The sequence below is a fragment of the Pistacia vera genome, unplaced genomic scaffold (genome assembly GCF_008641045.1).
Source record: "Pistacia vera cultivar Batoury unplaced genomic scaffold, PisVer_v2 Contig78, whole genome shotgun sequence".
NCBI lineage: Eukaryota > Viridiplantae > Streptophyta > Magnoliopsida > Sapindales > Anacardiaceae > Pistacia > Pistacia vera.
In genome coordinates this window covers 1,025,043-1,096,767 of record NW_022196645.1, presented here as the reverse complement: position 1 = coordinate 1,096,767, position 71,725 = coordinate 1,025,043, and the positions used below count along the sequence as shown (strand labels likewise).

General features: G+C 34.9%; 6 protein-coding genes and 5 pseudogenes across 6 annotated transcripts in view; 10 read left to right on the top strand and 1 right to left on the bottom strand.

Annotated features, from left to right (window-relative positions):
* The window catches only part of LOC116116589 (2-alkenal reductase (NADP(+)-dependent)-like), a 2,202-nt gene extending 1,563 nt beyond the window's left edge, over window positions 1-639 (top strand). Inside the window, exons 4-5 of the mRNA XM_031402652.1 lie at window positions 1-12; window positions 161-639. The exon at window positions 1-12 is cut by the window's left edge and continues 71 nt beyond it. Coding sequence (XP_031258512.1) covers window positions 1-12; window positions 161-539 — 391 coding nt within the window. The 3' untranslated portion in view covers window positions 540-639. The remainder of the gene's footprint in view (window positions 13-160) is intronic.
* Window positions 640-6,518: 5,879 nt separating this feature from the next.
* LOC116116577 (2-alkenal reductase (NADP(+)-dependent)-like) lies at window positions 6,519-8,860 on the top strand. Its single transcript, XM_031402642.1, has 5 exons — window positions 6,519-6,857; window positions 7,289-7,463; window positions 7,741-7,907; window positions 8,035-8,117; window positions 8,265-8,860. The coding sequence occupies exons 1-5, from the start codon at window positions 6,612-6,614 to the stop codon at window positions 8,641-8,643; spliced, it is 1,050 nt and encodes a 349-aa protein (XP_031258502.1). The 5' UTR covers window positions 6,519-6,611; the 3' UTR covers window positions 8,644-8,860.
* A 5,689-nt stretch (window positions 8,861-14,549) lies between these two features.
* Window positions 14,550-23,227, top strand: LOC116116580 (annotated as a pseudogene).
* A 261-nt stretch (window positions 23,228-23,488) lies between these two features.
* LOC116116579 lies at window positions 23,489-35,558 on the top strand (annotated as a pseudogene).
* Window positions 35,559-36,106: 548 nt separating this feature from the next.
* LOC116116578 lies at window positions 36,107-38,550 on the top strand (annotated as a pseudogene).
* Window positions 38,551-38,725: 175 nt separating this feature from the next.
* On the top strand, window positions 38,726-43,231 carry LOC116116610 (annotated as a pseudogene).
* Window positions 43,232-45,991: 2,760 nt separating this feature from the next.
* LOC116116564 (2-alkenal reductase (NADP(+)-dependent)-like) lies at window positions 45,992-48,336 on the top strand. The gene is made up of 5 exons (XM_031402626.1): window positions 45,992-46,316; window positions 46,410-46,584; window positions 47,120-47,286; window positions 47,387-47,469; window positions 47,762-48,336. The coding sequence occupies exons 1-5, from the start codon at window positions 46,092-46,094 to the stop codon at window positions 48,138-48,140; spliced, it is 1,029 nt and encodes a 342-aa protein (XP_031258486.1). The 5' UTR covers window positions 45,992-46,091; the 3' UTR covers window positions 48,141-48,336.
* A 64-nt stretch (window positions 48,337-48,400) lies between these two features.
* LOC116116566 (2-alkenal reductase (NADP(+)-dependent)-like) lies at window positions 48,401-50,294 on the top strand. The gene is made up of 4 exons (XM_031402627.1): window positions 48,401-48,872; window positions 49,070-49,244; window positions 49,334-49,583; window positions 49,785-50,294. Exons 1-4 carry the CDS (start codon window positions 48,654-48,656, stop codon window positions 50,161-50,163), a joined length of 1,023 nt encoding a protein of 340 aa, XP_031258487.1. The 5' UTR covers window positions 48,401-48,653; the 3' UTR covers window positions 50,164-50,294.
* Window positions 50,295-51,803: 1,509 nt separating this feature from the next.
* On the top strand, window positions 51,804-52,781 carry LOC116116621 (annotated as a pseudogene).
* Window positions 52,782-54,176: 1,395 nt separating this feature from the next.
* On the top strand, window positions 54,177-56,883 carry LOC116116680 (2-alkenal reductase (NADP(+)-dependent)-like). The gene is made up of 5 exons (XM_031402724.1): window positions 54,177-54,525; window positions 55,129-55,306; window positions 55,462-55,628; window positions 55,833-55,915; window positions 56,313-56,883. Exons 1-5 carry the CDS (start codon window positions 54,289-54,291, stop codon window positions 56,689-56,691), a joined length of 1,044 nt encoding a protein of 347 aa, XP_031258584.1. The 5' UTR covers window positions 54,177-54,288; the 3' UTR covers window positions 56,692-56,883.
* Window positions 56,884-57,089: 206 nt separating this feature from the next.
* Window positions 57,090-61,044, bottom strand: LOC116116588 (acetolactate synthase small subunit 2, chloroplastic-like). The gene is made up of 10 exons (XM_031402651.1): window positions 60,964-61,044; window positions 60,768-60,836; window positions 60,602-60,685; window positions 60,247-60,399; window positions 59,584-59,670; window positions 58,840-58,944; window positions 58,630-58,752; window positions 57,980-58,132; window positions 57,599-57,664; window positions 57,090-57,382 (listed from the first exon to the last, which is right to left on the bottom strand). Exons 1-10 carry the CDS (start codon window positions 61,003-61,005, stop codon window positions 57,299-57,301), a joined length of 966 nt encoding a protein of 321 aa, XP_031258511.1. The 5' UTR covers window positions 61,006-61,044; the 3' UTR covers window positions 57,090-57,298.
* Window positions 61,045-71,725: the final 10,681 nt, after the last annotated feature.

Genomic DNA, 71,725 nt, shown 5'->3' with positions numbered 1-71,725 from the left:
AGCATTGAAAAGGTTAGTATCACTGCATAATCAGAAGCTTCAGGGCTCCAGAAGGGGCTGAGGCAGAGGCAGAGTCGGGCGGAATTTGATGAGTCTTTCAGTACTTAAAATTTCAACTGAGGCTAATTTTTTTTTTTTTTCCTTCTTCCCTCTTTGCTAGGTGCTTCCCTGAAGGCATTGACATCTACTTTGAGAATGTAGGGGGGAAAATGCTTGATGCAGTGCTTCTAAACATGAGACTTCGAGGGCGAATTGCAGCATGTGGAATGATCTCACAATACAATCTTCATCAGCCTGAGGGTGTACACAACCTGATGAACATTGTTGGTAAGCGAATTCGCATGGAAGGACTAATGGCCTTTGATTATTTCCCCCAATACGCAAAGTTCTTGGATGTGGTGCTGCCTTTTGTCCGAGAAAAGAAGGTTGTTTATGTTAAAGACATCGCTGAAGGCATCGAAAGTGCTCCTGCAGCTCTTGTAGGACTGTTCAGTGGAAGGAATGTTGGAAAACAAGTAGTTGCAGTCGCGAAGGAGTGATTTAATTAAGCCTTCTTTTGTAAATCTTGTTGCCACTCTTTTACTGATTACTGTTATGGATGATAATAATAATCTATCAAGAGTTGTTTGTGGTTCCTTATATCAGTTAAGGACAGTGCGGTTTGTGTACAGAATTCACACTGATGTGCCCCTAAGTTATTATACAGGAATTCTTGGTTTGTGCTGTTCATTTTAGCAATCGACAACGGTTCTTCATACGATTTCTGTAACTGTTTTTTGTGTTCATTTTGGCAACAGGAATTCCTGGAATGACATCTTAGGTTGGTTTCTATTTAAAAGAGTAAAGCTTTATCCTATTTCAGATTCTAATTGGCCTCCCCATATAATAAAACTTGGTAATATCAATAAACGTAATTCATAAATCAATTAAAGCAATGAAAAGATATTCAACCTACCAGCTTTGATTATGAGATTTTGCCAGCAAATTCACCTCATTTGGAAACAAAAACAAAAATCTGAAACACATGTTGTGTAAATGCTTTTCAAAAGCAAACAAAAACAAAAATTAAAAGCAGTAGAAATTACCCATAACACATGTTGCATATTGTAATGTTAAACCTGATATTATCAACTTCCTAGACCAAGAAAATAAACCACACAACCACAAACAACACACACCAAATTTTACAATGATTTACCTATCCAATGTTGGATAGACTACGTCCATGTTTAGCTCTAATAAACTTAGGGTTTCCTAGATCAAGAGATTCAAGATGTACAACTTCTCCAAATTACACAATAATCACACACTTTGCTAACTCTCTCAAATCCTAATTGTAACCCCTTTCCTATCAGAAATCTAACCCTGTTTCTCAACCATTGAAGGATAACAAAACCTCCAATACACAATTACATAGATCGCACAAGATTACAAGAATTTTAGCTGATTTGAATAACCCTAGCAAAAACTCTATTGTGAAGAATCGAAGAAGAACAAAATCTGCCCAATTTTGCTGCTTAAATAGGTTGACTTGTTTGGTTGATAAAGGCCATCAGATCAAGTTGAAAGCAATGGCTAGGATTGACTCTTAAGTTGGCTTGAAACGACAGTGTTTGGATTAGTATCCAGTGGCACCGTTTAAGCTTCACTTCAACAATCTCCACCTTGAAGCTTAAACTCTCCTACCAGCTTTAAAGCTCCACAATTGCAGCAAGCACCCAAGAACCCTTCACAGCTCAGTTGCTACTTGTACTTCACAAACAACAAGTTCAAGCACTGCTTGAACTTAGAAGCCGTGACCACCTTTGAGCCAACATTGTCTTCAGTGGCCACCTTCTTTAAGTTGATCACGCCTTGAGCAATCAATTCTTTGACAAAATGAAATCGCACATCCATGTGTTTGGTCCTCTCATCACTACAACATTATGTATTTCTAGCCATGACGTTCATTGTAGCTAAACATATGAATTTGTATAACTAAAGGCTTTAGCTACAAATGCAATGTTTTGTAGCTTATCGTAGCTAGAAGTGGCATAGCTAAAAGTTAGCCATGTAACTTTTCGCTTGCGTAGCTAACAATTTATATTTTTTTGCTATGGATGAAATTAATGTGTAACTAAAAATTTAAATGTTTTTGCTATAACAATAATAAGCTTGTAGCAAAAGCTTTGCCTCTATAGCCATGGAGAATAGTCAGTATAGCTATGTTTGTATTTTAGCTACACAAATATAAATTTATAACTAAAACTTAAAAATTCCAGCTACAAAAATAATATTAATGGCAAATATATTAACATTTTAGCTATGTGAACACTAAATTTGTAACTAAATGAAAAGATCATTTGCCATATATATAGTGAATTCGTAACTAAATATTAAATTATTTGTTACGGACATATAGAAGTCATATCTGTATATGAAAAGATATTGTTATAGACATAGAGTGTTAATAGCTAAATATTGAAATTACTTGATATGAATACTTTTGATTTGTAGCTAAATATTATAATTATTTGCTATGGACAGATAATTTATATCAAGAATTTATAATTTATTGCTTCGATTAAAATTAATTTTAACAAATATTGGTATAATTAACAAATTTAAAAATAATTACAAATTTATAGCAATATTTTTATATTAAATAGATAATATGACATAAAAAAAAAATTCTAATATAAAAAAATAAAACATTAATAAAGTCATTTTCAACCAAATAATTGTCTACTCATAAAATCTTTCATCCTCGTAATTAAAAATGTTATCAACTAAATTTTTTACAAAATGTGAGTGCTTTAATGTCTTAGCAACCTTTTCTCACCATTTAAGAATTTCCACCAACCTGCAATATCAAATTTAAAAAAAAAAAAAAAATTAATCATATAGACTAATGTAATCACTGTATATCATTTTATGATTAATGTAAAAGAAAAATAATTTTCATAGTATATATGCAGTTTCAAAATAACTTACAATTTCATCCAAAGGATTTGGTTATTTGTTGAAGATTGTTGACCTCGAGTTGTAAGCATCATCATGAACTTCTCTTTCGATCATCTATTCATCTTCTCCATTTTCCTTTTTACTTCTGATTTTTCATTTGCTTCCTCTTTGCCTCCTTCACCCTTTCATAAGTTATGCTTTAGTTGATCTACTTCCAAAATATTCAATAATACTTTTTCCTAGACCATAAGCATGCAAATAGTCATTCTTCTATAGACCAAGGACCTTTTCAAATATTTCATCATCATTCAATAAGATTTATCCTTCTACTTGTTTTTTTTTAATCGATCAAATTTTGAATGCAAAATAAATTTATAAATTAGCTTGGATTGTGTGTGCATAATAAAAAATCAAGAAATAGTTAAAGAGAATACAAAGCTATTACAATAATGTCTTCTCTACTGGATTCAGCTTGCTTTCCTTTAATCTGAGATTCAATCCAAACTTCAACATGAGAAGGAGTATATATAAATTAATTTTTTTTTAAAAAAAAAAGAAAGATAGGGGAACTTAGAAACAGCAAGGTTTCTTATTCATATTTGACAGGTTTCTTGTTTAGGTTTATATCAATGACTTCCAGGGCATGAATTAAAACAGTTTTATAATAAATGTCAAATCATACTAATTAAACTCGTCATTGATGAATTTTAAAAGAGAGAAGCAAAAAACATGGCCCACGGAAACTTGTTTCACTTTAAAATTAAATTAAACATGGTTCCACTTGATACATGCACTTTCAACTGAACTATATTAGTGACTGAATATGCATGATAAGAGAACTTTGAGTGGAACCAAAATCCAAACTACAAGCTCGCTTAAATCATGTGATAATATTATTTTAACCCATGTGAAATTTATATTATTATATTAGTTATTGAATATTATTATATGAATGCAACAAGAACAGAAACATATATATAAATGCATCCAGAAACAAGGCAATTGATCCAGCAACTTTGCGACAAAATTTTAGATGCAATTGATTCCAATGGCCATGGAAGAGAGAAAAGTGCAAACAATTTTCATGTTCTGGGTATGGGCTGTGTTTATATAAATTAAAAGTAATGAAAGAGACTTAAAAAGAGTTGACATATTTGTTTCAATATAATTTTTCCAATGCTTCATCACAGATATCATATGCATCAACCTTTTCTTCAACGATTGCACTTGCACTCCCTCTACCTAGACCTTGTTTGACTTTTCACAGTTGTGGGACAAATTTTATCAACATACGAATTTTTGCATCATAAACAACTTAAAAGCTCATTTTAAGAGAACTACTTGTTTTAAAAATTGTGTGAAATTGGAGGTTGGAGATTTAATGGTTAAAACTCCCAACCGCAATTAATCTAATTAAAACTACAGACACAATCACACAAACACAAATCTCATAACAAGTAAAACTACAGACACAATCACACAAACACAAACACTCGGCTACAGGCTTCTACTGAAATATAACAATTACAGGAGAAAGAGGGTGTACTCACACAGTCACAGTTGAGAAACGAGATAAATCTGACTGGAGTCTAGAGATAGTTAATTTCCCAAGGAGTTTGGAGTCGTGTGGCAGAAGAGCGGGAATTCAGTGGCATTGTGGCAACAGACAGGAAACTAGGAAGGCGTTTGGCTGTTTGGATTTTGTATTTTGGAATTGGGTGTGTGCAATGAGTGATGCTATCTACACTAGCCAAATCATAGTAACCCCAGTACTAACTGATCTGTCTCATCTGCCACATCAATTAATTGCCACATTAGTTTTCTTAAAAACTATATATTTGTTTTTCTTCAAATTTCACTTCCCCTAAATCAAATTCATTCCCTGCAATGCAAACGCTATACAATTTTTCCCTTAATTCTCTACCTCTCATCTCACAATCAATTTCTCAAAATTTCTCAAACGTTTCTCAGCCGATCTCATCCCAATTTCATTACATGTCACGAAGCCTCACTAGACACCAACAAACCAAAACCGAATTGTCTTTTCCATGCCTCGCCAAGCGCCACCGTGCTACGCCTCGCCAGATGCCGTGACGCCTCACCAGATGTTGACAAATTAGAGACTAACCATTGTTTCCATGCCTCATCGCCAAACCAACTGGAATCGTCTTTTCCACGCCTCGCCAGATGCCACCCCGCCATGCCACGCCTCACCAGAAGCCACCACATTTCGCCAGCTAAGAATCAAAGGCACAGGTAAGACTATTATCTTTTCAATTCGATTTTTAGTTTCAATTAGCTGTTAGGGTTTTTTTTTTTTTTTTTTTTTTTTTTTTTTAATTCTATTTAGTTTTTAATCAAATTGATTCATCGAAGAAATGCATGTTTATTTGCATGATTCACATTGGTTTTCTAAATGATGATGCTTGTTGTTTACTTGTTGATTAGGATTCTAGAAGCTGCCCATTTCAAGGCCTTTAGCTCTGCCGTTGAGGAAGCATATATGGATTTGGTATTGTTGGTTGAATGCTTGTGGTTGGTGCTATATGTGATTCATCATGGAATTTTTTTAGCTTATTTATGGATTTTCGTAGTCCTAAATATTTAACAAGATTGTAGGAGAGCTTTAGAATGGTTTATAAAACCAAATAGAAGCTGGCTCTAGTTCATGGTTGCGTTTAATTCTATTTGATTGGTTTGGTTCTTGTATGTATTTTGTGCCAAATATTTGCCTTTTCTATTCTATTTTTAACTTTGGGAGTATGGAATCATTTGCTTGTCTTTTGGTAAATATTTTAGGTAGGTAGGTAGTTGTGTTGCTGCTGTAGAATATGCATTTTTGTAGTTTTTACAGGTTTCAGGAGATTGCTGCATTCCGGGTAGTTTGTCCAGGTTTGTTAGTTTTATGCTTTTAGTAGTGTGTGCAATTTTTGGAAGGTTATTGTAGTTTGTATAGGCTGTCTAATGTGTCATATACATGTTAAATATGACACATTGTCAATAATACATTTTTAAAAATACGACAATATCAATCCTGATTTTAGCATTTTTTATGGACTATTTGGTCAAATTAGATAATATAACATAGTATACAATTGATATTCAAATTATAGTCTACAGACTCAAACATAATATATAGTCAAGATTCAATTATAGTCTCAAATCAAACATATAACAAAACCAAAATTCAAAGTCAAATTAGAACTTCAAACAAATAAAATAAATAAATAATACAACCAAGATTCAAAATATAGTCTATAACAGAAACTCACTTTAGAATATCAACAATGACGACAAGGGAGGGAAGTGTGTATTTTGAAACCTATGGGGGTCCAATTGAAATTTATTTTACTCAAAACACCGAACACATTTTGCTACAACACTCCCAAAAATATCTCTGCCATTGATCGACCACCACACAAAATAAATTATCTAGAATAGAACATTCCTCTTACAGGATCGTCATTGCTGACTCACTGAGCGCCGAGTCCGAGTCAAACCCTGTAAAGGCACACGAGAAACACGAAACAAAAACAGAAAATAAAATGTACAATAACTATGCAACTATAAATACAGCTGAATTATACTTATAGACAGACTCAAGGAAAAGCAAAGAAAAGGAAAGAAAAGAGAAGAAAAGAAAATATCTCATTAGAGAGAAAGCAATAATGGCGAGTGGAGGTGAACTGATAAACAACAAGCAAGTGATATTCAAGAACTTTGTTGAAGGGTTTCCAAAAGAATCAGATATGGAGGTGAAAACAAGTTCTATATCATTGAAAGTAGAAGAAGGTTCAAATGCTGTCGTAGTTAAGAATCTTTACTTGTCTTGTGATCCTTACATGAGGATCCGCATGACGCAAAGTGATCAAGAAACTGACGATCCCGAGTTCATTCCCTTCACTCCTGGCTCTGTAAGCATTTTGGATTAAACACTTCCTTGTTTTGTTTTTGTTTTTTTTGTAATTTTTTTTTTTAGAACGTATGATCGGATGAAGTTCTGTTTGGTTACTGGGAAAATCTTGTTATGAGGAAAGAAAGGAAATTTTTTGATAAGCACTTGAAACACACAGTCGTTCTTGTTTAGTCTAGTTCTTTGTTGAATGATGAATGGATGAATCGGGATGATTAGATCAACTTGTGTTTGGTTACTGAGAAAATTATGTGATAAGGGATGTTTTTGTTTTCAATTTGATTTGTATGTTTCCTCATTTAAGTTGATGTATATAATTAATTATGTATAACAACACATACTAGTTCTTTTGTTTTTGTTAAATGAATGGGATCAGATAATAAATTCTGTTTGGTTACTGGGAGAATGAAGAGAGGATGTCTTTAATTGCAGCCATTGGAAGGATTTGGAGTGGCTAAAGTTGTGGATTCAGGGCATCCAAATTATAAGAAAGGAGACTTAGTTTGGGGAATGGTAAAATGGGAAGAGTACAATCTCATGGAGAACCCCCAGCTCTTCAAAATCCATCATGCTGATGTTCCCTTGTCCCATTACACAGGAATTCTTGGTGGGTTAATATTTTCTTTCTCTATTTTGATTTATTAACGTTCAGGATTGTTGCCAAATTTGGGCATATTAAGTGTTGACATAACTTTATAAATCAAAAACAGAAAAAAAAAAAAAAATTATATCAGTTTGACTGTACATTACCTTTATAGACACAAATGTGGTGCAGAAGTAGATAAATTTAGACTTGGATTTCTGAATTGCAATGTTTTGTTGTTATATTGATGATCTTTGAATTTTTTTTTTTTTTTTTTGTTTGGTCTTTGTCTTGTCCATAGGTATGCCTGGCATTACAGCTTGGGCCGGTTTCTATGAAGTTTGTTCTCCGAAGAAGGGAGAAAAAGTATACATTTCAGCGGCATCAGGTGCAGTCGGTCAGCTTGTTGGGCAATTTGCAAAGTTGATGGGTTGCTATGTTGTTGGAAGTGCTGGAAGTAAAGAAAAAGTGAGCCAAATCTACCTCAAATATTAGTTCAACAATTTCCTAATTTTACTCTTACATTTTAATGTCAAGTCGACAAATTAAGATTAGTTGAATTCATATCAATTTTTTTTTTTTACTACTTTGTTAGGTTGATTTATTGAAAAACAAGTTTGGTTTTGATGATGCTTTCAATTATAAAGAGGAACATGACTTGGATGCAGCATTGAAAAGGTTAGTATCACTGCATAATCAGAAGCTTCAGGGCGCCAGAAGGGGCTGAGGCAGAGGGAGAGTCGGGCGGAATTTGATGAGTCTTTCAGTACTTAAAATTTCAACTGAGGCTAATTTTTTTTTTTTTCCTTCTTCCCTCTTTGCTAGGTGCTTCCCTGAAGGCATTGACATCTACTTTGAGAATGTAGGGGGGAAAATGCTTGATGCAGTGCTTCTAAACATGAGACTTCGAGGGCGAATTGCAGCATGTGGAATGATCTCACAGTACAATCTTCATCAGCCTGAGGGTGTACACAACCTGATGAACATTGTTGGTAAGCGAATTCGCATGGAAGGACTAATGGCCTTTGATTATTTCCCCCAATACGAAAAGTTTTTGGATGCGGTGCTGCCCTTTGTCCGAGAAAAGAAGGTTGTTTATGTTGAAGACATCGCTGAAGGCATCGAAAGTGCTCCTGCAGCTCTTGTAGGGCTGTTCAGTGGAAGGAATGTTGGAAAACAAGTAGTTGCAGTCGCGAAGGAGTGATTTAATTAAGCCTTCTTTTGTAAATCTTGTTGCCACTCTTGTACTGAATACTGTTATGGATGATAATAATAATCTATCAGGAGTTGTTTGTGGTTCCTTATATCGGTTAAGGACAGTGCAGTTTGTGTACAGAATTCACACTGATGTGCCCCTAAGTTTATGATACAGGAATACTTGGTGAGTGCTGTTCATTTTAGCAATCGACAACGGTTCTTCATACGATTTCTGTAACTGTTTTGTGTGTTCATTTTGGCAACGGGAATTCCTGGAATGACAGCTTAGGCTGGTTTCTATTTAAAAGAGTAAAGCTTTATCCTATTTGAGATTCTAATCGGCTTCCCCATATAATCAAACTTGATAATATCAATAAAAGTAATTCATAAATCAATTAAAGCAATGAAAAGATATTCAACTTACCAGCTTTGATTGTGAGATGTTGCCAGCAAATTCACCTCGTTTGGAAACAAAAACAAAAATCTGAAACACATGTTGCGTAAATGCTTTTCAAAAGCAAACAAAAACAAAAATTAAAAGCAGTAACACATGTTGCATATTGTAATGTTAAACCTGATATTATCAACTTCCTAAACCAACAAAATAAACCACACAATCACAAATCAAGAATCAAGAATGAAAAAGAGGCACAAACAACACACACCAAATTTTACAGTGATTCACCTATCCGATGTTGAATAGATTATATCCACGTTGAACTCCAATAAACTTCTGCACTAAAGATTAAGAGATTTAAGATGTACAACTTCTCTAAATTATACAATAATCACACACTCTGTGAACTCTCTTAAATCCTAATTGTAAACCCTTTCCTATGAGAAATCTAACCCTGTTTCTCAATCATTGAAGGACAACAAAACTCCCAATACATGATTACACAGATTGCACAAGATTACAAGAATTTTAGCTGATTTGAATAACCTAGCAGAAGCTCTATTGTGAAGAATGAAGAAGAACAATATCTGCCCAATTTTGCCGCTTAAATAGGTTGACTTTTTTGGTTGATAAAGGCCATCAGATCAAGTTGAAAGCAATGGCCAGGATTGACTCTTGAGTTGACTTGAAACAAAAAGTGTTTAGATTAGTGTCCAACCACACCATTTAAGCTTCACTTCAACACATTAATTTTATTATGTATGCCATTTTCTCAGCATTAACTTTTTGTTTGTTGTTATTGAATACCCTTTCCATTTTGTAATTTCGTCGGCTCTTAAGAAATCGCTAACTTCCAAGCTTTATTGATTTCAACAAAAAATTAAATTCCTCTTTTATTTGGGGGTTTTGATATATTTGAAGGATTTTTTTATTTTATTTTTTATTATTATTATACTTGTTTCATGCGTATCTAATAGTTTCTAAAAATCATTAGGCATTTAAGATATAACAATCTCTAGAGAGGCTATGAAATTAACCGTTTTTAAAATAAGAAAAAAAAAAAAACAGATTTTTAATATGTATATGAAAGCATTTTTAATAAAATTAATTTACAAAAACATTTAAAAGAGGGGGTGTAATACAAACTTAATTAAATGATTAAAAATTTAATTAATTATAATATTACATTAAAGATTTATAGTTATGATTATTTAAATCGCTATAAAATTACATTATAGTATAATTACATAATTAATTATAGCATTACATAATTAAATGATTACTTAATTAATTATAATATTATCTTATAAATATTAATAATTACTAATTTACTACATAAACATTAACACAATATTTAATAAATGATTAGAAATTAATTAATACATATTACATTATAAATATAGTACGGTTATGTAATTAATTGTAAAATTGCATAAATTAAATGATTACTAATTGATTATAACATTCTATTAAAATGAATTAATTATAATATTAATTAAAGATTTATAGTATGATTACTTAATTCATTGTAACATTTCAATATTTCATTATTGTATGATTACATAATTAATTATAACATTACATAATTAGATGATTATTTAATGATATAAACTATATTATAAACATTAATTATCATTATATTATAAACAAATGATTACTTAATTAAATGATTATAAATTTAATTAATTAAATATATACATTATAGTTAAATAATTATTAATTAAATATATAAAAATTACTTAAATTATATATACACTAATTAATTATAGTATTATATAGTTAAATGATTACTTAATTAGTTATAAATATACATACATATAAACATTAGTAATTTACTACATTATTACATTTTAAATTAAATGATTAAAAATGTAATTATTATAATATTACATTGAAGATATTAGTCTGATTACTTAATTCACATAACATTATATTATAGTATGATACATAATTAATATAAATTAATAATTAAATAATTACTTAATTGATTATGAGTTATGACATTTATTATAAACATTAGTAATGGCTAATTACTGCATAAACATTAGCACAATATTTAATTAAATGATTTAATTAATTATAACATTACATTAAAATTTATAATACGATTACTTAATTAGTTATTAATTGTAACATTATATTATAATAAATGATCACTTAATTAATTATAACATTCTATTATAAACAAATTAATATAATATTATATTAAAGATTATAGTATGATTACTAATTATTATAGTATGATTACATAATTAGTTATAACATTACATAATCAGATGTTAATTAATTGATTAGACATCATATTATAAACATTAATTGTAACATTACATTATAAACAAATGATTACTTAATTAAATAATCAGAAATTTAATTAATTAAGTATTATATTATAGTTAAATAATTACTCAATAAATTATAACATTTTATACTACATTATATTATGGTCACTTAATAATTATAGCATTACATAGTTAAATGATTACATAATAGTTATGAATTTATAGCATTACATTATAAACATTAGTAATTTACTAATTATTACATACTAATTTAATGATTAAAAATTTAATTAATTATAACATTACCTTATATATTATAGTATGATTACTTAATTAATTATAACATTTATTATAAACATTTGCATATTAATTAAATGATTAGAAATTTAATAATTATAATATTAATTAAGATTTATATAGTTGAACTTAATTATTATAACATTACATTATAGTATGATCACATAATTAATTATAACATTACATAATTAAAGATTACTTAATTAATTATGACATTATATTATAAACATTAATAATTTACTAATTTACACAATACTTAATTAAATGATAGAATTATTAATTATAAATTTATATTATAAATTATAGTATGATTACTTAATTAATTAAATATTCTATTATAAACAATATTACAAACTACTTAAACTGATAAAAACAATTTAATTAATTATAATATTAAATTATAATTAAATAGTATATTACTTAATTAATTATAACATTACAATTTACATTGTAGTATGATCACTTAATTAATTATAACATTACACAATTAAATGATTACTTATTTACTTAATTAATTATGACATTACATTATAAACATTAAACATAAGTAATTAATTAAATTATTAGAAATTTAATTGATTATAACATTACATAAAGTATGATCACTTAATTAATTATAATATTACATTATAATTTAATAATTACTTAATTAATTATAATATTACTATATTACATTATAAACATTATTAATTTATAATATTAAATTTACAGGTTATGAGTTACATTGGACACAAATGAATGAATAATCAAAATTTGTTAGGGGTGTATTTGTAAACTTTAAGGCATTTTTGTTATTTTTTAAACTAATAGGGGGTAATTGATTTTTTATAGGATACTTGAATTGAAGAACCTGCACTATGCAGTTCTCGTTTTAGTTCCCCCAAAAAATACAAAGTACCCGGAACCGCTCACCCCTAGTATAGATCATTTCGACAAAAAATTGTAAATGGTATTTTATTTATAATTTTAAAAAAAAAAATTTATTAATTATGTATATATGTGTGTATAAAAGATGGATCTAAAACCAATAGTGAAATCTTGAACTTTAATTTGAATTTGAAACTCTTAATAATTCAAACTTAATAAAGCAAATGGAATAACTTCTAACATGATTCAAGCGAACAGATTAATGAACAGATTAATTTTAGCGGTGCCCACACTAAAATCTAGAATTGTAAGACGTTATAGAAACTTCATTTGATAACTGATATACTTCTTAGAAATATTAGTACTCCATACAATAATTTTTATTTTTAAGAAATCATATGCAAGCTTTCAAAGTGTATGTATGATTAAACTCATCGGGGAGATCTAAAAAGAAAAAAAAAATAGTTCTTTGGTGTTGACATATATGACAATACCTAGTGGTTGATCGCATTGAACAATATCTCTAAATCGATCGAATAATCTTTGATGCATGCATGAATTTGGAAGCGATTACATTTCATGTGTGTTGATATGATTCATAACTTGCTAATAGCTAATATAAACGCAACATGCTTCATTAATATTTCCTTGCAGCTCGGAGGAGAAGAATTAATGGTTATCACCCGATTTTTCTCTCAAAAGATCAAACTATTCAGCGTAATAATAATAAATTAATAATAATTAAAAAAGTGTTTTAACTAATGAATCTTATGTTTTAAGTTCTTAAAATTTATCTCAAGTATCTCTATTATAAATGTGAATATATAGATGTAATATTATCATATTCTGAGATCTAGCAAATATATATCAAAACTAATCGAACAAGTTTTTTGAGCTTATACCAATCAAGATAGGGTGTATATGTCATAGTGTTGATATTTGATGTTGCATTAATAACCATGCATATGTATCCTTACAAGATGACGATATTTGATGTTTATACACATTCCTATCAGATATTAATTAACTAATATCTGAGAGAAGAAGATCCCATATTTTGTGACCTAGAAAGCAGGAAGAAAACTCTGCAATCTTTGGTCAGAATTAATTAATCAAAGATGACATGGGCAGAAAATATCTTTTGCCAGTTAATAATCTCAACTATCTCTTAACGTCCGATTCATAAACTTTATTAATTTAGTGGGATGATGAAGAAGATGGTAAATATATTCTGAATTAGCCTAAACTGAGTCTGTATGTGTATCCATCTACATTCAGTAGAAGTTGATTTTCTCAATTGTCATCCTCAAATAACAAATTTAAATGTATTTTTGAAACTAAAAGTCAAAGCTTCTGAACTACCCTTTTGTATTTATGTTGTAACAAATTTAATATTTTATTGTTTAATTTAACGGATCAAGAGTAATGTATTAGCCAAATGATTCAGTTAAATAATCAACTTGACGTAGTTTCGCTTTCACCTTCGCTTCTGAGGTTCAGAATATCAACGACGACGACAACAAGGGAGTGAAGTGTGTATTTCGAAACCTATGGGGAACCCCACAAAAAATCAAGAATAGTTTTCTACAACACTTCCAAAAATATTTCTTGGCAATGATCCACCACCTGCAAAATACAATAAATAAATAATTTAGAATAGAACATTCCTCTCACAGGATCGTCATTGCCGACTCCTAGGAAAAGAAAAGAAAATATTCAGATGAAAGAAAGCAACAATGGCGAGTGGAATAAATTATTGTTTAATTTAACCAGTCAGGAGTGGTGTATTAGTGGCATGATTGGAACCTATGGGGGACCAAGTAAAATTTATTTCACCTCGAAACACCCAAAATATTTTGCCACGACACTTACCAAAAATATCTCTGGCAACATAAATAAAATAAATATTTTGCTGACTCACTGAGCACCGAGTCCGAGTCAAATCCTGTAAATGCACACCAGAAACACAAAACAAGAAAAGAAAATAAAATGTACAACAGCCATGCAACTAACTATATATACAGCTAAGTTATACTTATAGATAGACTCAAGGAAAAGCAAAGAAAAGAAAATATCTCAGTAGAGAGAAAGCAATAATGGCGAGTGGAGGTGAAGTGATAAGCAACAAGCAAGTGGTATTCAAGAACTTTGTTCAAGGGTTTCCAAAAGAATCAGATATGGAGGTGAAAACAAGTTCTATATCATTGAAAGTAGAAGAAGGTTCGAATGCAGTTGTTGTTAAGATTCTTTACTTGTGATCCTTACATGAGGAACCGCATGAAGCCTACTGATCGTTTTAGTGACGATCCTGAGTTCATTCCCTTCACTCCTGGCTCTGTAAGCATTTTGCTTTAAATACTTCTTTGTTTTGTTTGTTTTTGTTGAATGAATGATCGGATAAAGTTGTCTCGTTAGGGAAAATGATGAGATGATGTATTTTAATGGCAGCCATTGGATGGATTTGGAGTGGAAGTGTGGATTCAGGGCATCTGTTAGACCGGTCGTTACGGTCACAAAATTAAACCTAAGTACCGTAGTTAGCGGTAAACAGGATCGAATCACAGGGAGCAAGACTAATGACCTAATGTATTTTTGAATTAACGAAAGAGAATTGGCGGAATGATTGATTAAAACTAAGGAAAATAATACTTGCAGGAAATAAAAAGCATTAAATAAATTGTTAACTAAAACACAATATTAAAAGCGTTGTCGTACGGTTCGGTTTGACTCAAGACCAACTCTCACAATTCCTCCATCGCTCTTCAATTTCCGAAACCTACAAGGCTAGGCAAATCAATAGAAATATCTCCGACAATCTAGGCATAATCTATCCTGTCTTCCCGTCGTCTTAGTTACAGATCGATTGGTTAAAGACTATCATTGACTAACCGAAAAATGCTAAACCCTTAAACACCACTAGTTGGTACAACGTTAACAAGTACAACCTACAACTTGTATCATCCAATCAACTAATTACACAATAAATGCATTCCTAGTAGAAATGATATTAAACGCTACTACAACTTGATTGCAATCAGTACTGAAGCAATTAAAGTCATAATCAACATTTAATAATCTCAAACCGACATTCAATTATGCAAAAAGTTATATATCAATAAACGTTCTCAATGGACATTATCAATTCAACACGTCGAGGATCAGAATAATATAAAGTATCGCAAACAAACTGAAACGAAAACAAATATAATCTGAATACAAGAAAACTTAACCAAATATCCAACATTCTGGGCTCATCCAATAGTCGAGAGCTGATGAGGAGATCAGTGGAGTCAATTCCGTATCGCCTACACCGTAACGGAAACACGGGAACCAGCCGTCATGGTGGTGATGACGGAGGTTGAAAACAGTGGAAACGGAGCTGATCATGGCGAAGAGGAGGTAAACGACAGCGATATGATGTGAAGAAGGGCCGAAAACAACCAATGGACAGCCCGGAATAACGAACAGCCCGGTTCGCCGGAAAACGTTAATTTTCGGCGGGGTCTGCGGAAAACGGTGGGGAAATGGGATCTGAAGGTACCGATGGAAAACTTTGGTGATGGGGAGTTCAGCTCAGGTCCTGGGGAGGTGAGAAGTCGCCGGAAATGAGCAGGATCTGGCCTGAAAGACGAAGAGTCGCGACGGCAAATCACGGATTCCGGCGGTTTTCGCGGCGGCTGAAGTAGGGAAGTGTAGATCCGGCCGTGGGGAATGAAGATCTACCCTTGGGGAGCTGGAACGTCGCCGGAAAAACGGCGAAATCTCGCCTGGAAGACGAAAAGTCACGGTGGTGGAAGGCGAAGCGTCGCGGCGTGGTGGTTCTCGGTGGTGGTTTGCTGTGGTTTTGACGGGATGATGATGAACCGTGCACGAGGGAGACGAAACGTCGCCGAAGAAGACGAAGGGTCGTCGGAGGGAGAAGAAGGGTCGCCGGAAAAGATGATGAACACCCCCCAGGGAAAACGAGATCTGCACTTTTGTTTATGAACAATATGTAAAATATCAGTTTAGTCCCTTCACAACTGAAAAGTGACAAAATCAGCCCCTTAAAACATGACATTTACCCCCTAAACAGCATAAATGAGACAAAATCACCCTTAATCCATAAACCACAACCTAATATCAACTCATATACTTTCAAAAATCATTCCAAACACGTTAAATTCATAAGAAAAATATTAGGAAGCGATTTCGTGAATAAATTCATAAATCTTTAATTATCTCCATATACTTCAATTTAATCACACATGGGATATTTTATCACCAAAATAGAGTCACTTTCTGACTCAACACACTCCCCAACTTACTCTTTGCTCGTCCTCGAGTAAAGTTAAAAGAACTCTTCAACATTCTCACAAAACCATACACAAAATATTATCAACAACCAAGACATTCATCAAAAGGTAAAGTGAAGAATTTGAACAAACAAGTACATAACACAATCCTAAATAAAGAACTAAAGTTTTTGTGAAGATTTGCCTATCTCCATTCAAGCTTCCAAAACACATTTCATATTCATCACAATGTTAAATGTCATGCAAAACTCCCCAAATTATGTACACGCAACATAATGCTCATTTTCCACACAAGATTTTGACATAAATTTCTTTTTCATTCATCACTTTTTTTTTTTTTTTTCTTGTCTTAACTTCTTAAGCTTTCTAGAAGGTCGTGTAACGGGCTTTAGGTCAATGACTCCCAAAACAGATGGCTATAGGGCACTATGTGTAGAATACTCCTCGAACTTACTCACCGAACCAACTAGGCTACAAGTCAAGACTTATTTCTTTATTTCTTATAAAGCTCATGATTTATATAATGACTTATAAGCTTTCAAGAGGACCCATGTAACGAGCTTTAGGCCAAACGCTCCCAAGCTAGATAGCTTTAGGGGATTAGGTGTAGAACACCCTCGGGCGTACTCACTCGAGTAACTAGGCTACAAATCAAAACCAAATCATCAAGCAAATTTAAGCACTTTTAACACACGCAAGATAATAAACGAAAATTTGCTCCATGGGCATGTAAAATATGTGGGAGACTGCATAAACACTAAAACACATGACATTTACACAAAACAGTGTCTAACGACAATTATGGACAAACCTAGCACAAAACAGAACCAATAGTTCAATGTTTAAAACCATGTTGCAACAAACAATTTTCAAAAACCTCACAAAACTTTCAACTAGCACCAATTGCTTCTAAAATGGTGATTATGCATGAATCATGAAAAATTTTAAAAATAACTCACTTTAGTTCACTTTAACCACTTTTGGACTTACACGAGTACGATTCAACATATTTTCAACAAAACACAACATCATCATGCCACAAAAATATGATGCACATCCATTCAAACACAATCTCAAAAAGCATTATCAACAAATACTTCTCAAAAATACACAATCTCCACGAAAGCATCATCAGCAACACTTCCCAAAAATATGATCAACAACATACTCCACAAAAATAAACATCAATCAACACTCCCCAACTTAAAATGTCATTGTCCTCAATGACCCCACCTGCAAACATCCTCCCCAACTTAGCATCAAATGATCTCAAATGGCAATATGATTAAAAACATTAAAATCGTCCAATATATTTGAGAAACAAGAAATCTAACAATAACAGCATATAAGGTGGAGAGATACAAACTGAGGAACAATGATGGGTTGTCACCAACGGAGTTCGTGGAGCATGCGTAAGCGAAGCCTTGGACTAGTTAATGAATTTCCAAACATGGCAATTCCTGCAAAGACAAAAACAACTAAAACAAAAAAGCAATAACCACATATGTAAAAAGGTGGGTTGCCTCCCACTAGCGCTAAGTTTAAAGTCTTCAGCCAGACAAATGCGAACATGAAGTTCAAGGTGGTTGAAACATTGGCGGTGCCTTACATGACCCTCGCCATTCAGCAACAAGAGGGTATCATGAGGTCCAAGAAGGCATTTTTGAATTTAATACGCCATTTCCATGTGCAAAAGTCTTTTAAGAACTTAGCATAGGCAGGTATGAGCTTAATGGCATCTAGAAGTGGAATACCAATCAGCCCTTGTCTAAAAAACTCAACCATTTCTCCATCCTAGTAGTTTTCTAAAGTTGGATGCATTATTCGACTCTAGGGATTGAGGACAAGGTTTTATGGCATGTCAAATGTAGGGGATAGTTTCTTTCTCCCAACTTCCTCGTTTTCAGTCTTGGCACACCTAACTCTTAGGTTGGTTCTCTTTCACTCCTTCGGCTTGGTTTCCCTCTAAGCTCTCTTTCTCTCCAAACTCAGCATATAATTCCCTCTCAAGCCTAGCTAGTTCATGACAACCCCATTGGTGAGGTGCACCATTGGGATTATCTACAACTTGACTCGGCAAATGGCATTCCTCTCTCTTATAAACCGCTTCAGCTATTTGACCAATTGGGGTCTTAGCTCTAAAGATTGGGAATGGGAATGTAATATCTGATAATGCTGCTCTAAGTCATTGAACCTAGCATTCATGTCATCTTGTTCTTGCATGGTTTGGAGCATTTGAGCCATCATTGATTCCAGTGGACTGGGTTGTGAGTGGGCTGTTGGACGGGAGGTGGGGTCCTAGGTTGGGGGTTGGTTGGACCGAATACATGTCCCAATAATTGCCCTGTTGATTGGAAGAACTTATGGCAATTATGGGAGACATTCTGAGATTGTTCCTGTTCCATGCAAAAAATAGGATGGTTATGCCACTCACTATCAAATGTATTTGAATACGGATCATTCCGTCTATGGAAACCTGTGCTCTTGCACTGCTCCTCAAAAGTGAAGGGAGCTGGTTCCTCAAATGCGTACTCAACAGTTAAAAGGTCTGAAGGCATAAAAAAGACTCGACTGTCCTACCGGGAGGGGTGTGCCTAGAAGCTTGCCCATGTATAGATATGAACGTGTCAAATTGATAGGCTAAAGACTCCAACTTGGAGTCTATATCGTCCAAAGGAGAAACCTCATAAATGCACATATCCTAGGCGGCTGCCCTATGATAGGAATCCTAGAAGCAAGATGGTTGTGCATGGGATATAGATTTCATCATCTACGTGCTTCTATTTTCAAATCCAAGGGTACTAAAATTGGTTGATACGACTATCTACCAAGCATCATCAACAAGTGTACCCAAGGTTCCACCAACAACCACAACATCAAAATTAAACGAAAAAGAAAAGAAAAAGAACAAAAAACAAATTTAAAAACCACACATAAAGAAAATAAAGCTAAATAGAAAACACCCTAAAAAAAAAATAATCCACACAATCAACAATTAAAATAAACAGTCAAACAAAAGAAATTATACTAAATCAAAAAATAAATCCTATGAATAAAAACAAAATATGCAAAATTAATACAAACATGTAAACTAAATGAACACGAAACATGCAAACATCACACAAACGATTAACAAGAACTAAAAAGAACTAAAGCTAAAAAGATTAGAAAATATCACAATCGGGTCACGCTTAAACTTGAGACTGCAACGTTTCCCAATTGCGATCTTCCTGCAAAATAAAAACAAACACGAATGAAAATGTCCTAATGAAATTAAATAACATAGAAAAATTACTTAAGTATTTACAAACCCAATACACACAAAGTCAAAAGCACGTTGCTTCCGACAACGGCGCCAAAATTTTGTTAGACGGTCGTCATGGTCACAAATTAAACCTAAGTACCGTAGTTAGCGGTAAGCAGGATCGAACCACAGGGAGCAAGACTAATGACCTAATGTATTTTGAGTTAACGAAAGAGAAATTGGGGAATGATTGATTAAAACTAAGGAAACTAATTACTTGCAGGAAATTAAAAGCATTAAATAAATTGTTAACTAAAACACAATATTAAAAGCGTTGTCGCTACGGGTCGGTTTGACTCAAGACCAACTCTCACAATTCCTCTCATCGCTCTTCAATTTCCTAAACCTACAAGGCTAGGCAAATCAATAGAAATATCTCCGACAATCTAGGCATAATCTACCTGTCTCCCCGTCGTCTTAGTTACAGATCGATTGGTTAAAGTATCATTGACTAACCAAAAAATGCTAAACCCTTAAACACACCAGTTGGTACACATTAACAAGTACACCTACTAACTTGTATCATCCAATCAACTAATTACACAATAAATGCATTCCTAGTAGAAATGATATTAAACGCTACTACAACTTGATTGCAATCAGTACTGAAGCAATTTAAAGTCATAATCAACATTTATAATCTCAAACCGACATTCAATATGCAAAAAGTTATATATCAATAAACGTTCTCAATGGACATTATCAATTCAACACGTCGAGTATCAGAATAATATTAAAGTATCGCAACAAACTGAACGAAAAACAAATATAATCTGAATACAAGAAACTAACAAATATCCAACATTCTGGGCTCATCAACTAGTCGAGAGTGATGAGGAGATCAGTGGAGTTAATCTCGATCTCGCTACACCGTAACGGACAACCGGGAACTCAGCCTCTGGTGGTGATGGGAGGCTAAACAGGGGAAACGAGCTGATCATGGCGAAGAGGAGGCAATCGACAGCGATATGATGCGAAGAAGGGCGAAAACAACCAACGGACAGCCCAGATACGAACAGCCGCGCGTTCGTGGAAAACGTTAATTTTCCGAGGGTCTGCAGAAAACGGTGGCGGAAATGGGATCGAAGGTACCGATGGAAAGCTCTGGTGATGGGGAGTTCAGATCAGGTCCTGGGGAGGTGAGAAGTCACCGGAAATGAGCAGGATCTTGGCGAAGACGAAGAGTCGCGGCGGCAAATCACAGATTCCGGCGGTTTTCGCGGCTGCTGAAGCTAGGGAAGTGTAGATCCGGCGTGGGGGAATGAAGATCTACCTTGGGGAGCTGGAACGTCATCGGAAAACGGCAAATCTCGCTGGAAAACGAAAAGTCACGGTGGTGGAAGGCGAAGGTCGCGGCGTGGTGGTTCCGGTGGTGGTTTGCCGTGGTTTGACGGGATGATGATGAACCGTGCACGAGGGAGATGAAACGCACCGGAGAAGACGAAGGTCGTCGGAGGGAGACGAAAGGGTCACCGGAAAAGATGGGAACGCCCCCCCTCGAAAACGCGATCTGCACTTTGTTTATAGAACAATATGTAAAATATCAGTTTAGTCCTTCACAACTGAAAAGTGACAAAATCAGCCCCTTAAAACATGACATTTTACCCCCTAAACAGCATAAATGAGACAAAATCACCCTTAATCCATAAACCACAACCTAATATACCATATACTTTCAAAATCATTCAAAACAGTTAAATATAAGAAAAATATTAGGAAGCGATTTGTGAATAAATTCATAAATTCTTTAATTATCTCAATATACTTCAATTTAATCACACATGGGGTATTTTTATCACCAAAATAGAGTCACTTTCATGACTCTAACAGCATCCAAATTATAAGAAAGGAGACTTAGTTTGGGGAATGGTAAATTTGGAAGAGTACAATCTCATCAAAAACCCTGAGCTCTTCAAATCTCACTGTGATGTTTCCTGTCCTACAACACAGGAATCCTTGGGGGGTTAATGTTTTCTTTCTCAATCAAAAAACTTTCGGGATTGTTGCCAAATTTGGGCATGTTGACATACCAGGCTACCTTATAAACCAAAAACAGAAAAAAACAAATAAAAATTACATCAGTTGACTGTACATATCAATATAACAAAGGGGTCCAGAAGTAGATGAATTTAAAACTTGATTCTAAATTGCTATGTTTTGTTGTTATGTATTGATGATCTTTGAAATTTTTTTTTTTTTTTTTTGGTCTTGTCTTCCATAGGTATGCCTGGCATACAGCTTGGGCCGGTTTCTATGAACTTTGGACTCCAAGACAGGAGAAAATGTATCATTTCGGCGGCATCAGGGGCAGTCGGTCAGCTTGTTGGGAATTTGCAAAGTTGATGGGTTGCTATGTTGTGGAGTAGCTGGAAGTAAAGAAAAAGGGAGCCAAATCTACCTCAAAAGTTGAACAATTCCTATACTTACGTTTTAATGTCAGTCGACAAAAAGATTAGTCGAATTCATATCAACTTTTTTTTTTTTTTTTTAACTACTTTGTTAGGTTGATTTATTGAAGAAAAAGTTTGGTTTTGATGATGCTTTCAATTATAAAGAGGAACATGACGGGTGCAACTTTGAAAAGGTTAGTACACTGAATCTAGAAGCTTCAGGCGCCAGAAGGGGCTGAGGCAGAGTTGGGCGGATTTTGAGTGTTCTGTACTTAAAATTTAATGAGGCTAAATTTTTTTTTTTTTTTTTCTCCCCTCTTTGCTAGGTGCTTTCCTGAAGGCATTGACATTTACTTTGAGAATGTAGGGGGGAAAATGCTTGATGCTGTGCTTCTAAACATGAGCTTCGAGGGCGAATTGCAGCATGTGGAATGATCTCACAGTACAATCTTCACCAGCCTGAGGGTGTACACAACACGTTGAACATTGTTGTTAAGCGAATTCGCATGGAAGGAATAATGGCCTTCGATTATTTCCCCCAATACGCGAAGTTTTTGGATGTGGTTCTGCCCTTAGTCCGAGAAAAGAAGGTTGTTTATGTTGAAGACATCGCTGAAGGCCTCGAAGGTGCCCCTGCAGCTCTTGTAGGACTGTTCAGTGGACGCAATGTTGGGAAACAAGTAGTTGCAGTCTCGAAGGAGTGATTTAATTAAGCCTTCTTTTGTAAAATAAGTAGTTGCAAACTCTTGTGCTGAATACTGTTTCGATGATAATAATAATCTATCAATAGATATTTGTGGTTCCTTATCAGTCAAGGACAGTGCAATTTGTGTACAGAATTCTCCCTTGCACCATTATTTCTGTGTGGTCCAGCCATTGATATGGCAAGATATTGCTGTGCATGATTAATCCTGGACTTCTGTGTGTTGATTGAACTAAATGTGGTACGAATAACACAAGTAAATTCCATTAAATAGAAAAAAAATCTGCTCCACAAATTCAAAATTTTCGTTTTGATGTGTCGTTGGTCATCAAATAATTCAAAATTCAAAATTTGTGTCTAGAATAATTCACATTCTAGTGAATTAGACACGTGTGCAACCATCCAATCATACACAGGTGTTACAGATTTTCAATTGTAGAAAAGATTCTCGGACAAGACAAGATATATCAGCCAGACAAATTAAACCTCTGCAGAGAAGAACTAGAAGTAAATTAATAAATTCAAAAGCTCAGGAATTTGATTTTTCTAGAGAAAAAAGAGAGCTCAGCAATGGCAAGTGGTGGCAGAGAGGTGGTGAGCAACAAGCAGGTTATATTCAAAGACTACGTATCTGGTTTTCCCAAAGAATCAGACATGTATATCACCGCCAGTAGCTTGAGCTTGAAGGTGCCGGAAGGCTCAAAATCAGTTCTTGTGAAGAATCTTTACTTGTCTTGTGATCCATACATGAGACTTTTGATGACAGAAGTCCAAGCTAACACTGTTTTCACTTCGTTAACTCCTGGCTCTGTAAGATTTTTTGTAGCTTTTAGTACAATTACGCGGTATTTATCAAGATAGATTGCTTAACTTCGAATCTAATAAACTTTTCTTGGTGATGTGATGCAGCCAGTAACTGGACTTGGAGTGGCTAAAGTTGTGGATTCAGGGCACCCGGATTTTAACAAAGGTGACTTAGTTTGGGGGATGACAGGATGGGAAGAGTACAGCCTCATAAAATCACCAGCTGACTGTCTTGTGATCCTTACATGAGGAACCGCATGAAGCCTACTGATCGTTTAGTGACGATCCTGAGTTCATTCCTTCACTCCGTCTGTAAGCATTTTGCTTTAAATACTTCTTTGTTTGTTGTTTTTGTTGAATGAATGATGGATAAAGTTGTGCTTGGTACTGGGAAAATGATGAGATGATGTATTTTAATGGCAGCCATTGGATGGATTTGGAGTGATAAGTTGTGGATTCAGGGCATCCAAATTATAAGAAAGGAGACTTGGTTTGGGGAATGGTAAATTGGGAAGAGTACAATCATCAAAAAACCTGAGCTCTTCAAAATCGATCATGTGATGTTCCCTTGTCCTATAACACAGGAATTCTTGGTGGGTTAATGGTTTCTTTCTCAATCAAAAAACTTTCGGGATTGTTGCCAAATTTGGGCTGTTGACATACCAGGCTACCTTTATATACCAAAAACAGAAAAAAAAACAAAATTTTACATCAGTTTGACTGTACATTATCAATTATAGACACAAATGGGGTCCAGAAGTAGATGAATTTAAACTTGGATTTGAATCTATGTTTTGTGTTATATTGATGATTTGAAATTTTTTTTATTCTTTTGGTCTTTGTTTCCCATAGGTATGCCTGGCATTACAGCTTGGGCCGGTTTCTATGAACTTTGACTCCAAAGACAGGGAGAAAAAAGTTTCATTTCGGCGGCATCAGGTGCAGTCGGTCAGCTTTGGGCAATTTGCAAAGTTGATGGGTTGCTATGTGTTGGAAGTGCTGGAAGTAAAGAAAAAGTGAGCCAAATCTACCTCAAAAAGTTGAACAATTCCTTTACTCTTACGTTTTAGTGTCAAGTCGACAAATTAAGATTAGTCGAATTCATATCATTTTTTTTTTACTACTTTGTTAGGTTGATTTATTGAAGAACAAGTTTGGTTTTGATGATGCTTTCAATTATAAAGAGGAACATGACTTGGTGCAACTTTGAAAAGGTTAGTAACACTGCATAATCAGAAGCTTCAGGCGCCAGAAGGGCTGAGGAGAGGCAGAGTTGGGCGGATTTTGATGTGTTTTTCGTACTTAAATTTCAACTGAGGCTAATTTTTTTTTTTTTTAATTTTTATTTTTAAGAAATCATATGCAAGCTTTCAAAGTGTATGTATGATTAAACTCATCGGGGAGATCTAAAAAGAAAAAAAAATAGTTCTTTGGTGTTGACATATATGACAATACCTAGTGGTTGATCGCATTGAACAATATCTCTAAATCGATCGAATAATCTTTGATGCATGCATGAATTTGGAAGCGATTACATTTCATGTGTGTTGATATGATTCATAACTTGCTAATGGCTAATATAAACGCAACATGCTTCATTAATATTTCCTTGCAGCTCGGAGGAGAAGAATTAATGGTTATCACCCGATTTTTCTCTCAAAAGATCAAACTATTCAGCGTAATAATAATAAATTAATAATAATTAAAAAAGTGTTTTAACTAATGAATCTTATGTTTTAAGTTCTTAAAATTTATCTCAAGTATCTCTATTATAAATGTGAATATATAGATGTAATATTATCATATTCTGAGATCTAGCAAATATATATCAAAACTAATCGAACAAGTTTTTTGAGCTTATACCAATCAAGATAGGGTGTATATGTCATAGTGTTGATATTTGATGTTGCATTAATAACCATGCATATGTATCCTTACAAGATGACGATATTTGATGTTTATACAAATTCCTATCAGATATTAATTAACTAATATCTGAGAGAAGAAGATCCCATAATTTGTGACCTAGAAAGCAGGAAGAAAACTCTGCAATCTTTGGTCAGAATTAATTAATCAAAGATGACATGGGCAGAAAATATCTTTTGCCAGTTAATAATCTCAACTATCTCTTAACGTCCGATTCATAAACTTTATTAATTTAGTGGGATGATGAAGAAGATGGTAAATATATTCTGAATTAGCCTGAACTGAGTCTGTATGTGTATCCATCTACATTCAGTAGAAGTTGATTTTCTCAATTGTCATCCTCAAATAACAAATTTAAATGTATTTTTGAAACTAAAAGTCAAAGCTTCTGAACTACCCTTTTGTATTTATGTTGTAACAAATTTAATATTTTATTGTTTAATTTAACGGATCAAGAGTAATGTATTAGCCAAATGATTGAGTTAAATAATCAACTTGACGTAGTTTCACTTTCACCTTCGCTCCTGAGGTTCAGAATATCAACAATGACGACAACAAGGGAGTGAAGTGTGTATTTCGAAACCTCTGGGGAACCCCACAAAAAATCAAGAATAGTTTTCTACAACACTTCCAAAAATATTTCTTGGCAATGATCCACCGCCTGCAAAATACAATAAATAAATAATTTAGAATAGAACATTCCTCTCACAGGATCGTCATTGCTGACTCCTAGGAAAAGAAAAGAAAATATTCAGATGAAAGAAAGCAACAATGGCGAGTGGAATAAATTATTGTTTAATTTAACCAGTCAGGAGTGGTGTATTAGTGGCATGATTGGAACCTATGGGGGACCAAGTAAAATTTATTTCACCTCGAAACACCCAAAATATTTTGCCACGACACTTACCAAAAATATCTCTGGCAACACAAATAAAATAAATATTTTGCTGACTCACTGAGCACCGAGTCCGAGTCAAATCCTGTAAATGCACACCAGAAACACAAAACAAGAAAAGAAAATAAAATGTACAACAGCCATGCAACTAACTATATATACAGCTAAGTTATACTTATAGATAGACTCAAGGAAAAGCAAAGAAAAGAAAATATCTCAGTAGAGAGAAAGCAATAATGGCGAGTGGAGGTGAAGTGATAAGCAACAAGCAAGTGGTATTCAAGAACTTTGTTCAAGGGTTTCCAAAAGAATCAGATATGGAGGTGAAAACAAGTTCTATATCATTGAAAGTAGAAGAAGGTTCGAATGCAGTTGTTGTTAAGATTCTTTACTTGTGCTCCTTACATGAGGAACCGCATGAAGCCTACTGATCGTTTAGTGACGATCCTGAGTTCATTCCCTTCCCTCCTGGTCTGTAAGCATTTTGCTTTAAATCCTTCTTTGTTTGTTGTTTTTTGTTGAATGAAGATCGGATAAAGTTGTGCTTCGTTACTGGAAAATGATGAGATGATGTATTTTAATGGCAGCCTTGGATGGTTTGGAGTGGCTAAAGTTGTGGATTCAGGGCATCTGTTAGACCGGTCGTTACGTCACAAAATTAAACCTAAGTACCGTAGTTAGCGGTAAACAGGATCGAATCCACAGGGAGCAAGACTAATGACCTAATGTTTTTTGAATTAACGAAAGAGAAATTGGCGGAATGATTGATTAAAACTAAGGAACTAATTACTTGCAGGAATTAAAAGCATAAATAAATTGTTAACTAAAACACAATATTAAAAGCGTTGTCGCTACGGGTTCGTTGTTTACTCAGACCAACTCTCACATTCCTCTCATCGCTCTTCAATTCCGAAACCTACAGCTAGGCCAAATCAATAAAATATCTCCCGAACAATCTAGGCATAATCTATCCTGTCTTCCGCGTCGTAGTTACAGATCGATTGGTTAAAGACTATCATGACTAACCGAAAAATGCTAACCCTTAAACACCACTAGTTGGTACACGTTAACAAGTACAACCTACTAACTTGTATCATCCAATCAACTAATTACACAATAAATGCATTCCTAGTAGAAATGATATTAAACGCTACTACAACTGATTGCAATCAGTATGAAGCAATTTAAAGTCATAATCAACATTTAATAATCTCAAACCGACATTCAATTATGCAAAAAGTTATATATCAATAAACGTTCTCAATGGACTTATCAATTCAACACGTCGAGTATCAGAATATATTAAAGTATCGCAAACAAACTGAAACAAACAAATAAATCTGAATACAAGAAACTTACCAAATATCCAACTTCTGGGCTCATCCAACTAGTCGAGAGCGTATGAGGGATCAGTGGAGTCAATCTCGATCTCGCCTACACCGTAACGGACAACCGGGAACTCAGCCGCTCATGGTGGTGATGCAGGTTGAAACAGTGGAAACGGGCTGATCATGGCGAAGAGGAGTAACCGACAGCGATATGATGTGAAGAAGGGCCGAAAACAACCAATGGACAGCCCGGAATACGAACAGCCCGTTTCCCGGAAACGTTAATTTTCGGCGGTCTGCGGAAAACGGTGGCGGAAATGGGATCTGAAGTACGATGGAAAACTTTGGTGATGGGGAGTTCACTCAGGTCCTGGGGAGGTGAGAAGTCGCCGGAAATGAGCATGATCTGGCCTGAAAGACAAGAGTCGCGACGGCCAAATCACGGATCCGCGGTTTTCGCGGCGGCTGAAGCTAGGGAAGTGTAGATCCCGTCCGGGGAATGAAGATCTACCCTTGGGGAGCTGGAACGTCGCCGGAAAAAACGCGAAATCTCGCCTGGAAGACGAAAGTCACGGTGGTGGAAGGCGAAGCGTCGCGGCGTGGTGGTTCTCGGTGGTGGTTTGCTGTGGTTTTGACGGGATGATGATGAACCGTGCACGAGGGAGACAACCGTCGCCGAAGAAGACGAAGGGCTTCGGAGGAGACGAAGGGTCGCCGGAAAAGATGATACAGCCCCCCAGGGAAAACGAGATTCTGCACTTTTGTTTATAGAACAATATGTAAAATATCAGTTTAGTCCCTCACAACTGAAAAGTGACAATAATCAGCCCCTTAAACATGACATTTTACCCCTAAACAGCATAAATGAGACAAAATCACCCTTAATCCATAAACCACAACCTAATTCAACTCATATACTTTCAAAAATCATTCCAAACACGTTAAATTCATAAGAAAAATATTAGGAACGTATTTCGTGAATAAATTCATAAATTCTTTAATTATCTCATATACTTCAATTTAATCACACATGGGATATTTTTATCACCAAAATAGAGTCACTTTCATGACTCTAACACACTCCCCACTTACTCTTTGCTCGTCCTCGAGTAAAGTTAAAAGAACTCTTTCAACATTCTCACAAAACCATACACACACCATATCTCAACAACCAAGACATTCATCAAAAGGTAAAGTGAAGAATTTGAACTAACAAGTACATAACACAATCCTAAATAAAGAACTAAGTTTCTGTGAAGATTTGCCTATCTCCATTCAAGCTTCTCAAACACACATTTCATATTCATATCACAATGTTAAAATGTCATGCAAAACCCCAACTTATGTACACGCAACATAATGCTCATTTCCACACAATTTTGACAATAATTTCTTTTCATTCATCACTTTTTTTTTTTTTTTTTTCTTGTCTTAACTTCTTAAGCTTTCTAGAAGGTCCTGTAACGGGCTTTAGGTCAATGACTCCCAAACCAGATGGCTATAGGGCACTATGTGTAATACTCCTCGAACTTACTCACCCGAAACCAACTAGGCTACAAGTCAAGACTTTATTTCTTTATTTCTTATAAAGCCATGATTTATATAATGACTTATTAAGCTTTCAAGAGACCCATGTAACGAGCTTTAGGCCAACCGCTCCCAAGCTAGATAGCTTTAGGGGTTAGGTGTAGAACACCCCTCGGGCGTACTCACTCGAGTCAACTAGGCTACAAATCAAAACAAACTCATCAAGCAACATTTAAGCACTTTACACCGCAGATAAAACGAAAATTTGCTCCATGGGCATGTAAATATGTGGGGACTTGCATAACACTAAAACACATGACATTTACACAAACGTGTCTAACGACAATTATGGACAAACCTAGCACAAAACGAACCAATAGTTCAATGTTTAAACCATGTTGCAACAAACAATTTTCAAAAACCTCACAAAACCTTTCACTAGCACCTCATGCTTCTAAAATGGTGATTATGCATGATTCATGAAAAATTTTAAAATAACTCACTTTTTTCACTTTAACCACTTTTGGACTTACACGAGTACGATTCAACATATTTCAACAAAACACAACATCATCATGCCACAAAAATATGATGCACATCCATTCAACACACAATCTCCATAAAAGCATTATCAACAATACTTCTCAAAAATATCACAATCTCCACGAAAGCATCATCAGCAACACTTCCCAAAAATATGATCAACAACATACTCCCAAAAATAAACATCAATCAACACCTCCCCAACTTAAATGTCATTGTCCTCAATGACCCACACTCGCAAACATCCTCCCCAACTTAGCATCAAATGATCTCAAATGGCATATGATTAAAAACATTAAAATCGTCCAATATATTTGAGAAACAGAAATCTAACAATAACAGCATATAAGGTGGAGAATACAACCTGAGGACACATGATGGTTGTCACCAACGGAGTTCGTGGAGCATGCGTAAGCGAAGCCTTGGACTAGTTTGAATTTCCAAACATGGCAATTCCTGCAAAGACAAAAACAACTAAAACAAAAAAGCAATAACAACATATGTAAAAAGTGGGTTGCCTCCCACTAGCCTAAGTTTAAGTCTTCAGCCAGACTAAATGCGAACATGAAGTTCAAGGTGTTGAAACATTGGCGGTGCCTTACATAACCCTCGCCATTCAGCAACAAGTAGGGTACTCAGTCCCAAGAGCATTTTTTGAATTTAATACGCCATTTCCATGTGCACAAGTCTTTTAAGAACTAGCATAGGCAGGTAGAGCTTAATGCATCTAGAATGGAATACCAATCAGCCCTTGTCTAAACAACTCAACCATTTCCTCCATCCTAGTAGTTTTCTTAAAGTTGGATCATTATCGACTCTAGGGATTGAGGCAAGGTTTTATTGGCATGTCAAATGTAGGGGATAGTTCTTTTCCCCAACTTCCTCGTTTTCATGTCTTGGCACACCTAACTCTATGGTGGTTCCTTTCACTCCTCTCGGCTTGGTTTCCCTCTAAGCTCTCTTTCTCTCCAAACTCAGCATATATTATTCCCTCTCAAGCCTAGCTAGTTCATGACACCCCATCTGGTGAGGTCACCATTGGGATATCTACAACTTGACTTCGGCAAATGGCATTCCTCCTCTTATAAACCGCTTCAGCTATTGACCAATTTGGGTCTCTAGCTTACAATAGATTGGGAATGGGAATGTATATCTGATATTGCTGCTCTAGTCATGGACCTAGCATTCATGTCATCTTTCGGTTCTTGCATGGTTTGGAGCATTTGAGCCATCATTGATTCCAGTGGACTGGGCTTGTGAGTGGGCTGTTGGACGGAGGTGGGATCCTAGGTTGGGCGGTTGGTTGGACCGAATACATGTCCCCCAATATTGCCCTTTGATTGGAAGAACTATATGGCATATATGGACATTCTAGATTGTTCTGCTTCCATGCAAAATTAGGATGGTTATGCCACTCACTATCAAATGTATTTGAATACGATCATTCCGTCTATGGAAACTTGTGCATCTTGCTCTTGCCTTGCTCCTCAAGTAGGGAGCTGGTTCCTCAAATGCTTACTCAACAGTTAAAAGGTCTGAAGGCAATAAAAAGACATCCTGACTTGTCCTACCGGAGGTGGTTGCCTAGAAGCTTCCATGTATAGATATGAACGTGTCAAATTGATAGGCTAAAGCTCCAACTTGGAGTCTATGTCCAAAGGAGAAACCTCATAAATGCCACCATTCCTAGCGGCTGCCCTATGATAGGAATCCTAAAGCAAGATGGTTGTGCATGGGATATAGATTATCATCCATCTTACTGTCTTTCTATTTTCAAATCCAGGGTACTAAATTGGTTGATACACTATCTACCAGCATTCATCAACAAGTGTACCCAAGTTCCACCAACACCACAACATCAAAATTAACGAAAAAGAAAAAGAAAAAGAACAAAAAACAAATTTAAAACCACACATAGAAAATATAAATATGAAAACACCCTAAAAAAAAAATAATCCACACAATCAACATTAAATAACTCAAACAAAAAAAAGAAATTATTACTAAATCAAAACTAAATCCTATGAATAAACAAAATATGCAAAATTAATACAACATGTAACTAAATGAACACGAAACATGCAACCATCACACAAACGATTAACAAGAACTAAAAAGAACTAAAGCTAAAAGATTAGAAAATATCACAATCGGTCACTCTAAACTTTGAGACTGCAACGTTTCCCCAATTGCATCTTCCTGCAAAATAAACAAACACGAATGAAAATGTCCTAATGAAAATTAAATAACATAGAAAATTAAACTTAAAGTATTTACAAACCCAAATACACACAAGTCAAAAGCACGTTGCTTCCCGACAACGGCGCCAAAATTTTGTTAGACCGGTCGTCATGGTCCAAAATTAAACCTAAGTACCGTTTCCGGTAAGCAGATCGAATCCACAGGGAGCAAGACTAATGACCTAATGTATTTTGTTAACGAGAAAGATTGCGGAATGATTGATTAAAACTAAGGAAAACTAATTACTTGCAGGAATTAAAAAGCATTAAATAATTGTTAACTAAAACACAATATTAAAGCGTTGTCGCTACGGTTCTTTGACTCAAACCAACTCTCACCAATTCCTCTCATCGCTCTTCAATTTCCTAAACCTACAAGGCTAGGCAAATCAATAGAAATATCTCCCGACAATCTAGGCATAATCTATCCTGTCTCCCCGTCGTCTTATTTTACAGATCGTGGTTAAGACTATCATTGACTACCAAAAAATGCTAACCCTTAACACCACTAGTTGGTACAACATTAACAAGTACAACTTACTAACTTGTATCATCCAATCAACTAATTACACATAAATGCATTCCTAGTAGAATGATATTAAACGCTACTACAACTTGATTGCAATCAGTACTGAAGCAATTTAAAGTCATAATCAACATTTATAATCCAAACCGACATTCAATTATGCAAAAGTTTATAATCAATAAACGTTCAATGGACATTATCAATTCAACACGTCGAGTATCGAATATATTAAAGTATCGCAAACAAACTGAAACGAAACAAATATAATCTGAATACAAGAAACTTAACCAAATATCCAACATTCGGGCTCATCCAACAGTCGAGAGCTGATGAGGAGATCAGTGGAGTTAATCTCGATCTCGCCTACACCGTAACGGACAACCGGAACTCAGCCGCTCATGGGTGGTGATGGAGGCTGAAACGTGGAAACGGAGCTGATCATGGCGAAGAGGAGGCAATCGACAGCGATATGATGCAAGAAGGGCCGAAAACAACCAACGGACAGCCCAGAATACGAACACCCGCGTTCGCTGGAAAACGTTAATTTTCCGACGGTCGCAGAAAACGGTTGGCGGAAATGGATCCGAAGGTACCGTGGAAAGCTCTGGTATGGGGAGTTCAGATCAGGTCCTGGGGAGGTGAGAAGTCACCCGGAAATGAGCAGGATCTGGCCTGGAAGACGAAGAGTCGCGGCGGCCAAATCACAGATTCCCGGTTTTCGCGGCTGCTGAAGCTAGGAAGTGTAGATCCGGCCGTGGGAATAAGATCTACCCTTGGGGAGCTGGAACGTCATCGGAAAACGGCAAAATCTCGCTGGAAAACGAAAAGTCACGGTGGTGAAGGCGAAGCGGCGTCGCGGCTGGTGGTTCTCGGTGTGGTTTGCCGTGGTTTTGACGGATATGATGAACCGTGCACGAGGGAGATGAAACGTCACCGGAGAAGACGAAGGGTCGTCGGAGGGAGACGAAGGGTCACCGAAAAGATATGGCACCCCCCCTCGAAAACGCGATCTGCACTTTTGTTTTATAGACAATATGTAAAATATCAGTTTAGTCCCTTCACAACTGAAAAGTGACAAAATCACCCCTTAAAACTGACATTTACCCCCTAAACAGCATAAAGGAGACAAAACACCCTTAATCCATAAACCACAACCTAATATCACACTCATACTTTCAAAAATCATTCCAAACACGTTAAATTCATAAGAAAAATATTAGAAGCGATTTTCGTGAAAAAATTCATAATTCTTTAATTATCTCAATATACTTCAATTTATCACACATGGGGGTTTTTATCACCAAAATAGAGTCACTTTCATGACTCTAACAGCATCCAAATTATAAGAAAGACTTAGTTTGGGAATGGTAAATTTGGAAGAGTACAATCTCATCAAAAACCCTGAGCTCTTCAAAATCGATCATGCTGATGTTCCCTTGTCCTACAACACAGGAATCCTTGGTGGGTTATGTTTTCTTTCTCAATCAAAAACTTTCGGGATTGTTGCCAAATTTGGGCATGTTGACATACCAGCTACCTTTATAACCAAAAACAGAAAAAAACAAAATAAAATTTACATCATTTGACTGTACATTATCAATTATAGACACAAATGGGGTCCAGAAGTAGATGAATTTAAACTTGGATTTCTAAATTGCTATGTTTTGTTGTTATATTGATGATCTTTAAATTTTTTTTTATTTTTTTGGTCTTCGTCTTCTCCATAGGTATGCCTGGCATTACAGCTTGGGCCGGTTTCTATGACTTTGTACTCCAAAGAGGAAATGTTTCATTTCGGCGGCATCAGGTGCAGTCGCGTCAGCTTGTTGGGCAATTTGCAAAGTTGATGGGTTGCTATGTTTTGGAAGTGCTGGAAGTAAAGAAAAGTGAGCCAAATCTACCTCAAAAGTTGAACAATTCCTATACTCTTACGTTTTAATGTCGATCGACAAATTAGATTAGTCGAATTCATATCACTTTTTTTTTTTTTTTTTTTTAACTACTTTGTTAGGTTATTTATTGAAGAAAGTTTGGTTTTGATGATGCTTTCAATATAAAGAGGAACATGACTTGGGTGCAACTTTGAAAAGGTTAGTACCACTGCATATCAGAAGCTTCAGGCGCCAGAAGGGGCTGAGCAGAGTTGGGCGGATTTTGATGTGCTTTTCTGTACTTAAAATTTCAACTGAGGCTAATTTTTTTTTTTTTTTTTCTCTCCCTCTTTGCTAGGTGCTTTCCTGAAGGCATTGACATTTACTTTGAGAATGTAGGGGGGAAAATGCTTGATGCTGTGCTTCTAAACATGAGCTTCGAGGGCGAATTGCACATGTGGAATGATCTCACAGTACAATCTTCACCAGCCTGAGGGTGTACACACACGTTGAACATTGTTGTTAAGCGAATTCGCATGGAAGGAATAATGGCCTTCGATTTTTCCCCCAATACGCGAAGTTTTTGGATGTGGTTCTGCCCTTAGTCCGAGAAAAGAAGGTTGTTTATGTTGAAGACATCGCTGAAGGCTCGAAGGTGCCCCTCAGCTCTTGTAGGACTGTTCAGTGACGCAATGTTGGGAAACAAGTAGTTGCAGTCTCGAAGGAGTGATTTAATTAAGCCTTCTTTTGTAAATAAGTAGTTGCAAACTCTTGTGCTGAATACTGTTTCGATGATAATAATAATCTATCAAGAGATATTTGTGGTTCCTTATCAGTCAAGGACTGCAATTTGTGTACAGAATTCTCCCTTGCACCATTATTTCTGTGTGGTCCAGCCATTGATATGCAAGATATTGCTGTGCATGATTAATCCTGGACTTCTGTGTGTTGATTGAACTAAATGTGGTACGAATAACACAAGTAAATTGCATTAAATAGAAAAAATCTGCTCCACAAATTCAAAATTTTCGTTTTGATGTGTCGTTGGTCATCAAATAATTCAAAATCAAAATTTGTGTCTAGAATAATTCACATCTAGTGAATTAGACATGTGTGCAACCATCCAATCATACACGGTGTTACAGATTTTCAATTGTAAAAAGATTCTCGGACAAGACAAGATATATCAGCCAGACAAATTAAACCTCTGCAGAGAAGAACTAGAAGTAAATTAATAAATTCAAAAGCTCAGGAATTTGATTTTTCAGAGAAAAAAGAGAGCTCAGCAATGGCAAGTGGTGGCAGAGAGGTGGTGAGCAACAAGCAGGTTATATTCAAAGACTACGTATCTGGTTTTCCCAAAGAATCAGACATGTATATCACCCGCCAGTAGCTTGAGCTTGAAGGTGCCGGAGGCTCAAAATCGTTTTGTGAAGAATCTTTACTTGTCTTGTGATCCATACATGAGACTTTTGATGACAGAAGTCCAAGCTGACACTGTTTTCACTTCGTTAACTCCTGGCTCTGTAAGATTTTTGTAGCTTTATTTATCAAGATAGATTGCTTAACTTCGAATCTAATAAACTTTTCTTGGTGATGCAGCCAGTAACTGGACTTGGAGTGGCTAAAGTTGTGGATTCAGGGCACCCGGATTTTAACAAAGGTGACTTAGTTTGGGGGATGACAGGATGGGAAGAGTACAGCCTCATAAAATCACCAGAATCCCTTTTCAAAATCCATCACACTGATGTCCCCCTAAGTTATTATACAGGAATTCTTGGTGAGTGCTGTTCATTTTAGCAATCGACAACGGTTCTTCTCACAATTTCTAACTGTTCGTGTGATGATTTTGGCAACAGGAATGCCTGGAATGACAGCTTGGGCTGGTTTCTATGAGGTTTGTTCTCCTAAGAAAGGAGAAAACGTGTATGTTTCAGCAGCATCAGGTGCAGTTGGTCAACTTGTGGGGCAATTTGCAAAGTCGATGGGTTGTTATGTTGTTGGAAGTGCTGGAAGTAAAGAAAAGGTGAACCAACTTTAACTGGATTACTTTATTCTTTCATTAACTTTATGTGATTCTTGCATGCGGGACTGTTGTCCCTGACAAGGCTGGCCCGACGATTTTCTGGCACAAGCTTTGTGCTTCAAAGTTGTGACACAGGATTTCCATCTACCGACGCATGTTCCGCGTCGGAGAAGGCAATTATTCCGGTGGTGCCTGATAGTCAAAGTAGTTATTAATTAACTTAATAGAAGCCAATGTTTAGTTTATCTGACAATGATCAAGCAATTATCCAGTCATAGGCAAAAAGAGACCATTGTTTTAAAACCCAACCCGCTGTGACACCCGACAAGGTTCACAGGTCATGTGTGGATCGGTCTAACCTGTTGAATTAGTGGCATCAACAACAAATTTTTTTTTTTTAAAATTGCAATTTCTTAAATTCTTTTATATTACAAAAATACCCTACAAAATTGTGAATTAGCTCTAAAAATTTCAAACTTCTCAAAAAAAAATTACTATTAATCCCTAAATTTTTGAATATTTCAAAAATACTTTTGAAAATTACAAATTTATCTCTACAATATTAAAAAATATCATAAATCCCTCGAAACCTAAACTGAACCGGAGAGGCTGCCGATCCCAATTTAACCGACCGGTGTGGTTCGGGTTTTAAAAAAGTGAAAGAAACCTTATCTTGTTGACTTTATGGTTTCACTCATTGTGCACCATAAGTTTGGCCTCTTTTTTCCTTTTCCTTGGAAAACTTTGAAACGCAAAACATGTGGCAAGTGGCATATTATGGTCCACTTACAATACCCTTGATGTATCCTTACATATTGACTTTTTAATCATGATCCAAAATTTGACTGTATCGTGATCGAATGGTCCAGAATCCAGATAAGAGTAACGTTACTCTAATGACATACCAGAATTTTTTAAAGAAATTATATATGTAATTACTGATCAAGATTAATTAGAAGGGAGAAAGTGTTTTGACTAGAACTTTAATTTGTAATTTGGCGTTGTATGTTAGGTTGAACTTTTGAAGAACAAGTTTGGATTTGATGATGCTTTCAATTATAAAGAGGAGCATGACTTGGATGGAGCTTTGAAAAGGTAATTCCAACTCCAATTCACATTGCCATCACTTCATACTTTAAAGCTTTACGACATGGTAACTTAACATTGTATCAGAGTTAAAAATATCGATCTTTGCCTACAGGCACTTTCCTGAAGGCATCGACATCTACTTTGAGAACGTGGGGGGCAAAATGCTTGATGCAGTGCTCGTAAACATGAGAGTCAATGGGCGCATAGCTGTGTGTGGAATGATCTCACAATACAATCTTAAGCAGCCTGAGGGAGTACACAATTTGATGAACATTATTTTCAAGAGAATTCACATCAAAGGATTTGTGGTTTTTGATTATTATGCCCAGTACTCAAAGTTTCTTGATGAGGTGCTGCCTATGATCCGAGAAGGTAAGATTGTGTACGTTGAAGACATAGCTGAAGGCCTGGAAAATGCCCCTGAAGCTCTGATAGGATTGTTCAGTGGCAGAAATGTTGGGAAACAAGTAGTTGTAGTTGCCAAGGAGTGATTGATTCTATCCTACTGAATTTGTATTCTCTTAATAAAATGTGTTAATTTTCTATGCATTTGTATTTCTATTGTGTTTATGTTATTGGAGCTATGAAACCCTCTTTTTTTTTTAATATAAAAGAAAATATTTATTATAAGTAAGTCCATGTTAAAGTATATATAGTCAATAGCCAGGTTATTATATTGAGCAGTACTAAAATTACAATTTTTTCATACAATATTGATATGCCAACTCACGATTGGTCAGTTCGCAATGGATCTCATCTGCTTATATGCAAACTGACCAATTATGAGCTACCACCTCAGGGTTGTATAAAAAATTTATATGAAAAAATTATAAGTGTAGTTTTATTGTATTATATTATGTTCCAATAAAATAAATTTCATTTAATATATCTCATATAATTATGATCATCACGTATTCTTCTACTTACCCTGTTTAGCCGGTAAATATGGACAAAAAGTAAATTTAGACGGAATTGGATACAATCCAATTCAATCCAAATGAAATTCTATTAGATTTTGGACCGGATTATGGATTTGCAATCATAAATTTTAATGTGTATTTTTAATCAAATTTTGGTGTTTCTAATCAAATTTTCCTATTTTCAAATTAATTTTTGTATTTTAATTCATATCTATCAACTTTTTTTTTTTTCATTTTTTTTTCAAATTAATTGTATAACTAATTAGTTAATTAAAAAAATAATGTTATAATTAAATAATATGCTTATATAGAGTATAAGTCTTCAAATTACAAAATAAACTTGAATCAAAATTTAATTCATTAAATAAATTATTTCATAACTTATTTATAAATTAAAAAATATATACATAGAAATAGAATTAGTTAATGGCACCACTAGTCGTGGACAACACATTTGAACCCCATTGGCTGTCGATCAACAGTGATTTGATCGGTATTGACCGATAATTGACCACCATCGGCCATATCCAATATTTTGAATTTTATTATGAATTATGAATTAATTAATAACTTATTTAATATAATTTATTTTAATACAATTTTAAATGCTTATCAAAATATAAATTTTAAGTTATAAACAGATACAGAACAGTATGTTATTTTTGGTGAAAATTGAAGCCAATAAAGGGGTTTGGAGTGGCGAAAGTTTTGGATTCAGCACATCTAGGCTTCAGGGAAGGTGATTTGGTGTGGGGAACGGTTGGATGCGAAGAATACAGCATCATAACAACACCAGAACGGGTCTTCAAAATCCAGCCCACAGATGTACCACTTTCTTACTATACTGGGGTTATGGGAAAGTTTTATTTGTCTTCTCAATTATAATCCTCATCATTTTTACTTCAGTTGTTTCGTTTATACATTGCTTGAGAAAAGTTGTGAAAAATCCTGAAGCTCAGCTTGTTTTATTCATAAATTGGCATTGATTATTTTATAGGTATGCCTGGTTTGACTGCTTATGTTGGTTTGTTCGAAATTTGTTCTCCGAAACCTGGAGAATATGTCTTCATTTCAGCGGCATTTGGTGAAGTTGGGCAGCCTGTTGGGCAATTTGCAAAATTTATGGGTTGCCATGTTGTTGGAAGTTGTGGAAGTAGCGAAAAGGTAAGCAATTAAACAACTCTTACTCAAATTTCATCACTACGTTCTCTCTTTATAAGGTTTATTATCTTTATCGAATAACGATCTTGAAATGATTTATTTACTTTTCCATTTATTTTTTACCACATCAAATTATTTTATTATATATTTTGGATAATACTACATTTATAACTTAATCTCACAAACTTTCTCTCACAACCCCGACGTGACAGCTCGCAATTGATCAACTTATAAATGGGTATTACATACTCGCTATGGGTTACGTCTACTCAATTATAAACTGATCAATTGCGAGCTATTACTTTATGATTATAAGAGAAAGTTTATAAGATTGGGTTGTGAGTCAATTTTTATTGATATATTTTTATATGTATAATATTATCTGTTTCTTTAAATTTTGAAACTCTTACAATGATTTTTTTTTTTTTTTCCATTTTCTTAATAATAGGTTGAACTATTGAAGACTAGGTCTGGTTTTGACGATGCTTTCAATTAGAAAGATCAACCTGATTTGTACACAACCTTGAAAAGGTTAGTGTAAATAATTAATTACTCTAAATCTTAATTAATACATCTATTAATACAAGATATCTCAGTAGTGAATTTCCTTGTTAATTAATATTTGATTTAATTACGAGAGATGACAGCTTATATGCAGAATGTGTCATAATGGTGGCTGGTAGCAACTTTATTAAACAAAAGATTTAACCGATTATGTTGAAAGAAGTATCTACCCCTTTTTTAGTAGTGTTAGCTTATGCATGATCATAGACCCCACGTTGGTGTTCCCAAACATGAGAATGAACGGCCGCATTTCAGTATGTGGAATGATCTCGCAGTAAAATCTCGAGCAGCCCGAAGGCATTCGCAATCTAATGTGTGGAATGATCTCGCAGTAAAATCTCGAGCAGCCCGAAGGCATTCGCAATCTAATGTATCTTGTTTTCAAGAGGATTTCGATGCAAGGTTTCGTAGTTTTTGATTACTGCAGCGTTTATCCCAAGTTCCTGCACATGGTGCTGCCTTATATTAGAGACGGGAAGATTATATATCTGGAAGACCTGGCTGAAGGACTTGTCAACAGCCTTGTTGCTCTCGTTGGTATTTTTTCCGGCCGAAACATCGGCAAACAAGTAATGGTATATACAGTAAAACCTCTCTATAGTCATAATGTTGGAACTAACTAATTTTATTATTATGTGGAGGTTATAACTTAATAAACGTGTAGTTAAAAAAATTTATTATTTTATAATTTATGTTTTAGTAGTAAAATATTAAGATTTCAATTTATGTTTTAATAATATTATGATTTCAATTCAGCGCTTTAATTGCCTACTTTTGAAACGGATAGAAGATCATATTTTAAAACCAATAAAGATAATTGTCTTTGATGGAAAATGGTCATAGACAATTGTCAATTGTTTTAAACATTACAAAATTAGGACCCTTGATATTGATGAATTACAAATTACAAATGAAGTGGATGCGGAGAATCAAAGAGTCATAGTAGACTTGAGTGATCAGATTCGACAACTTCACTACACTAATCAAATGAATATTAATGTCTTCCTTAATCATCTAAAAGAGTAACAAGTCATGTATGTTTTAACAAAAGAAGAAATCATTTCTACGATTAAATAAGAAGAGAAAGTAAATAATTAATAAGGATGATAGTATAAAAATACAAAAAGTTTCATGTCAAGAAATTCTAAACATGCTTGAGAAGCTAGAATTGTTTTGGCTTTAACAAGAAAATGTACATGCTAGTAAGTAATGTACCCGCAAATGAAAAAATGTGGTAACAACTCTAAAACATAAATTATTATCCCAAACAACTTAAGATAAATATTTTATTTCATCTTAAACTTTTAATGTAATATACCATATATATTTTTGCAATATATTACTATGGAGAAGCAACTTTCCTTAAGATGTGAATTAAAAATATTATAACTTACTACAATGTGGAGTTTATTTTTATTTATAACTATCTTAAATTGAGAATATAATTTTTTATGACTACGTAAAGTTTATTCCTATATAGAGGTTTTATTGTATATAGACCACTCTCTCATTGTGTGATTATATATTGAGTGTCTAGAGAGAGAGAAAGCCTTATTGTAGTAAGCCTTGCTGGTACAAGGAAAGAAATAAATAGAACATCATTAAAGTTGTGTTTTATGATTAAAGTATGAGCAACCTAATAGGGGGATCAAACCAAGATGCAAAGATATCATGTAATCCATATCATGAAAAACGATGAATTAATATGTAAATAAAAGAGAAAATATAATCATATATGAGTCCTTGGGTTTTTGAAATAGTGTAAAAAGAAGTGTTTTGANCATTTTCTTAATAATAGGTTGAACTATTGAAGACTAGGTCTGGTTTTGACGATGCTTTCAATTAGAAAGATCAACCTGATTTGTACACAACCTTGAAAAGGTTAGTGTAAGTAATTAATTACTCTAAATCTTAATTAATACATCTATTAATATTGGATATCTCAGTAGTGAATTTCCTTGTGAATTAATATTTGATTTAATTACGAGAGATGACAGCTTATATGCAGAATATGTGTCATAATGGTGGCTGGTAGCAACTTTATTAAACAAAAGATTTAACCGATTATGTTGAAAGAAGTATAGACCCCTTTTTTAGTAGTGTTAGCTTATGCATGATCATAGACCCCACGTTAGAGCAAAGCTCTAACTCACACTACGCTCAGAATTGAATAATATAACTTTTTTTTTTTTACTGTTGTAAATGAAAGGTACTTCCCTGAAGGAATCAACATATATTTTGAGATTGGGGATGGGGGGTGGGGGGAGGGGAGGAGAGAGAGGGATAATGCGGTGTTCCCAAACATGAGAATGAACGGCCGCATTTCAGTATGTGGAATGATCTCGCAGTAAAATCTCGAGCAGCCCGAAGGCATTCGCAATCTAATGTGTGGAATGATCTCGCAGTAAAATCTCGAGCAGCCCGAAGGCATTCGCAATCTAATGTATCTTGTTTTCAAGAGGATTTCGATGCAAGGTTTCGTAGTTTTTGATTACTGCAGCGTTTATCCCAAGTTCCTGCACATGGTGCTGCCTTATATTAAGAGACGGGAAGATTATATATCTGGAAGACCTGGCTGAAGGACTTGTCAACAGCCTTGTTGCTCTCGTTGGTATTTTTTCCGGCCAAAACATCGGCAAATAAGTAATATATACAGTAAAACCTCTCTATAGTCATAATGTTGAAACTAACTAATTTTATTATTATGTGGAGGTTATAACTTAATAAAGGTGTAGTTAAAAAAATTTATTATTTTATAATTTATGTTTTGGTAGTACAATATTAAGATTTCAATTTATGTTTTAATAATATTATGATTTCAATTCAGCACTTTAATTGCCTACTTTTGAAACAGATAGAAGATCATATTTTAAAACCAATAAAGATAATTGTCTTTGATGGAAAATGATCATAGACAATTGTCAATTGTTTTAAGCATTACAAAATTAGGATAGGACCCTCGATATTGATGAATTACAAATTACAAATGAAGTGGATGAGGAGAATCAAAGAGTCATAGTAGACTTGAGTGATCAGATTCGACAACTTCACTACACTAATCTAATGAATATTAATGTCTTCCTTAATCATCCAAAAGAGTAACAAGTCATGTATGTTTTAACAAAAGAAGAAATCATATCTACAATTAAATAAGAAGAGAAAGTAAATAATTAATGAGAATGATAGTATAGAAATACAAAAAGTTTCATGTCAAGAAATTCTAAACATGCTTGAGAAGCTAGAATTGTTTTGGCTTTAACAAGAAAATGTCCATGCTAACGAGTAATGTACCCGCAAATGAAAAGATGTGGTAACAACTCTAGAACATAAATTATTGTCCCAAACAATTTAAGATAAATATTTTGTTTCATCTTAAACTTTTAATGTAATATACCATATATATTTTTGCAATATATTACTATGTAGAGGCAACTTTCCTTAAGACGGGAATTAAAAATATTATAACTTACTACTATGTGGATTTATTTTTATTTATAACTATCTCAAATTGAGAATATAATTTTTTATGACTACGTATAGTTTATTCATATATAAAGGTTTTATTGTATATAGACCTCTCTCTCATTGTGTGATTATATATTGAGTGTCTAGAGAGAGCGAGAAAGCCTTATTGCAGTAAGCCTTGCTGGTACAAGGAAAGAAATAAATAGAACATCATTGAAGCTGTGTTTTATGATACTTTAAAGTATAAGCAACCTAATAGGGGGATCAAACCAAGATGCAAAGATATCATGTAATCCATATCATGAAAAACGATGAATTAATATGTAAATAAAAGAGAAAATATAATCATATATGAGTCCTTGGGTTTAAGAAATAGTGTAAAAAGAAGTGTTTTGAATCATTGTTATTTGATCCGAACTTGTTCTAAAAAAATCGAGACATTTCGAATTATTTATAGACACGGACAAAGTCAAAGGAAACCTCTAAGAGTATTTCAATATTTGACTTGGACATGTAATAGATTCGAATCGAATCTCTTTAGAAATAAGATCTTTTTGTCTCATTGTACTACACCTGTTTTATGTGTAAATTTGTTCTTATATGTTGAATATCGTTCTAGGAGGAGTTGTGCATACTCCGTGGATATCGCCCGATCTTAAATGCAATTTCCTAAGCCATGTTTTACACATACAAGGCAATGAATTTGCAGGAATTTGGAGGAGTAAACTACAAAGGTAGCAATCAAATTCATCGATTTAAATTATTTTAATATTTTTTATTAGACTAGTGGACAAGAGAAAACCAAATTTATAGCTAGGGCTTTCTGCTTCTTTTGTCTTATTGCAAACTCGACCTTTCGTTTGTTTTGCAAGTGAAATCTTATTATTTCCGGGGACAAAAATGTGTTCTACTAAAATTTGATAGCCAATTAATCTCAACCCCGGATGGTATTTGAAATTTTATCACAGTGATATATGTCGGATCCAGATATATGGTAAGTGGATATTTAAAGGTATTGTCCACTTTGAGACCAATGACATATGATAGGTAGGTTTCCGAAGATATTATTTGTTTTAGACCATTAGACCTACACGATTTTGTCCTAAAAAAGCACCTCTAAGTGGTGAGAGTGTCCTTGTACTATATAAGCAACTAAGCCCGTGTCTCCTATATTAATTAATTTGGTTACATTTGATCCATTAAACTCGCTTTTAGTTAATTTCCTACATATTTCACTCCCTCAATTACATCATATCTTGTTAATTTGTTAGGATTTTGTATTGGTAGTTTATTATTTCTTTGTAAATAAGATTTTATATCTTTTCTTGGTTACTTTGATTTGTTTTCCTTCAAATATTTATTTTAATTTTAGGAAACTAATCTAGATATTTCTCTTTATTTTCCTCTTATATTTTGTAGAAGTAATATTAATTATTCTTCCTTAAAATAAGATTTTATTTGTTTAATTAATTAATTATTCTTTCTTAAATAAGGCTTTTGAAGATGAGAGGTCGGTGAATCTTTTGGTGGTGACAATTTGGACACAGTCTGGGCTGAATTTGCTTTCCATTTGCTGTTGAATCGCAAACCCTAAGAGAAGTGTATTTTGAATAGTAGTGAAATATAAACTTTGGGTATTAAAATTATATTTTAAAACTTTTTGGGTTAGAAAATTGTCATTAAGTAAACTTTGGATGGAAAAAAAAGTCATTTACTCACCATAAGAATGATGCAACAAATTGTGCCGTTCTAGATTCTTTCTAGAATGCTTATAGGTTATGTGAATGTTTGACTTCACACTTAGAAATAAATGTGAACATAAATGTGCATAGCCACCATTCCTTAAAGGCTAACGTAAGTGCGTTTGTAGTAAAGCTCTCTTTACCTCTTTGCCTTTGCAATATCGGCAACGTTTTTTACATGGTTCCCACTTCTCAACAGCTTTAACTCCATCCCCACATAAACACAACACAACACTCACATCCCTCTCTTTCTCTCTATATATATTTCTTGCTAGACTTCTTTCTTCTGACAAAAAATGGCTGAAATAGTGAGAAATAAGCAGGTGATTTTGAAGAACTATGTCTCAGGTCTTCCAAAAGAAACTGACATGCATATCACCAATACCAACATTGCGTTAGAGGTTCCAAAAGGCTCAAATGGGGTTCTTTTAAAGAACCTCTACTTGTCTTGTGATCCTTACATGAGACCAAGAATGAAGAAAATTGAAGGGCATTATGTTGAGCCCTTCAAAATTGGCATGGTAAGTTATTCATACTCACACATTTGAAACTTCTTTTTATTTTTATTTTTATGTCTTCAACTTTTTGGAGGATCATGTTGAATATGCATGCAGCCTTTGAGTGGATATGGAGTGGCTGAGGTTCTGGATTCTGAGCATCCAAACTTCAAGAAAGGAGACTTGGTTTGGGGGATGACAGGTTGGGAAGAGTACAGTCTGATTACAGCTCCAAATTTGTTCAAAATTCAACACACAGATGTGCCTCTTTCCTATTACACTGGAATTCTTGGTGAGTAACTAATTGTTTTTCTTGTTAATTTTCTTTGTTATGATTAAATGTATCAGTTAATTGGACTCACTTAGGCCTTGTACTGTGACAATTAAAGAACATATATATTGATCTGGATAAGTAATTTACTTCTGTGGCTGCAATATTTGTGAATGCTTTTGTTGTAAATTTGAGTTGCTAGCTATTCAAGTCTCCTAGAACAAACTGACAAATCCAGTAACACCTTTTTGCCCTTTGAAATATAGTTTTGACAAAATTTATGGATTCAATTTCCGCGGGGTAGTTGTTACAGAGTAACCAAATTGATAAGTTTTTCTTTGTGAAGTGAGAAAAGCACCGGTTGCTCACTTTCTTATGATGATATGGTGTGAAAACTCTTAGTACTGTCAAGATTTGTCAAAAGAAGAAATTGAGAAAAAGTTTTTAGTAGTACTATTTGTGTTTTGAGAGAACTTGTAAGCGATTTTCTTGCTTTTGGTTTGGTCCTGGAGATGGCCTAAGTTCATCTGATTTTTTGTTAATTCATACTTGATAGGTATGCCTGGTATGACTGCCTATGCTGGATTTTATGAGCTATGCTCTCCCAAGAAAGGAGAGAATATATTCATTTCAGCAGCATCAGGCGCTGTTGGTCAGCTAGTTGGGCAGTTTGCAAAGTTGCTCGGTTGCTATGTTGTTGGAAGTGCTGGGACCAAAGACAAGGTAAAAATCTCAAAACCGTGCTAGATTATCACTATAGTGCTTTCAAACTCTTATGTTCAAAAAAGTAGCTCACCGACTCGCATATTACTTGAACAATAAGGTTGATCTGCTAAAGAATAAATTTGGGTTCGATGAGGCCTTCAACTATAAAGAAGAGCCAGATCTCGATGCAGCTTTGAAAAGGTCAGTAGCAGCACTACTTGATGAAATCAATATGTTGAAGATAGAGTAGTTCATCGGGGATGCAGCTTTAAGAGCTGAATATGAATATGTTGTCCTTGAAGCCCTTAACAAATTCTGATATTTGTGGGTGGTGTTCCACAGAGAACATCGCCTTAAGTGCACTTGATTTTAGATCCATTGCGTTTAAATGCTCTATGTCCTGTTTTAGGAACAGGGGAACATGTAAATCATAAGCTCAGTGAATTTTCCTGATGTTAAAATCCGGTACCAATTATTCTGTACTATTCGGCAGGTACTTTCCAGAAGGCATCGATATGTACTTTGAAAATGTTGGGGGAAAGATGCTTGATGCAGTGCTTCTCAACATGAAAGTCCATGGTCGAATTGCTGTGTGTGGAATGATATCGCAGTACAACCTTGACAAGCCTGAAGGGGTACACAACTTGATGAATCTGATTTCAAAACGTATTCGTATGGAAGGATTCCTGGTTCTTGATTACTACCACCTCTATCCGAAGTTTCTGGAAATAATTATTCCTCACATCAAAGAAGGAAAGATTGTATACGTAGAAGACACTGCTGAAGGCCTTGAGCGTGCACCAGCTGCTCTGGTTGGGCTCTTTACAGGTCATAATGTTGGCAAACAAGTGGTTGCAGTTGCTCATGAGTGAATTATCTACTTTGTTTACATGTTGTTACTGCTAAAAGTTACAATTTCCTGGAATGCTATACTATATAGCTACTAAATTATGTAACTAAAATAGTTCTGTTGATGTTTACATGAGCTGTTTCTCTTTGTTAATGTTGTTTACACTTTGTTACACTTCATTACAGAAAAAGAATATAATATACCAGCTAGAGTCTCAAGCTCATGTTGATTTAGCTAGTTCCGATACGATAGTTTAATTGGTTAGATCTCTTTTTCATAAAGAATTATTAAAGTTTGAACTATTTATATCATGCTTGAATATCAATCTCTTCTTGAGGTGGGAGACGGCCGGCAAAAAGATTAAATCTACAAACAACAAAACAAAAGAGTTTGGTAAGTCATTAACATCTAAATTTTCATTGGTTTTATCTCATGCACACACAACTACACAAAACAAGAACCTCTACTTATAAATCTTTGTCAGAGTTTCTCTATGTTTTTCATAGAGAGTGAGTAAAGAAAATTGTCTGAAATAATGGTGAGTAATAAGCAGGTGATATTGAGGAACTATATCTCAGCTGGTTTTCCAAAAGAAACTGACCTGTATGTGACCACTTGTGACATAGAGTTAAAACTACCAGAGGGCTCAAATGGGATTCTTGTGAAGAACTTATACTTGTCTTGTGATCCATCCATGAGACCAAGAATGAAGAAATTGGAAGGATCCTACGTGAATTCCTTCACACCAGGTTTGGTTAGTGACTCAAACACATACTCTTCTTTTGATGTTTTATTCTTTGGATTTCCTTAGTTTTAAAGAAGATTCTTCGTCGTCAAGAATCTTGAAACATCAGATGCAATCAGATTTTTTCCATACAATCAATGACTGAGTCTTTTGTCGGAAAATAGTGTGCTTTCCTATTGATTTGTATCCTATAAGGACTTTTGCAGCCTATAAGTGGATATGGAGTTTCTGAAGTTTTGGATTCTGGGAATCCAGAGTTCAAGAAGGGAGACTTGGTTTGGGGAAGGACAGGGTGGGAAGAGTACAGTCTGATTACGGCTCCACATTTGTTTAAAATTCAAAACATAGATATGCCCCTTTCCTACTATATTGGAATTCTTGGTAAGCTATATATGTTTTTCTTATTTCGCTTTGTTTAATCGGATTTATGATCTTGTATGATCCAATATATCATAATCTATACTTGATAGGTATGCCCGGTATGACTGCATATGTCGGGTTTTATGAGCTTTGTTCGCCCAAGCAAGGAGAGTTTGTGTTCATTTCAGCAGCTTCTGGTGCAGTTGGTCAGATTGTTGGGCAGTTTGCAAAGTTGTTGGGTTGCTACGTCGTTGGAAGTGCTGGAAGCAAAGACAAAGTTGATCTGCTGAAGAACAAGTTGGGGTTTGATGAAGCCTTCAACTATAAAGACGAACCGGATTTGAATGTAGCTTTGAAAAGGTTGGTAGCAATATTTTTTTAGACATTGATGGATGCAGCTTTTGAAGTTCAGTAGCAACATGCTGCTATTGAAGCTTTGACTTGATTTTTCATTACCTCTGGTAGGGCTGCAGGCCCTGCTTTACAATTCAGTGAATATATGAAACAGAAGCTCGGCAAATTATGATAATTGTTTTGAGTCTGTAGTTGAAATTTTGACAGGTACTTTCCTGAAGGCATTGATATATATTTTGAGAATGTCGGGGGAGAGATGCTTGACGCAGTGCTACTCAACATGAGAGTCCATGGTCGAATTTCTATATGTGGAATGATCTCACAGTACAACCTTGAGAAGCCCGAAGGAATACACAACTTGATACAACTTATAGTGAAGCGCATTCGTATGGAAGGATTCCTGGTTCTTGATTACTACCACCTCTATCCGAAGTTTCTGGAAATGATTATTCCTCATATTAAAGAAGGGAAGATTGTGTATGTGGAAGACATCGCCGACGGCCTTGAGAATGCTCATACAGCTCTTGTTGGGCTCTTTAAAGGTCATAATGTTGGCAAACAAGTGGTTGCTGTCACTCGCAAATGAATTTAGCTAGTTTAAAGTTACAGGTTTTCGGAATGCCATTGGCTAAGCTAAAGGTACTTGTGTGATTCAAATAGTTCTGGTGATGTTCACATAAATTGTTTCTCCTTGTGTAACTAGTCCGATAATGTAAGAGGGCCGGCAAAAAACGATTACATCCTACCAATATTTATTGATAAGTTTGATAAGTTTGATAAATTTTTAACATCTTCTACATTCCTCATTGGTTTCATCCCATGCACAAACAACACCACAAAACAAAAACATTTGTATATATATATGCATCTTCGCTAGAGTTTGATAGGAACCAACTCCAATAACTCAACAATTTGGGTTGGGTCATGGATTTGGGTAAAACTCTCCTTGGAAAACCGGTTTGCTAAGGGAGGGTGTCCAAACCTTTATAACCCACATGCCCACTCTTTTCCCTTTTAATGTGGGATCCTAACATTCCCCCACGCTTCGAGACCCAACACCCTCGTTGGTCTTCTTTCCAAAGAGCGCCCGCCCTTATTAGCTACCCCGCCCTCATCGACCTTTACTACCCTCCCTTTGGGTCTTACTTCACCGAGAAGTCTGTCAACAACTCTCCTTCCAGACCCCTCGGGGGGCCTATTAGGCCTTGTTGCGTGGGCTCCATGTCGGCCTCTTTACCGCTTGGGTGACTTCGGATCCCCTTTCCTTGGGGTAGTAGCGCGGGCCCAAACTCGCTTCGAGACCCAACACCCTCGTTGGTCTTCTTTCCAAAGAGCGTCCGCCCTTATCAGCTACCTCGCCCTCATCAGCCTTTACTGCCCTCCCTTTGGGTTTTACTTCACCTAGAAGCTTGTCAACAACTCTCCTTCTCGAACCCTCGGGGGGCCCACTGGGTCTTGTTGCGTGGGCTCCACGTCGGCCTCTTTATCCCTTGGGTGACTTTGGATCCCCTTTCCTTGGGGTAACAGCGTAGGCCTTAGGTCAGCCTGCCACGTGTGCACAAGATCATGCTCTGATACCAATTAATGGCGTCTCCCTCTATACGAACTGCTATCGTCGTCATCTTCCCTTTGTCAGAAATCCCATTAAGACTGAAATATCGTTCAACTCTGAAAATCCAATCGTAAGGATCTTCGCCAGAGAAAATGGGTAACTCCAGTCTACATCCTCCCACCTCACTCTGATACTACCCAAATCTACCCAATCCACTAGCTCCGTTTTGGTCCTCCCGTTCATGATTACCCGATCCACCAGCTCCGTTTTGGTGACGAATTATGTTCTCTTCGTCCAGCTTTTTCTTCGTCTCTTCTCCTCCTTCATGTTTGTATTTCAACCATGCACTCACGAATAATTCCCATGTCAACTCCTAATTTCACCACCTCTCTTTCCACGTTTTCTAATCTTGACTCCATTCTCGTTGCAAACATTACCCAAATAATCTGCTCTGATACTAATTGATAGGAATCCACTCCAATAACTCAACAATTTGGATTGGGCCAAGGGTCTTTCATGGGCTTGGGTATAACTCTCCTTGGAAAACTAGTTTGCCAGGGGAGGGTGCCCAAGCCTTTATAACCCACATGCCCACCATTTTCCCTTTCAACGTGAGATCCTAACAAAGTTCATCTATGTTTTTCATAGAGAAATTGACTGAAATAATGGTGAGCAATAAGCAGGTGATATTGAAGAGCTATGTCTAAGGTTTTCCGAAAGAATCTGACATGCATGTCACCACTGGTGCGATAGAGTTAAAGCTACCCGAAGGCTCAAATAGGATTCTTGTGAAGAACTTGTTCTTGTCTTGTGAATCACAGGCATGCCTGGTATGACTGCGTACTTTGGATTTTACGAGGTTTGTTCACCCAAGGTAGGAGAGTTTGTGTTTATCTCAGCAGCTTCTGGTGCAGTTGGTCAGCTTGTTGGGCAGTTTGCAAAGTTGATGGGTTGCTATGTTGTCGGAAGTGCTGGCAGCAATGACAAAGTTGATCTGCTGAAGAACAAGTTAGGGTTTGATGAAGCCTTCAACTATAAAGAAGAACCTGATTTCGATGTAGCTTTGAAAAGGTTTGTAGCAAAAGATGAACTCCATGCCTTGTTTCACAAGAGACCTCAAGGCTTTCGTTGCTTTGGAACTTCTTTTAGTAGTATCTTTATGCATGAAGATGATCAATTTGATCGTTGTAATTATCAGTTCTGGATACCAAAAGCTTGACGACTAGGTTCCTTTTCGATTGTTTTGAGTTTGCAGTTGAAATTTTGACAGGTACTTTCCTGAAGGCATTGACATATACTTTGAAAATGGTGGGAGGGGGGGAATGCTTGATGCAGTGCTAGTCAACATGAGAATCCATGGTCGAATTGCTGTTTGTGGAATGATCTCACAGTAAAACCTTAACAATCCTGAAGGAATACACAACTTGATGCAACTAATAGGGAAAAGAATTCGGATGGAAGGTTTCCGGGTTCGTGACTACCACCATCTCTATTCCAAGTTTCTGGAAATGATCATTCCTCAAATCAAAGAAGGGAAAATTGTGCATCTCGAAGACATCGTTGAAGGCCTCGAGAATGCTCCTACAGCTCTCGTTGGGCTCTTAATCGACAAAAATGTCGGTGAACAAGTGGTTGTTGTCAATCGCGAATGAAATCACTTAAACATATAATAGAATTATTCATGATAAAATTAATTAAAAATCTCAAATTTGTATTAATTTTGGGTGTGTTTTTTTTTTAATGAATTTAGTGTATTCGTTTTTTGTTTTTTTGAAAATGAACAATTTGAATTGTTAATCGAGTTTTTATTTCTCCTTTCTCGTAAATTCTCTGTCTTGTGAAAATATAAAGTTAAAAATACATACCCCTTTAAGTATGATATAAATAAGATCTCGTGACGTTTTTTATATAACAAACATCTCCTGAGTGTTAATATATTATTAACGGGTCCTTAAAATTTACAATGTTATATATTATCAAATTATTTTTTTACTATTTATTTTAAGGTTAATATCTTAATCCCCTTGAGGTATTACAAAATAACAAAAATCCTCATATCATTAAGTTTTAAATGTTAAAATAAACGGTATAAAGACAATTTGATAATATTAATGAACTTTTAATGGTATAAATTTTAACAGGTCATTAATAGTTTATTAACGATAAGAGGATTTTTGTTATATTTTTGTTATTTTATTGAACATTAGAGGTAGAAATTTGTATTATTATTTAAATCTAAATTTAAAAAAAAATATTGTTATTTTATCATATCTCAGAAGATTTAATTTCATAATAAATAAATAAATATATGTAATGTCTCAACATGGAAACTTTGAGAATAACAAAAAAAGACAGCCATTTTTTGGTGCCCATTTTATTCATTCAATTCATTTCTTTCTTGGATAAGTAATTAGGTGCCTTTGTTCACAATATCTCGATCCTTCTACGCACTTTTATTTACACGTGTCATTCATCAAATAGCTTTCCAATCATGATCAGACTTTCACATGAGGCTGTAGATCATCCACACGTTTCAATTGATTCTCATTAACTAAAAATCAAATAATTACTTTTACCCCAATATAAAATAAATATTTACAATTGACACCCAATAAAATTCTTTATATTTAAAATAATCATAAAAATAATAACATTCGATGTATATTTTAGATTTAATTTATTTTGAATTTTTAGAAACCATAAAAAACCTTTAAAAATTATTAAAAAAACCATAATCACGTTTATTTTGTTCTTTTTATTATTGTTAAAATGTGAATGTATTTTCAAATTAAACGCTTCATGTATATGAAATTAACCCTTCATTTTTTAGGAAAAAAATTATGTCCATAAATCACTATATATATATAATTTTGATTAATTGGATTTACATATAATCAACTAATCATAAAATATATATTATATTAATAAATTTTAAAAATATATATTATTTTGGTTTTTATTTTTTAAAAGAATTTAAAAAAAGAAAAAAAAAACCTCCTCTGTTCATTTTCAAACACTAGCAGCTTTTTAAGAGGCTTCACGTAACAAGTGTTGTCTACTTGATCCATCTTTCATTCTATAAATTCTCATTTTCTCTAATTCCAGATACTTTGTTTTCTTTCACTTTATCCCCTGATCACTTCCACATTCCAACCAACAATGGCGGGTTCCGATGAGGTCAGCAACAAGCAGGTTATTCTGAAGCACTATGTGACAGGTTTTCCGAAGGACTCAGACATGTCCGTGGTCACTAAGACAATGAAACTGAAGGTGCCAGAGGGATCAAAGGACACAGTTTTGTTGAAGAATCTTTATCTCTCTTGTGATCCTTACATGAGAGGACGAATGAGCAAGCTTGATAGACCTTATTTTGTCACTTCTTTTGAGCCTGGTTCGGTTAGTTTTTTATTCTCTTGTTTTTGAGTTTTCTTCATGATCTTGATGGATTTTCGCATTGCCTTTTATTAATGTGTTTTACAGAATTGGTTGAAATGTTTTCAAAATCAAATTCTTTGTTTTATAATTTGCAATCCCGTGTGTAACAACCATCGAATAGTAGAACTCACCCTTAAAACCGGTTTGTCCCATCCACGATGAAGGATGAGGACCGTCCCAGGTGGGTGATCTTACTCAGATACAAATCGTAATGACTATAGAAATCACCCTTAAATCCGAGCAGGGAGGGTGTCCACATGGTTATTAACCCACATTTGAAACCAATCTTTGGTGACATGGGATTCAATTTAGATCGTTAGTAGAGTTTACTTATTTATTATTTCACACCTTAAAGAATTTCAATGAGGAATGAACGGAAATTGGTTTTGATTTATTTTCGAAGTCGTGATAACAGAAGTTTTGGGTGACATGATACTCCGGTGGTATACTAGACTTTTCCGGGAGAAAATAGAAACGCCCAGATGAAAAGACAGAGATGTGGTTGGTCTTATTTGCTTGAGTTGAATGGTATGCTAAATTTGGTGACTTTCTGATGTAATGCAGCCTTTAAATGGATATGGAGTGGCTAAAGTTTTGGATTCTACACATCCTAACTATAAGAAAGGCGATTTGGCCTGGGGCTATACAGGGTGGGAAGAGTATAGTCTCATTGCTTCACCACTACTTCTGATAAAAATTGAGCACACAGATGTTCCCCTTTCATATTACACAGGGATTCTTGGTAAGTTGTTACTAAATTTCATTTTGGAATTGAATAATTCATACTTCATAATTTTGCATAACGCCTATGATATTTAATAAGCCTTTTTTGATCATTTCATTCGCGAGATGGTCGATGTTTATCTGATTATTGAGAATTTTCGTGTCGATTTCTAGGTATGCCTGGTATAACTGCATATGTTGGTTTTCACGAGGTTTGCTCCCCAAAGAAAGGCGAGTCTGTGTTTGTATCTGCAGCTTCTGGGGCAGTTGGCCAGCTTGTTGGGCAGTTGGCAAAATTGGCAGGTTGCTATGTTGTTGGAAGTGCTGGAAGCAAAGAAAAGGTGAGTTACTTGCAGAAGAAGTTGTCTCGATGCAATTCTGATGCTCTACCGAGCATAGATATTAGATAATCAGTTCTGAAAGGACTAATTCTTTCTTATGACGTAGTTGAATGTTAGATACAGGTTTCTGCTTATGATGATACTATAATTGTTTTGCAATTTTTCTTGGTTTGATGATGTTTTTTCGTTTTATCATTTTGTAAGGTTGATCTCTTAAAGAAAAAGTTTGGATTTGATGAAGCTTTTAACTATAAGGAAGAACCAGACTTGGATGCAGCTCTGAAAAGGTCAGTTCATTGTTTTAATCCTTTGCTTGAAGGTCTAATGTGTTCTGTTATCAGAAAACAGGATGAACTTCTCACAGTTTCTGCTCTGAAAGTTCCACAATTTCAAAATATTTTGGGGAAAAATATCACTAAGTATCCCAGTGTCGTCAAAATTATCAAGCAGATAAGAGTAATTATACAATCTTTACCGAATGCTACCTTCAATGTTTTAAGAAATCATCAAAAACTACTGTAAACTCTGATCCTGTTACCTTGATGTTAGTTTCCGAAGGTTAAAAGTGTAATTCCGTTGTTTTTGAATGTTGTTCAGAAGGATGTTCATGTTCAACTGTTCAAGATGATTCACTGTGATTTGTTATATTCGAGATGTTGGAGTCATACTGTTTTGGTTTGCCAGGTACTTTCCTGAAGGCATTGACATATACTTTGAAAATGTTGGGGGAAAAATGCTGGATGCAGTGCTACTCAACATGAAGCTCCGTGGACGCATTGCAATGTGCGGAATGATCTCGCAGTACAATCTTGAGCAGCCGGAAGGTGTACACAACTTGATGCAGGTTGTTGGAAAACGGATTCGGATGGAAGGGTTTATCGCCAGTGATCACTATGACCTTTATCCGAAACTTCTGGAACTGGTTTTACCAGCCATAAAAGAAGGGAAAATTGTATATGTAGAAGACATAGTTGAAGGTCTCGAGAAAGCTCCAGCTGCTCTGGTCGGACTCTTCACTGGCCAGAATGTCGGAAAACAAGTGGTGGTTGTAGCTCGTGAGTGATAGACATGATTAGTACCCAGCGTAGATGCACAGTTTTCATGTATTGTGAGGAACATTGGATCCTCTAATTCAGTCAGCCTGTTACAATTTCCGATGTCTTGGTCATGGTTTATGTTTCTTTAAGAGTTGTGTAGAGCTAGACAATAGGAAATTTAGAATAGCTTATCTCTAATCAATAAAATTGCCTTTAAATGGTATTGTTTCCTGCTTTTACCAATTTTTTTCTCATAAAAATGAATATATATAAGCCTCTGTCTTTGAAATTCTGCTACGAAAATAATTGACGTCGATACTCACATTAAAATACCTATCATTAAACCCATCTAAATCACCATTTAACATGATAAACAATGTTATTTACACAAAACTAGCATTGTCTAACACGGAAAACAGTAATATGTAGCACAAGCAAAAATATGTTTCATTATTTACTATTACCAACTAATTTGGATGATACACTAATTTCAAAATTCAAACTGTTGAGTTGAAATATAAGAGCAATTAAAACCCCAAGAAAAATCACAAACTAAACAATCTATGAGAATCTTACAAAATTTCAGCACACCTATTGACATATTAAACAAATTGAATTTTTCTCGTCCCCAAATTATAGAGGAAAAGAATATCCGCGGAGATACCTGGAATCCACGCCTGATTCACGTATCAATGCTATCCGCCCTGTTCGTGCCACCTACAAAAACATGATCACCTTGTTACCAGAGTGAAAGAGGCATTATGCTACAAGTCACAAAACTATGGCAAAGAAATTGAGTTCAATTAACCCAGTTTCCTTTTCGGTTGTGAAAAAACGAGATAAGAGATATTGAAGAAGCGAAACACTCATGCATCTAATCATGTTATTTGGTGTGTTAAACCAACTAATGATCTAAAAATCTGCAAGACAAACCTCACAAATGCCATAAGGCTCTAACAATCTCTGGAGTGCAACCATCTTGTCCAAATCTCCAGTGAGCTGGAATGAGCATTGAAAAGCAGATTTATCAGTACTGAGAGACAGGATAGGAACTAGGAATAAAATGAAGAGTAAAAATATGTCTGAAGTTCATAAAGCAGTGTCGCCTGCCATAAACATGACAATTTGCATGCAAACAAGAGAAGACAAGAAAATTTCCAATTAAAAACCACATTTAGGGGTCATTTTTTTCTCATACATTGCACATATAAAATATTAGTTATCCGTCAAAAGTCATAACATTAGATGAAGAGAGATAAGTAATAACATGATAATGCCTAAATGGAAATCCATATCTAAAGAAAGAAAACCTACCTCAAGAGTAATTGTATGATCAGACACGTCAACAGCTTTGGCTCTAAAGATGCTGGCAATGTCAAGGACATCTCGTCGGGCAGAGGCGTTTACAGCAATCTTTATCATCGTCAATTCTCGTTCAGCAAATGGCAAATGAGTAAGATCTCTAACCTGAATAAGTTACCAATACTTGAAATTAATAAACTCAGACACTTCAATCTTAACCTCATTAACAAGAGATCTAACAACCTGTCCAAATATTTTGATTTTAGAAACAAATATATAAGTCTATACGTATATGCATACACAAAAAAATACATCTAAGGTTCGGTCAAATAAACTCTGTAAAATTGGACAGTATGCCAGAGGCTTCTAATCATTTGCATTAAACAGCCAACCCTAAATTTGAAGAGCTGCGCTATCTCCTATCTTGACGCGTATCCCAGTGACCTTCAATCTCTATATTCTATTAATGATAACATTGATTTTGTACATAGAAGAGAACAATTATAGCCATTAAATTTTCAGTGTTTTTTCTCATTGGATTACTCGTCCATTATCCACAGTTACAAGCGATCAAAATATCTAAGGCAACTGATGAGATGATACTAAACCATAAATGCTTCTTTTGATAAAATAAGATGCATCCTTTCTAACAGTAGTCTCACCTCATGTATCTCTATTAGCTTATAAAGTTGCTGCACCAACTTGCTAATTGATTCATCTGTACCAGGAACAACAGTTGTAATTCGTGAAAGCCCCTCTGTTTCTGCATGTCCAACTGCCAAACTCTGATGACAAAAAGACGATCGAGCAGATGAGTGAAACTTGAAATGTAAACAAACAAAGTGAGAGAGCAACAATAACATCATATTTACCTGAATGTTATAGCCCCTTCGAGCAAAAACCCCTGTAACAATGTTAAGAACTCCCGGAGAATCATTTACAATCAGTGAAAGAGTATGTGATCGGAGTCCGCTTGTCTGCACAACATTAACCAAGCATTAATCAGAGGACATAATCAGGCTACCAGCTCTTCACTTTCATATCCATATCCCAATTATCCTTTAACTCAGAAGTATATTCCCTTAAGGCTCCAACAGATACTTCTCTTCCTTGACATGATTGACACTTCTCTTCCTTGACATGATTAATAATGCAAATTGATATTTTAGATCAAGAACTTTCAAATTAGTTTCATAACTGCTATCCACTGGAAACATTCACACTTCTCTGGATGGAAATTGCAAATCATCATCGGAATGAAACTTTAACATCCTTAAAAGTCAAGGTCCATCACAAAAAGTAAAATTAAAAATAGGATCTTTTCCATCACTTGGCCGGGAGGGGAAGGTGAGAAATAATATCTTCATGAATCAAAACATGGTCATGCAGATTAGTAACAAAATTTGCCCCAAGTTCAAGAGATAAACAATCAGGGTTGATGCAACCAAGCTTTACTAACATTGGACCATGCTCAAAAGGTCTAATGTGGGTTTCTTGTACATTCGTAACAACCATGAACCCTTAATAGAAGCCAGAGCGGAGGTGAAAGAAAGAAAACATAAAATGATAAAAGGGAAAAAATTGATGAAGTTTATGCAGGGGAAGACTTTTCTTACATCTTCATCATTAAGGACACCCCAGTGAGCATCAAGCACTTGATTGACTGGAAAGACATCATCTGACTCCACTGGATACACATCTCCCTTCAAGAACACACAAAAAACATATCAAATACTCAACCCACAGCCAATGTAACAATATATAAGGCTAGAAAATTAAACAGATGCAGTAAAACAGACTAAAGATAGCTTCAAAGTTGAAAACAGAATAAAATTACCCAGCCTTTGGTCTCATTTAAAACAATATAGAAAACAGAAAACTCAAAATTTCAATACCAATGTAGTAAAGGCATTAATAAGGGGAAACGCTGCCCAAGATAAGTATCACATAATTGACAAGGTAGACATGTGCCATCAAGTAGATAGATGACTAGAATCGTCATTTTCTAGGTCTCTACTGGTAATTGACTAAACATTCATAACCCACACAACCCCTTTCTATTCGGACTTCTCTCTTTCCTTTCTCATTCCTCTCTCTTTGTTTTCCAATTACTGTCCTACATCAGTGACATTTCTGAAAAGGAATAAGAACTAAAAGCTCTTCATCTTATCTGTACAGAGGAGTACATACATCAAAAGTAGACTAGCATTGGATTTCAGGACACACACTCTTATCTAGATTGGATGAAATATTGAATGAAATCTTAGAGAAGAGCATACCCCTGCATGTGTATCAGTTCCACTAGCATATGATTTATCTCCTGCCCTAGCAAGACCATTCACGGATGTTGGTACTTCAAGATCAGGATATGAAGCTGCTGAAAATCGCCAGAAAGGAGCAGAAGCGCCAATTTTTTCCCTTCTCAAGGCAATCTACTTAAAAGAAACAGGATCAGAAGTTAACACAAATTAGTTATCTCTTTTTTTTATCTTCTAACTAATAAGATGACCCCACCCTATCTCTTTACCACTTTAGATTGGAAACCTAAAATGAGGTCTGTCTAGAAGAAAATGCCAGTGTAAGGAAAAGAACAATAAACAAAAATCAAAAAGTATTTTAAAGGAAGCTTACTACCTTTCCGGTTCTCGCAATTTCTCGGATTCCAAACTTGCTTAAATTCCTTTGCACAGCGACCATCTTCCCTGGATCTCCAGTTACCTGGATTATACATGAGAATTTCCTATTTCAGAAAACCAATAACACTGAACAGGAAATTTGAGCATAAATTACAGTACATCACCTCAATTGTCAATGAGTGTTCAGAGATATCCACAATTTTTGCTCTAAATATGTCCACTAGCCACATGATCTAAAGATCAACACCAATAAATAATTATTTTATCAAATAAAATGAAAAGAATAAAGTGCAAAGACAAACTATAGAACTTTCATGAAACTCTCAATGTCCAACAATCAAATGAATATGCTATAGCTACCTCAGCGCGGAACTCTGGACATGCATTCACTTTTATAAGCATTAGTTCACGTTCTACCTGGGGCTCATTTGAGAGATCTTCAACCTGATGTTCCAAGTTAAATATACAAATTAAGAAAATCAACTACAACACAAGCAAGTAGTTTGAAGGCGAAAAAAAAAAAAAAAAGAGGGAAGGTACACAACACAAATTGATTAAGAAAACTATTAATGATATCTGGAACCGCACATGTAATTCTAAAAGTAAAGGAGTATATACTCAAAATTTTAAGATTATGATCTCCAGTAGCCAATTTGATTTACACATCGCAGAAGGTCTTAGTATTGGATATTGACAAGAAATATTGTGTACCATTAATGAANTTTTTTAAACTAGAATGGATAGATATTTTGATCCCATCAATTTCGATGATGAAGGAAATTATCCTAGTCCCCCTGAATTTACTAACGTAAGTGTAGTAGATTAAAATAGTCTCGCTATCCCATTCTTAGAATCCGATACACCTCATAATATTCCCCCCCTTCCTTCCCATGCTGCTACAGCTCTTGGTGGTTCTAGAAGTCGTCCTTGTCCAACTCCATCTCAAGCAAAATTTGGTTGATCAACTACGGTCGAAACTGACAACAGACACACATAAGACGTTTGGGTGCATTTTGATAAGTTTTACGAGACATAGAATGGAGTTCAAGTGAAGAAAGCAAAATGCAAGTATTGTGGAAATATTTATAAAGCTGATGCAGGTAATGGTACTAGTACTTTAAAAAGGCATGCTAATAAACACATTACTCAACATGGAAATAGAGAAACCAATCAAACTCAAATAACTAATATGGGTACTACTTGATGTTATAATTCTGATGTATATAAGGAACAATTAGCTTTATATATTGTTGAAACTGATCAACCTATTAATATGGCTTAAGGTAAATATTTTGAAAGATTTATTAAAAAATCATTTTTCTAGAATTTAAAAGTTATTGTAAAACTGCAACTAGAAATGATTTAAGCAAATTGTTTGGAAAACTGAAATTAGAATTAAAAAAAAAAAATACATAGTTATCATGTTAGTTGGCTCTAACAGCCGATATTTGGAGTGGTAGAGCTAAACAAGATTATATTTGTGTGACTAGTCATTATTTTGATAACGAATGTAAATTAAATAAATCTTTATTGGGATTTAGATTAATGGATGTGGATCATAATGGTCAACAAATTTATAATAAAATTATTAAAGTTTTAGAAGATTATGATGTTGTTCACAAAGTGATAAGTTTAACTTTAGATAATGCAAGTGCTAATAGTAGAGTTATAGATTTGTTTTTAAATAAATTTTCCTTTTTATGACAATTTGAAGTATTTTCACCAACACTGTGCATGTCACATTATTAATTTAATTGTGAAAAGTGGTATGAAAAAAATTATAAATAATATTGATAGAAGTAGAGATTCTTTAGCTTGGATTACTAGTAGTAATAGAAGAAATGTTGAATTTCAAGATACTTATATAAAATCAAATATGTCTCCTAGAACTTTTGCATTAGACATGCCTGTTAGATGGAATAGTACTTATTTAATGCTTGACTCATGTTTACCTTATGCTAATTTAATTAGTTATTTTGTAGCAAATAATAGGGGTCCTCATTATTTGGTAGATAGTGATTGACATATAGCTCAAAAATTTCACTCTATTCTTAAATTTTTTTATCAATCCACCTTTCAACTTTTTGGTGCGTATTATCCTACTAGTCCATTGGTAATACATACAATTACAAAAATTTCAGATTTATTTAAAGAAAACAGAAACAATGAAATTTTAGTGGGACCAATAGAGGCAATGGAATTAAAATTTAAAAAATATTGGAAACCCATTCCTTTTCTTTATTGTTTAGCTACCATATTTGATCCTAAAATTAAATTAGTGCATTTAGAAAATGGTTTAGACATGTTAAGTGAAAATTTATGAGACAGAGCATATGCCAATCAACTAGGAGAGATAAGAGAGTGTCTTGCAGAGGTATATTTGCAATATGAAAGTAGGTATGGGAACCATCAAAGAAGCAAAATATCTGGGAAAGTAGCATCAGAAGAAACAAATGAAAACTTCGACTCCTTGAGTGCACTTAATAGGCCGAAGAGGACCTGAACCTGAAGCAAAACCTCCTCTTCAGAAGCATCAACAACGAATGTACTATCCTCCATGTAGCTACAAGTAATGAGCTTCACCAATATTTGGGAACCTCCAACGTGCTACTAGCAGATCCACAACAAAAAGGCAACATTGATGTCTTAGAATATTGGAAAACCAGAAAATGTATTTTTCCGATATTATCAAGACTTGCCTTGGATGTTTTCTCAGTTCTTGTCTCAACCTTCTCATCTGAACAAACATTTAGTGCAAGTGGAAGAATTTTAAATGAAATGAGGACTAAACTTTCACAAAAAATGATTGAAGTCCTCGCATGTCTTCGAGATTGGGAACGGTCGTGCCATCAGGATCAATACGAGGTTGTTGACGATACTTTAATAGAATCATTTCTATTTTGTAATATAGATGATACAGATGAGGGAAGTCCTAGTCAACCCCCAAATTAGTTGTTTTGTAAATTGTAACTTTGTAATTTGTAAATTAATTGTCAATTATTGCGCTCTTTTTTTCTTACCAAGCTTTTGTCCCAATTGGGTTTTTCTTGGTAAGATTTTTAACGAGGCAATAATTGTTGTAATTTCTTATTTTTTAATAAATAAATAAATCTAATTTTTCTTATATTACAATTTAATTGTATTAAAATTGAATTAATATTTGAAATGTTAACAAAAAAAATTAATTTAATTGAATTATTGATATTTGAAAAGTTAGCTAAAAAAATTTACACAAAAGATAAAAAAAAAAAAAAAAATTCCGTCAGGTTAGGGTTGGCGGGTCGGGTTGGTGGGGGGCCGGGTTAGGCTTGGCCCGCCATTTTGCTTAACCCGGCCCCCCACCATGTATGCCTATTACACAAATCATTGTATGGCATCAAACAGTCCCCTAGGCAATGGTACAAAAGATTTGACTTGTTTGTGGTGAGCATAGGATTTACAAGAAGCAAATATGATAGTTGTTTCTATTTCTCATGGAGTGATGACATGCTTATATACTTACCGTTTTATGTTGATGATATGTTATTAGTACGTAAGTCTAAGTCTAAAATACTTGAACTAAAGGGTAAACTCAGTTCTGAATTAGCATGAAGGACTTAGAAAATGCTAAGAAGAGTTTAGGTATGGTTATAAATAGAGATAGAAGAAATTATGCATTAAAAATCCATCAGCACTCATTTGTAGAAACTAGTGACTAAGTTTGGGATGTCAGGGTCAAAGCTGGTTTCTATGCCACCAGCCAGCCACTTTATGTTGAGTAGAGCCCAATGTCTCAAGATTGAGTCTGAAATGATAAAAAAAAGGAGTATGTACCATGCTCAAATGTGATAGGGTTTCTCATGTATGCAATGATAAGTACTAAGCTTGATTTATCCTTTGCTATATCCATGTTAAGTAGATTTATGTCTAATCCAGGGGCTAAACATTGGTCTGCTTTGAAATGGATGATAAAATACATTAACAGTACCCTTTGTGTTGGATTAGAATACTGTAAAAGGAGTGTTTCACTTGATCTGGTTGGTTTTTGTAGATTCTGACTTTGTAGGTGATAGAGACACAAGGAAATCAACCATCTCCTACTACTTTACTCTTGTAGGCAACTACATAAGTTGGAAGTCTCAGCTGCAACCTATTGTGACTCTCTCATCGACTGAAGCGGAGTATGTAGTAGTTGCGGACGTGTTTAAGGAGGCATTGTGGTTAAAAGGAATTATGTCAGAGGCAATTCTAATAGATAGGAAGGTGACTATTTACTCAGACAACCAGAGTGCAATCAATTTTAGTAAACAACCCAGTCTACCATAGTAGAACCAAGCAGGTGGATGTACGATTTCACTTTGTTAAATTGGTTTCATCTAGTGTGACTGACTTGAAGAAAATTGCTACAAAAGACAACCTAGTAGATATGGGTACTAAGGTAGTTACTACTGCCAAGTTCAAACACTACTTGAACTTGTTGTTTGTAACTTAGGTTGGAGTATTAGAGCCATGAGGGAATTTGATGTGAGTGAGCTGCACTAGTTAAGTTTTGGTAGGATGGCTGTTTTAGGTCTTTAAGGTGGAGATTGTTGAAATGAAGGCTTGAAACGATGTCATTGTGCCTTTAAGTTGTGCGATGTTGTTTCAGTGGACTGTTGGAGTGAATCTTGACCTTTGATCCAATTCAGATCCAACGATTGTGGTTCAACATCTAGTCAATGGTATTTAAAAGTCGCAAATTTAAGAAGAAAAGTATTCTTCGTGTTCATTGAGCAATATTCTCTGTTAGGGTTTACATTCTTGCAATCGAATCTGTGTAACTGGTTGAGGTTGAGTGATTAGTGGGTTAGTCATTCTATGAGAGGGGTTTTTCTCTCAAGTTCTTAGGGATTCTAGGGAGAATTTCTCTAGGTTGGGTTATGGGTGGGATTTGGTTGTATTCAAGTGATAGATCTTCAGATCTGTGGTTGTAAACTCTTGTTCTAATTGATTAGTGCAGCGAGCTCCTCTGATTTTAGAGCTCAACGTGGATGTAGTCTATCCAATCTTGGATAGGTGAACCACGGTAAATTCGTGTTGTATTATATTCTCTATGAAATTCTAGCTCTTTTCACTCCCCACAATTTTAAGTAATTTTGAGTGAAAACACTATTTTACCCTTAATACAAGTTTAAGGCATTTTCTTCATATTCTCTTAAAATAATTCTAACAAAAATTAACTAAGGGCTATAAAATATAATTTAAATCATGTACCTCCATGTTGGACGTTACATGTTGTCTTTCTTGCTTCTTGATTGTGTGAATTAGAGATTTAGGATTATTTCATAACACATACTATCATATTTTAAGTTCATTTCATGATGCAACATAATTTGGATAAGCACCAGATATGCTTTAACATAACGATTTGAATTCATAAACACATTTGAATCTATGAACAATAACTTTCAAATCTAAGATAGGGTTCTTGAATCCACAAGAAAACATGTCGAATTCACAACAAAAGCTTTCCAAAAGAAAATTTAATTAACCAGAAGTCTTTATAATTTGAATATAAAATGCTATTTATTTATAATAAACTAATCCTAATTAGTACTACCAGAACAAGGAGTTAGAATGAACTAAGAAAATCCTAGTACTACTATTAAAGCAAGAAATCATAAAATAAGAAACCAAAATTAACTAAAACAAACCTTTCGAATTTAACTAAAATCTTGAAACAACTAATTATCAAAATATAAAATCATAATTAAATTAAAAATTCAAATACAAAGAAGGAAATAATATAAAATCCTAATTTAGAAAAAAAAAAATTGTCATTGAGTTTGGAAATTTGCGGATGACACTTTTAAGAACGAATATATTTTGTCATCAATCTTCCTTGCAAAATTTTCAAGCACCTTTTAATATTAACTTCTAATTGCTTTACCTCAACTTGAATGTATTTTCCTTTTTTAATGTACTCTTCTTGCTCAACCTTCGCTTCTTGGACAACTTAAATCTCATCTTTCATTTTTACCATCTCAATTTCACTTGATTTAGGAATTGCTTCCAGTGTCTTTCATTTATCCACGAGTGGTGAGGTAAGAACATCTTAAGGTGGAGAATGATTAAATATTTTTACTTCAAGATATTGAATATTTTTTGAACTTGTATGTTGATTTGTTTCCACCTCCTTTATCATGATTAGCTCACGCTATTCATAAACCAATGAATGGTATTTTAGTGGTATGCACAAGCTTCTAAGAGTAATGTTATAATGGAAGGATTTGGAAACTAAACAGAACAAATTGAATAGATTTAACTAAGAAACAAATATATTCCTTTTCTTCTTTTCTTTCCTTTCCCTTCCCTTCCCTTCTTTTCTTTTCTTCCTCTCTTTTCTCTTCCTTCCTCTCTTTTCTCTTCCTTCTTTTTCATTTCTTATATCTTCCCTTCTTCCCTTCTTCCCTTCTCCTTTTTTATATTCTCCCTATTTCTGCTGAATCTCCCACCTTTTTTTTTTCTTCATTTTGATCTTCATTTCTTTTTTGCTTCTTCTGTTTTATTGGTTTTGGGCCACGGTTCATGTGTTTGTGCAATTTAAAACTATTACGCCATGTCTTACAGGCTTACCTTTGAGAGCGTCGCCGGTTTACATTAGAAAATGTCATGGACTTACCTTTGAGAATATTGTAGGCTTACATTAAAGAACAACATGGGCTTGCATTGGAGAATGTCATGTGCTTACCTTTGAGAGTGATGGTTTTCTTGTCTTTTTCGGTATCCTTCAACGTCATGTCGTAGGTTGTGTACTTGCCAACTATTCAAAATACTAGCTTATTATGATGTTATCTATATCCACCCTTAAAAGACCAAGATTCAACCTATTTCTACAGGATATAATACTGTAATATCACGAGACGCTCTTGTCATGCTTGGCACCATCATTAATTGTCCCAACCCACCCCTTGGTTGGCTTAAGAGCCTACATGGCTGATTACAATCTATGCCTACTATTATACGACTTTGCCTCAACTGAGCACTTATCATATAGATAAAAGAATATGAAATTTGTCTCGGTTCCCACTAGAATCTCAATGAAATGTCTAACTTCTTCCACTATGTTAAATATGTCAATGTCGGAGGACTCTCTATTAACCTAAGCATCTTTTCTGCCCACCTGTTAGATAGGTAAACTTAGGAAGTTCAAGTATAATTCACCTTCACCCTTGTACATACATATTCGGGACCGATGAGGATGTGACTACCTTTNCGGTATATCTTGTGTTCTTTGTTGATGTGATTTGTGTGAATCTTTGTGATTGTTTGATTTGGTGGTTAGTTTGTGTTTACTGGTTGTTTATAACAGTGGTATCATAGCCAATAGGTGTGAGGATCGTTCAATTTGGTGAATCTTGGAACAATCTAGGGTTCTTGGAAATTTCTAGGGTTTGTCGAAATTTGGGGGTTTTTCAAATTGAGTCATTCCGTAGTAATCTAAAGTCCTAGGAGTATAGATTCAAGTGTTAAATCATCAATTTGAAAGGTTCTTGGAAGAATTAGGGTTCTTCACTCATCAATTTTGGGGAATTCAAATCTGCCCCTGTTTTGGGTTTAAATTTGGGGTTTCTTGAATCTAAACACAAACACCTACAATATGTGGCCTACATGACTTGAAATCACTCAATACGACGGGAAGACTGACTTCGGTAGTTGGAAGAAAAAAATGAAGGCTCTACTTTCCCACAACAAAGTGGGGATTGCTCTGGAGAAGGACGAATCCAAGTGGCCAGAGGAGAAATTAAAGAAGAAGGATGAGATCAATGAGGAAGCGTACAACCTCATAGTGATGAATCTGTAAGATAATGTCTTGCGAAAGGTAGACGGGCTAGAAACTCCTCTAGCCCTATGGGGTAAACTCGAAACCTTTTATTCTTTACAGTCAGCACCTAATCTTGCGTTTTTAAAGGGTGCTTTATTTTCGTACAGAATGAATAGTTCTAAATCAATTGAGGATAACCTAGATGAATTCTTGAAAATGACTTTAATTATTAAAGGAACTGATCAGGAACTAGGGGACACCAGCTTAGCAATGATTTTACTAAATTCATTAACCGAAGATTATATTGTTGTAAAGAATGCTTTGTAGTATTCAGGGACTGTACCTAGTTTAGATTTGATAGTTGCTGGACTCAAAGCTAGGGAACTAGAGCTTAAGGTTCAGAAAAGATCTGGGAGTAATCTGTTTGTAAAAAGTAGGTCAGAATCTACTCAAACAGGAAAGACAAATCAGTATCAACAAGGCTCTAAAAATAAGAAAAAATGGAAGGGTAACAATAAAACAAAATCTGACACTAGGAAGTGTTTCTTTTGCAATAAACCTAGTCATATAAAAAAGAACTGTTTTGATTGGTTAAAGAAACAAAAACAGGGTAACACTGAAAGCAACCTAGTATCTAGTAAGAACCAATTGGATGAGCCTGAGGTCTTGACAGTGTCAACATCTGACACTGCTAAGGAATAGGTCCTGGACTCAGGCTGTTCCTTCCATATGAGCCCAAACAAGAATTGGTTTCAAGACCTAGAATTATATGAAAATGAGATTGTCTATATGGGAAACAACCAGCCTTGTAGTGTTAAGGGACTAGGCAGTATAACCCTTAGATTAACTGATGGAAAGACTGTAAAACTAACCAAGATGAGGTATATCCCTGATTTAAAAAGAAATCTCATCTCTTTAGGGACCCTTGATGAGGCTGGATGTTCTTATAAGGCTAATAATGGATGCTTGTATGTGTATAAAAATCATAACCTAGTTCTTAAAGGATAAAAGAGGAGTGGTCGCTATATATTGTGTGGTGCTTTTGACTCTGAATGTTTTAATGCTGCTCTGCTTCCTAGTAAACTGTCTGCCACTGAAAAATGGCACCTTAGGTTAGGGCATATGAGTCAGAAGGGCATCAGTGTCCTAAGTAATCAGGGGATGTTTGGTAGGGACACTATCTCTAACTTGGAATTCTGTGAAAACTGTGTGTTAGGAAAGCAACACAGACTGAGTTTCTCAAAGGGGACTCACTTAGCCACAAACTGCCTAGAATACCTTCATTCTGACCTTTGGGGACCTGAAAGAACTAAATCTCATGGTGGAAATAGTTACTTCTTATCGATAGTTGATGATTATAGCAGAAAAGTTTGGACCTTCCCTTTGAAAACCAAAGACCAAGCTTTGAACAGGTTTAGGGAGTGGAAATTACTAGTAGAAAACCAAACTAGTAAGAGTGTAAAGGCCTTAAGAACTGATAATGGGCTAGAGTTTTGCAACACTGAGTTTGATAGTTTCTGTAGAGAGCATGGCATTTTAAGGCATAGAACTGTTGCTAGGACCCCTCAACAAAATGGGGTGGCAGAAAGGATGAATAGAACCTTACTAGAAAAGGTTAGGTGCCTCTTATTTACCTCAGGACTACCAAACTCATTTTGGGGAGAAGCATTAGCTACCACAGTTTACCTTGTAAACAGAAGCCCATCCACCGCCATTAATGGGAAATCCCCTGAAGAGATATGGACTGGGAGGAAACCAGATTTGAACTACCTAAGAATATTTGGGTGTGCTGCTTATGCACACACTGTGGGGGGAAAACTTGAGCCTAGGTCCACCAAATGCATATTCCTAGGTTCCCAAGAAGGCACAAAAGGGTACAGATTATGGGATACGGAAACACCTGGGGTAAAAATCATAGTGAGCCGAGATGTAGTGTTCAATGAGAGTAAATTCCCTTGTAAAGACACTGTCACTGATCAAGAAACTGTTAAGAATACTGAACCTTACCCCAGCCCCACAGGAAGAGTACACCAATTGAGGTGGAGCAACTTGCATATCAGCCTAACCCTACCCAACCAGAAACAGAACCCCAAACTGAAACTAAAACTGAACAGTTAGAACATGGACAACTAGAAGAAGAAATTGGTGAAGAAATTCTTGAACATCAACAAAGTGATTTACATCATTACCAACTTGCAAGGGACAGAACCAGAAGAGAGGTAAGGCCACCTGTCAGATATTCCTATGCTGACCTAATCTTTACTTCTTTGCTTGCAGGTACAGAAGTCCAAAGAACAGAACCTGAAACATATGAGGAGGCCATGATGTCCAAAGATAAAGACAAATGGAAAGCAGCAATGAGGGAAGAGATGCTTTTATTAGAGGTAAACAAAACCTGGTCTTTGGTACCCAAACCCAAATACCAGAAACTTATTCAATGTAAATGGCTGTACAAATTAAAGGATGGTATGTCTGTTTCTGATCCCCTTAGGTATAAAGTCAGGCTTGTTGCCAAAGGCTACACCCAAAGAGAGGGAATAGACTTCAGTGAAGTCTTTTCCCCAGTAGTGAAATACAAAACCATCAGGGTTATGCTCTCCATTGCTGCTCACCAAAACTTAGAATTTGAGCAGCTTGATGTCACCACTGCCTTCCTACATGGCAGCTTAGATGAGCAGATTTTCATGTGTCAGCCTGTAGGTTTTATTGATTACAAAATGCCAAATCATGTATGCCTATTACACAAGTAACTATATGGCCTCAAACAGGCCCCTAGGCAGTGGTACAAAAGATTTGATACTTTCATAGTGGGCTTGGGTTTCAAAAGAAGTAGATATGATAATTGCTTCTATTTTGATTTAGATGAGGATCTGCCTTTGTATCTACTGTTGTATGTTGATGACATGTTGCTTATTAGTAGATCAAAGTCAAAAATACAAGACTTGAAGAAGAAACTAAGCTCAAAATTTGCTATGAAAGACCTGGGTAATGCCAAGAAAATGTTAGGTATGGTTATATCTAGAGATAGGAGAAATAACTGCTTAAAACTTGAACAGAAATCATACCTGAAAAAATTGATAAATAGGTTTGAAATGACTGACTGTAAACCTGTCTCCATGCCTTTAGCAAACCATTTTATGCTAAGTAAAAGTCAATGTCCTAAAACTGAAGCTGAGATGATAAAGATGAATGATGTCCCATATGCAAGTGTAATAGGCTCTATAATGTATGCAATGATAAGCACTATACCGTCTTTCTTTTTGCTATATCAATGTAGTAATTTATGTCCACCCTGGCAGTGAACATTGACTGCTTGAAATGGTTCTTAGATACCTTAAC

Bases quoted from the DNA above. Each gene is read 5' to 3' on its own strand.
- LOC116116577 (XM_031402642.1), top strand. From the start codon at position 6,612: ATGGCGAGTGGAGGTGAACTGATAAACAACAAGCAAGTGATATTCAAG. The intron at 6,858-7,288 runs GTAAGCATTTTG...CTTTAATTGCAG, and splicing joins TTCCCTTCACTCCTGGCTCT to CCATTGGAAGGATTTGGAGT. The intron at 8,118-8,264 runs GTTAGTATCACT...CCTCTTTGCTAG, and splicing joins TTGGATGCAGCATTGAAAAG to GTGCTTCCCTGAAGGCATTG.
- LOC116116564 (XM_031402626.1), top strand. From the start codon at position 46,092: ATGGCTGAAATAGTGAGAAATAAGCAGGTGATTTTGAAGAACTATGTC. The intron at 47,287-47,386 runs GTAAAAATCTCA...TTGAACAATAAG, and splicing joins GTGCTGGGACCAAAGACAAG to GTTGATCTGCTAAAGAATAA. The intron at 47,470-47,761 runs GTCAGTAGCAGC...ACTATTCGGCAG, and splicing joins CTCGATGCAGCTTTGAAAAG to GTACTTTCCAGAAGGCATCG.
- LOC116116566 (XM_031402627.1), top strand. From the start codon at position 48,654: ATGGTGAGTAATAAGCAGGTGATATTGAGGAACTATATCTCAGCTGGT. The intron at 48,873-49,069 runs GTTAGTGACTCA...GGACTTTTGCAG, and splicing joins ATTCCTTCACACCAGGTTTG to CCTATAAGTGGATATGGAGT. The intron at 49,584-49,784 runs GTTGGTAGCAAT...AAATTTTGACAG, and splicing joins TTGAATGTAGCTTTGAAAAG to GTACTTTCCTGAAGGCATTG.
- LOC116116680 (XM_031402724.1), top strand. From the start codon at position 54,289: ATGGCGGGTTCCGATGAGGTCAGCAACAAGCAGGTTATTCTGAAGCAC. The intron at 55,629-55,832 runs GTGAGTTACTTG...TCATTTTGTAAG, and splicing joins GTGCTGGAAGCAAAGAAAAG to GTTGATCTCTTAAAGAAAAA. The intron at 55,916-56,312 runs GTCAGTTCATTG...TTGGTTTGCCAG, and splicing joins TTGGATGCAGCTCTGAAAAG to GTACTTTCCTGAAGGCATTG.
- LOC116116588 (XM_031402651.1), bottom strand. From the start codon at position 61,005: ATGCTTATAAAAGTGAATGCATGTCCAGAGTTCCGCGCTGAG. The intron at 58,133-58,629 runs GTGAGACTACTG...TAACTTATTCAG, and splicing joins AGCTAATAGAGATACATGAG to GTTAGAGATCTTACTCATTT. The intron at 57,665-57,979 runs GTAGGTTTTCTT...TGCTCATTCCAG, and splicing joins ATCATACAATTACTCTTGAG to CTCACTGGAGATTTGGACAA.